General features: G+C 35.1%; 8 protein-coding genes, 1 long non-coding RNA gene and 1 pseudogene across 16 annotated transcripts; 7 read left to right on the forward strand and 3 right to left on the reverse strand.

The window, feature by feature from the left end:
* Positions 1–7,494: 7,494 nt before the first annotated feature.
* Positions 7,495–12,296, forward strand: LOC142527802 (squamosa promoter-binding protein 1-like). Of its 2 annotated transcripts, none has more exons than XM_075632743.1 (2): positions 7,495–8,053; positions 11,838–12,055. In XM_075632743.1, exons 1-2 carry the CDS (start codon positions 7,743–7,745, stop codon positions 11,842–11,844), a joined length of 318 nt encoding a protein of 105 aa, XP_075488858.1. In that variant the 5' UTR covers positions 7,495–7,742; the 3' UTR covers positions 11,845–12,055. The 2 variants fall into 2 exon arrangements, with proteins under 2 accessions (XP_075488858.1, XP_075488857.1); XM_075632742.1 differs by having other exon boundaries at positions 7,530–8,053; positions 11,850–12,296.
* A 1,687-nt stretch (positions 12,297–13,983) lies between these two features.
* On the forward strand, positions 13,984–20,472 carry LOC142526464 (protein phosphatase EYA). 7 transcript variants are annotated; one of them, XM_075630888.1, is made up of 8 exons: positions 13,984–14,091; positions 14,227–14,248; positions 14,762–15,014; positions 15,106–15,273; positions 17,003–17,096; positions 19,125–19,307; positions 19,512–19,764; positions 20,078–20,472. In XM_075630888.1, the coding sequence occupies exons 3-8, from the start codon at positions 14,826–14,828 to the stop codon at positions 20,169–20,171; spliced, it is 981 nt and encodes a 326-aa protein (XP_075487003.1). In that variant the 5' UTR covers positions 13,984–14,091; positions 14,227–14,248; positions 14,762–14,825; the 3' UTR covers positions 20,172–20,472. The 7 variants fall into 7 exon arrangements, with proteins under 7 accessions (XP_075487003.1, XP_075487000.1, XP_075487002.1 ...); XM_075630885.1 differs by having other exon boundaries at positions 13,986–14,091; positions 14,227–14,294; XM_075630887.1 differs by having other exon boundaries at positions 13,986–14,091; positions 14,227–14,244.
* On the reverse strand, positions 20,154–26,270 carry LOC142526110 (protein TPX2-like; annotated as a pseudogene).
* LOC142526463 (zinc finger CCCH domain-containing protein 61-like) lies at positions 25,703–27,579 on the forward strand. The gene has a single exon (XM_075630881.1). It carries the CDS (start codon positions 26,109–26,111, stop codon positions 27,246–27,248), a length of 1,140 nt encoding a protein of 379 aa, XP_075486996.1. The 5' UTR covers positions 25,703–26,108; the 3' UTR covers positions 27,249–27,579.
* Positions 27,580–31,445: 3,866 nt separating this feature from the next.
* Positions 31,446–33,598, reverse strand: LOC142527057 (uncharacterized). The gene is made up of 3 exons (XR_012815392.1): positions 33,257–33,598; positions 32,449–32,547; positions 31,446–31,635 (listed from the first exon to the last, which is right to left on the reverse strand). It is a non-coding gene; the product is annotated as an uncharacterized LOC142527057 (long non-coding RNA).
* Positions 33,599–36,479: 2,881 nt separating this feature from the next.
* On the forward strand, positions 36,480–41,337 carry LOC142527641 (prohibitin-1, mitochondrial-like). The gene is made up of 6 exons (XM_075632496.1): positions 36,480–36,631; positions 36,966–37,153; positions 38,956–39,072; positions 39,938–40,108; positions 40,512–40,724; positions 40,972–41,337. The coding sequence occupies exons 2-6, from the start codon at positions 36,977–36,979 to the stop codon at positions 41,164–41,166; spliced, it is 873 nt and encodes a 290-aa protein (XP_075488611.1). The 5' UTR covers positions 36,480–36,631; positions 36,966–36,976; the 3' UTR covers positions 41,167–41,337.
* A 5,927-nt stretch (positions 41,338–47,264) lies between these two features.
* On the forward strand, positions 47,265–49,791 carry LOC142527625 (zinc finger protein MAGPIE-like). Its single transcript, XM_075632468.1, has 3 exons — positions 47,265–47,540; positions 47,641–48,037; positions 48,298–49,791. Exons 1-3 carry the CDS (start codon positions 47,447–47,449, stop codon positions 49,202–49,204), a joined length of 1,398 nt encoding a protein of 465 aa, XP_075488583.1. The 5' UTR covers positions 47,265–47,446; the 3' UTR covers positions 49,205–49,791.
* Positions 49,792–50,372: 581 nt separating this feature from the next.
* Positions 50,373–51,354, forward strand: LOC142527826 (uncharacterized). Its single transcript, XM_075632785.1, has one exon. It carries the CDS (start codon positions 50,423–50,425, stop codon positions 51,137–51,139), a length of 717 nt encoding a protein of 238 aa, XP_075488900.1. The 5' UTR covers positions 50,373–50,422; the 3' UTR covers positions 51,140–51,354.
* Positions 51,355–52,265: 911 nt separating this feature from the next.
* On the reverse strand, positions 52,266–56,581 carry LOC142526720 (uncharacterized). The gene is made up of 3 exons (XM_075631273.1): positions 55,761–56,581; positions 53,071–55,235; positions 52,266–52,986 (listed from the first exon to the last, which is right to left on the reverse strand). The coding sequence occupies exons 1-3, from the start codon at positions 56,183–56,185 to the stop codon at positions 52,628–52,630; spliced, it is 2,949 nt and encodes a 982-aa protein (XP_075487388.1). The 5' UTR covers positions 56,186–56,581; the 3' UTR covers positions 52,266–52,627.
* A 6,802-nt stretch (positions 56,582–63,383) lies between these two features.
* On the forward strand, positions 63,384–64,397 carry LOC142526111 (protein DMP7-like). Its single transcript, XM_075630378.1, has 2 exons — positions 63,384–63,701; positions 64,086–64,397. The coding sequence occupies exons 1-2, from the start codon at positions 63,384–63,386 to the stop codon at positions 64,395–64,397; spliced, it is 630 nt and encodes a 209-aa protein (XP_075486493.1).
* The last annotated feature ends 6,887 nt before the right edge of the window (positions 64,398–71,284 follow it).

The following is a 71,284-nucleotide window of genomic DNA, read 5'->3' on the forward strand; positions in this document are numbered from 1 at the left end:
TATTATCTCAAGTACGGGAGACATAAGGCCCCGGCACCACATATTTAAAGCCCGGGATACTGAAGCGCCCGGCGCCTCATCTCATCTCTGGGATATTTGAAGCCCCCGATGCTTTTATAAAACAATATTGATTATCTCTCTTTGGGAATTCATGCATGACTGATCGGGACAGCGAGTATGACTCTAGCCCGACTATTTAGGGGATGTGTGATGATACCCTTCTAAGGTTCCGGGTCATCGATGACCCGGGATATTAAATGGATTCCCAAATCAGGGTCAATCTGCTGGATGGATTCTTCTGAAGCCGGGCAGGCGCAAGCTTGGGCTCTACTCCCCGGGCAATCAGACGCCCGGGCTCTCATGTAAGCCCCCGGGAGGCATTCTACTCGGTCCGACTCGATATGAGTGAAGTATTTAATGCCGCCGATAAACAGTGTGTATAGCCGACATATCTCTGACACTAATGCAAGTGGTCAATAAATCAAGTGGGCTGGACGTGACTAGTGCAAGATTTAACATGTCAGAATATAGGGTGTGCTCAGCCGTCCTACTATAATTAGTAGGTAGCACGGAGAAAAAGGTCATCATTATTTCTCCTACTATAAATACCAGGTTCTCTCTTTACATTCATTCATTCATGAATTCATTCATTCACACCAATATCACAACCATCACTTGGTTACATTGGTTCTTAGCTTGAATCATTCACTGACTTAAGCATCGGAGTGGCCACGCCGGACACCCCTCTGGCGCCCATTCACGAGTTCATCTCCCTGTCTGCAGGTCACAGTGGAAGCAATAGCTCACAGATCCATCTACCTTGCTCATTTTCCTGAACAACATTATTGATTCGATCCGGTGGAGCACCCGACCCTGCTCATCTATTTTCGCCAGGATCGCATCATTGGCGCCGTCTGTGGGAAATTGAGCTCAAGACGTAGATATGGTTTTCATTCAAAAATAAGCCCAACTCTGCTTGGCAAATATACAAGTCCGACCAGCTCGACACTCAGATCTTATATGTGGATTTCATATGGGCTCAAAGCTCAGCAGCTATCCCGGATTGGCATGAAGAGCATTTACTATGCACTCAGTAGCATACAGCTATATTAGTCACCTAATTTAGCTCAACCAGAGAAGTTTCACTCTACCGAAAATGAATTCGGATTCAATATTTCCAGGTTAGTGATTTGATTTTTAATAAAACTAATACAGCAGGTAAAGCAAAATCTCTTAAGCCCGGGAGGTACGAGGCCCCGGCACATTATCTTAAGTCCGGGAGGTATAAGGCCCCGGCACATTCTTGAAAGTCCGGGAGTTATGAGGCCCCGGCACATTCTTTAAAGTCCGGGAGATATAAGGCCCCGGCACATTATCTCAAGTCCGGGAGATACGAGGCCCCGGCATCTTATGCAAATCCCGGGAGATACGAGGCCCCGACACATTATTTATAAGCCCAGGGTTCTCAAACCTGGCTCGGGGCTCCGCACCTCGACCACTCCCAAGTCCCGGGACATGCACCCCGGCCCAAGGCTCCGCACCTTGGTTATTTATAAGCCCAGGGTTCTCAAACCTGGCTCGGGGCTACGTACCTCGACCATTCATGAAGGCCAGGGCTCCGCACCCTGTTTAACTATTAAGTCCAGGGATCCGTACCCTGGCTCGGGGCTCCGTACCTCGACCATTCATGAAGGCCAGGTCTCCGCACCCTGGTTATCTATTAAGTCCAGGGATCCGTACCCTGGCTCGGGGCTCCGTACCTCGACCATTCATGAAGGTCAGGGCTCCGCACCCTGGTTATCTATTAAGTCCAGGGATCCATACCCTGGCTCGGGGCTCCGTACCTCGACCATTCATGAAGGCCAGATCTCCGCACCCTGGTTATCTATTAAGTCCAGGGATCCGTACCCTGGCTCGGGGCTCCGTACCTCGACCATTCATGAAGGCCAGGTCTCCGCACCCTGGTTATCTATTAAGTCCAGGGATCCGTACCCTGGCTCGGGGCACCGTACCTCGACCATTCATGAAGGACAGGGCTCCGCACCCTGGTTATCTATTAAGTCCAGGGATCCGTACCCTGGCTCGGGGCTCCGTACCTCGACCATTCATGAAGGCCAGGTCTCCGCACCGTGGTTATCTATTAAGTCCAGGGACCCGTACCCTGGCCCGGGGACCCGTACCTCGGTCATCTATTAAGTCCAGGGATCCGTACCTCGACCATTCATGAAGGCCAGGGCTCCGCACCCTGTTTATCTATTAAGTCCAGGGATCCGTACCCTGGCTCGGGGCTCCGTACCTCGACCATTAATGAAGGCCAGATCTCCGCACCCTGGTTATCTATTAAGTCCAGGGATCCGTACCCTGGCTCGGGGCTCCGTACCTCGACCATTCATGAAGGCCAGGTCTCCGCACCCTGGTTATCTATTAAGTCCAGGGATCCGTACCATGGCTCGGGGCTCCGTACCTCGACCATTCATGAAGGACAGGGCTCCGCACCCTGGTTATCTATTAAGTCCAGGGATCCGTACCCTGGCTCGGGGCTCCGTACCTCGACCATTCATGAAGGCCAGGTCTCCGCACCGTGGTTATCTATTAAGTCCAGGGACCCGTACCCTGGCCCGGGGACCCGTACCTCGGTCATCTATTAAGTCCAGGGATCCGTACCTCGACCATTCATGAAGGCCAGGGCTCCGCACCCTGTTTATCTATTAAGTCCAGGGATCCGTACCCTGGCTCGGGGCTCCGTACCTCGACCATTCATGAAGGCCAGAGCTCCGCACCCTGGTTATCTATTAAGTCCAGGGATCCGTACCCTGGCTCGGGGCTCCGTACCTCGACCATTTATGAAGGCCAGGTCTCCGCACCCTGGTTATCTATTAAGTCCAGGGATCCGTACCCTGGCTCGGGGCTCCGTACCTCGACCATTCATGAAGGCCAGGGCTCCGCACCCTGGTTATCTATTAAGTCCAGGGATCTGTACCCTGGCTCGGGGCTCCGTATCTCGACCATTCATGAAGGACAAGGTCTCCGCACCCTGGTTATCTATTAAGTCCAAGGACCCGTACCCTGACCCAGGGACCCGCACCCTGGTTATCTATTAAGCCCAGGGATCCGTACCTTGGTCCGAGGACCTGTACCCCGGTCATCTACTAAGTACATGGATTTTTACACGGCTCAGAGCTCGACATCCCGACTACTTATTGAAAGTTTCTGGCGTATTATCTCAAGTACGGGAGACATAAGGCCCCGGCACCACATATTTAAAGCCCGGGATACTGAAGCGCCCGGCGCCTCATCTCATCTCTGGGATATTTGAAGCCCCCGATGCTTTTATAAAACAATATTGATTATCTCTCTTTGGGAATCCATGCATGACTGATCGGGACAGCGAGTATGACTCTAGCCCGACTATTTAGGGGATGTGTGATGATACCCTTCTAAGGTTCCGGGTCATCGATGACCCGGGATATTAAATGGATTCCCAAATCAGGGTCAATCTGCTGGATGGATTCTTCTGAAGCCGGGCAGGCGCAAGCTTGGGCTCTACTCCCCGGGCAATCAGACGCCCGGGCTCTCATGTAAGCCCCCGGGAGGCATTCTACTCGGTCCGACTCGATATGAGTGAAGTATTTAATGCCGCCGATAAACAGTGTGTATAGCCGACATATCTCTGACACTAATGCAAGTGGTCAATAAATCAAGTGGGCTGGACGTGACTAGTGCAAGATTTAACATGTCAGAATATAGGGTGTGCTCAGCCGTCCTACTATAATTAGTAGGTAGCACGGAGAAAAAGGTCATCATTATTTCTCCTACTATAAATACCAGGTTCTCTCTTTACATTCATTCATTCATGAATTCATTCATTCACACCAATATCACAACCATCACTTGGTTACATTGGTTCTTAGCTTGAATCATTCACTGACTTAAGCATCGGAGTGGCCACGCCGGACACCCCTCCGGCGCCCATTCACGAGTTCATCTCCCTGTCTGCAGGTCACAGTGGAAGCAATAGCTCACAGATCCATCTACCTTGCTCATTTTCCTGAACAACATTATTGATTCGATCCGGTGGAGCATCCGACCCTGCTCATCTATTTTCGCCAGGATCGCATCATTGGCGCCGTCTGTGGGAAATTGAGCTCAAGACGTAGATATGGTTTTCATTCAAAAATAAGCCCAACTCTGCTTGGCAAATATACAAGTCCGACCAGCTCGACACTCAGATCTTATATGTGGATTTCATATGGGCTCAAAGCTCAGCAGCTATCCCGGATTGGCATGAAGAGCATTTACTATGCACTCAGTAGCATACAGCTATATTAGTCACCTAATTTAGCTCAACCAGAGAAGTTTCACTCTACCGAAAATGAATTCGGATTCAATATTTCCGGGTTAGTGATTTGATTTTTAATAAAACTAAAACAGCAGGTAAAGCAAAATCTCTTAAGCCCGGGAGGTACGAGGCCCCGGCACATTATCTTAAGTCCGTGAGGTATAAGGCCCCGGCACATTCTTGAAAGTCCGGGAGTTATGAGGCCCCGGCACATTCTTTAAAGTCCGGGAGATATAAGGCCCCGGCACATTATCTCAAGTCCGGGAGATACGAGGCCCCGGCATCTTATGCAAATCCCGGGAGATACGAGGCCCCGACACATTATTTATAAGCCCAGGGTTCTCAAACCTGGCTCGGGGCTCCGCACCTCGACCACTCCCAAGTCCCGGGACATGCACCCCGGCCCAAGGCTCCGCACCTTGGTTATTTATAAGCCCAGGGTTCTCAAACCTGGCTCGGGGCTACGTACCTCGACCATTCATGAAGGCCAGGGCTCCGCACCCTGTTTAACTATTAAGTCCAGGGATCCGTACCCTGGCTCGGGGCTCCGTACCTCGACCATTCATGAAGGCCAGGTCTCCGCACCCTGGTTATCTATTAAGTCCAGGGATCCGTACCCTGGCTCGGGGCTCCGTACCTCGACCATTCATGAAGGTCAGGGCTCCGCACCCTGGTTATCTATTAAGTCCAGGGATCCATACCCTGGCTCGGGGCTCCGTACCTCGACCATTCATGAAGGCCAGATCTCCGCACCCTGGTTATCTATTAAGTCCAGGGATCCGTACCCTGGCTCGGGGCTCCGTACCTCGACCATTCATGAAGGCCAGGTCTCCGCACCCTGGTTATCTATTAAGTCCAGGGATCCGTACCATGGCTCGGGGCTCCGTACCTCGACCATTCATGAAGGACAGGGCTCCGCACCCTGGTTATCTATTAAGTCCAGGGATCCGTACCCTGGCTCGGGACTCCGTACCTCGACCATTCATGAAGGCCAGGTCTCCGCACCGTGGTTATCTATTAAGTCCAGGGACCCGTACCCTGGCCCGGGGACCCGTACCTCGGTCATCTATTAAGTCCAAGGATCCGTACCTCGACCATTCATGAAGGCCAGGGCTCCGCACCCTGTTTATCTATTAAGTCCAGGGATCCGTACCCTGGCTCGGGGCTCCGTACCTCGACCATTCATGAAGGCCAGGGCTCCGCACCCTGGTTATCTATTAAGTCCAGGGATCCATACCCTGGCTCGGGGCTCCGTACCTCGACCATTTATGAAGGCCAGGTCTCCGCACCCTGGTTATCTATTAAGTCCAGGGATCCGTACCCTGGCTCGGGGCTCCGTACCTCGACCATTCATGAAGGCCAGGGCTCCGCACCCTGGTTATCTATTAAGTCCAGGGATTTGTACCCTGGCTCGGGGCTCCGTATCTCGACCATTCATGAAGGACAGGTCTCCGCACCCTGGTTATCTATTAAGTCCAAGGACCCGTACCCTGACCCAGGGACCCGCACCCTGGTTATCTATTAAGCCCAGGGATCCGTACCCTGGTCCGAGGACCTGTACCCCGGTCATCTACTAAGTACATAGATTTTTACACGGCTCAGAGCTCGACATCCCGACTACTTATTGAAAGTTTCTGGCGTATTATCTCAAGTACGGGAGACATAAGGCCCCGGCACCACATATTTAAAGCCCGGGATACTGAAGCGCCCGGCGCCTCATCTCATCTCTGGGATATTTGAAGCCCCCGATGCTTTTATAAAACAATATTGATTATCTCTCTTTGGGAATCCATGCATGACTGATCGGGACAGCGAGTATGACTCTAGCCCGACTATTTAGGGGATGTGTGATGATACCCTTCTAAGGACCCGGGTCATCGATGACCCGGGATATTAAATGGATTCCCAAATCAGGGTCAATCTGATGGATGAATTCTTCTGAAGCCGGGCAGGCGCAAGCTTGGGCTCTACTCCCCGGGCAATCAGACGCCCGGGCTCTCATGTAAGCCCCCGGGAGGCATTCTACTCGGTCCGACTCGATATGAGTGAAGTATTTAATGCCGCCGATAAACAGTGTGTATAGCCGACATATCTCTGACACTAATGCAAGTGGTCAATAAATCAAGTGGGCTGGACGTGACTAGTGCAAGATTTAACATGTCAGAATATAGGGTGTGCTCAGTCGTCCTACTATAATTAGTAGGTAGCACGAAGAACGAGGTCATCATTATTTCTCCTACTATAAATACCAGGTTCTCTCTTTACATTCATTCATTCATGAATTCATTCATTCACACCAATATCACAACCATCACTTGGTTACATTGGTTCTTAGCTTGAATCATTCACTGACTTAAGCATCGGAGTGGTCACGTCGGACACCCCTCCGGCGCCCATTCACGAGTTCATCTCCCTGTCTGCAGGTCACAGTGGAAGCAATAGCTCACAGATCCATCTACCTTGCTCATTTTCCTGAACAACATTATTAATTCGATCCGATGGAGCACCCGACCCTGCTCATCCATTTCGCCAGGATCGCATCAATGATGATTAATCAATTTAAAACATTAAGGTGCTACGACAGAACATGCAAAGACGTATAAATGGTATAATATACAAGATATCAACAATAATTTCATAATATTATAATTTGAGGTTGAAAAATAATAATAATATAACTATAAATTTATTAGTAAAATATGATATTTAATTAGTTTTATAACAAATGAATTATTAATATGATATTAAACGTTTCATTTTTGCACGGCTTGCATTAGGTGATCTCTTTGACAGAACGGATAAAGGGGCTCTATCTCCTTAGTTACGGACAATTAGACCTTATCTACTGCGCCCGACCTTCCCCCCGGCTCTCGAATATCTTGGTGTCATAGACTTATATAAAGGTTTTTTCTTAATATAAAAACATTAATATTTTATAGATCCGGTGAAATTATTAATTTATCATTTTGGCCGGAGTTGAGATGAAAAAAAGTATTATCATATTGAAAGAGTTTTTCGATGCTCACATGGGTAATATTATTTGTAGTAGCTAGAATGATATTATATAATTTTAAAATATAATAATTGCAACACGATTTAAGTAGCTTAAGACAGAATCTCCATGTTCTTGCCGTTAACCTCCCATACATGGATCGATATCCTATATATACATATATTATATATATACACATACAAATACATACGAACAAAAACTTGAAAAGAAGGGATTACTAGTTTGTGGTCCTCACACATCCCCTTTTCCCAGTTTTCAACTTTTATCTCTCAAAATTCTCATCGCATCACCACCAAACATCTTTCATCGAATTGATGGAAGCCGCCAGTAGTATTAATAGGAGGATTTCACACGATTGATCTCAAGCACAGGTCCATTCTGAAGCAAAAGATGAACATGGATGGTCGTGTCACTCATGAATCCGAAGATGATGAGCGGATGGGTGGTGGTGGTGGTGGTGGCGTGATTGATGATGATAAGAGGAAAAGGGCTGAGGCGGGTGGCGGCGCCTCCGGCAAGAAGGGGTCAATTGGTGGTGGAAGTAGTTCAGTCATGAAGATGTGTCGGGCGGAGAAGTGCTCCGTGGATTTGGGTGATGCTAAGGCCTATCACCGGCGGCACAAGGTCTGCGAACACCACGCCAAGGCGCAGGTGGTGCTGGTGGCCGGAATCCAGCAGAGGTTCTGCCAGCAATGCAGCAGGTTTGGTTTTTCATACTTGAAACTGTCTTTGTTTTATCGTCCAAATAATTATTATATAGCTTGATGTGGACTTGTTTTCCTTTGGATATATATTATTTTAATTTATCTTGAGATCTATTGGATACGGTGTTTCATATTATTTTATTGGTTTGATCCATTAATTGTTGACTGGTTGGTAATGTACGTTTTTAATATTTTATTTTATTTTCTAATTACACTTGCCACTTTTTAAATTATTATAATTATAATTATAATATATTATTAGCAATCAGTGTTTGCTTGGAGAATTCCAGGTAAAGTCTTGGCCTTTCGTTTTCATAATTGACCAAAACACTAAGAAGATAAGTCAAAACGCTTTTTTTAAAAAAAAATTTAATTAAATATATAAAATATTTTCACCATATTTCTTGAGCTTTTTCTTTTCTCTATTTTTGTACTAATTTCAACAATTTAGAACTTAATTAGCAAATATATATATATAATTAATTTTGTTTATGAAAATTATACAACGTCATGCTAAAAAAATTTCCTCATAACGGGCATGCATGCATGCAGTGCCCCTTGGATCCGGATCTCAGCTTGGGCTCGATCCGGGTATTCGACCTGGCACCACTACGTGAAACAAATTGTCAATACTTCGTGTTCTGTTTTAGTAGACCTAGAAGGCGGCTGCCTGGTTACCGATCAAGGACTTTCATGTTGGATCTCGGTTTTCTACACGTTCAAACGCAGCGGAAGTTTAAATTTTTTTATTTTATTTTGACAATCAAAATATGTTTTGCTTTGGGTGCTGTATATGATTTAACAAAAACATTCATAGGGAGTTTAGTATTATATCTTTGGTGAATAATTTCACTTGGCTCCAACTACTCCGATATTAGCGGACGTAGCTCTTGTTGTAAATCCCTACGAACATTCTTCGATCTCCTAATCCGGTCCACGACTGAAATATTTGTTCCTCTTCTAAATTGCACTAGAAATTTAGAAGATATTTTGCGTAGAGATAGAACACCGAAAAGGAATCGACTCAATACTATAAGCCGAATTTTTCTCGCAAAAGAAAAGAGATTTTGAGAGCAACCATCGAAATTTTTGAATAGCCGAAAGTATATTGTCTAGAGAAAACTTTCGGATGCCTCCTCCTTCAATCACCAACCAAAGCAATATCTTTTTATTTTTAACTAATAATTGCTTTCCTTAATTAATCATATTAATTAAGTTAATGATTTCAACATATCTATATCTCTCGAAATTGGGAAGAGGCTATCTCTATCTTAAAGCTTTCGGATGCTATATTTTAAATAATAATCAATATCATTATTTTATTTCTGATCCATAATTTACTTAATTAATCTAATTAATTAAGTCAATTAAAGATTCTAAATTTATAGCATATCATAGCCAATCTCGTTTAATGCATATATTTTAGATAATATCATGCATCAATATTTTCTCTGTGTTCAAGTTTTAAATTATGGTATCATGAATATCTCCATATTACATAATTCAATACCATATTTAATAAAAACTTAATGGGCTATATTTTAACACATTAAAATATAATTAATTATTAAAGTTCATTTGAACTCTAATAAATTTGCATGATGGGGTTATACTCTTACAAGCCCATGATTCATGCTCCCATTACATTAATCTCATCATAATCCTGATCGGTGATCAAATATCATCGATGTGACAATTTCAACTTGTTTGTTATTATGATGCACACTTTAACTTCGAGATCACTAACGTCTAAATAAGGCATGTGTACTCCTTTGACTGTATTAACAATCATGCTCTCAAAATTTCTATAAGCTTTCATAAACTTTATTTATAAGCTTATCGATTGATCATATCAAACTTATTTCTTATAAATTCAACTCATTGAATTTATTATCTCAACGGGAACAAGTAAACCAGTACTTGTGTGACCCTCAATTGTTCAGGGATACAGCTAGCCGTGGGTTCACAACTCTTTTGTGATTCAGGACAATTTCCTTTATTCGGGCTTACCCTAATTTGCCCCATTCCATGCACCAACATTTGATCATGAGAATGTCAGAACTTATTTCTGATTGCACCCATCGGATCATGGTAAGAGCGTCTAGCAGCATCGCCCCATGATCCCTTAGGTATCACTGATAGTGCCTGCAAGAACCAGTCGATTATGATTAACGTACGGTACGGTCCCTTCATCTCATATATCCCGATCGAATCTGCAACCATTGGTCCATCAAGGGTTGCATATTAATTCGATAACTATGTGATAACTATAATAGTGGCATCGCGTGTACTATTTGAGAACTCCTTCTCTAATGTACATCTCATACTCTGGCCAGAGATTCCATGCACTATTATTTCATCAGATCACACAGGATATCCACACCCGTAGGTGAGCGGTGAATCCCCGACTACAATGCACTGGCTCCTATATGTGTCACAACTGTACCCAACCTCGCCACCTGATGACTATCCTGGAGCCGGTAAACGAGTCAAAGCACAGCCCTAGCATATAGAGCCTCAGTGTTGTCCCGGGTCGTAAGGACTAATGGTGTACAATCATAACCACGGACTCATCCTCTCGATGAATGATAACCACTTGGAAAGTCCGAGGGAGGGTTGTTCGATATAATCATCATATGACTACCCATCTGCATGTTTGGACATCTCCATGCCCTTACCAAGAAACGCAGTACACCACATCACAGATGCTAGTCTCGAGCTCAAGTGACCTTTATCCATGTTTTAGGCGGCTGAATCGACTAGGAACGAATTTAGAATATGCAGTGTTTACAAATGAGTTTCAACACCGAATTACGATTCATTTGTATTAAAGCATAATCAAGGACTTTATCTATGCTGATTGCATGGGTATACAGATAAAGTATAACAAAACCATTAAAAAGTAAATTATATTAAAATAAAGATTGTTTATTTCACTTGAGTCAATAAATTCCCTAGCCAACCGTTGGCTTGCAGAGCATCTACTCTAACATTTCACTCTTTGAGGTCATCTCCAACCCATGAATCTATTTTGGTGCAGTTTCTGCACCAAAATAGTGCAGTTTTTGCACCAAATATAACATTCATCTCCAACTCATTTACTTCAAATCTTACACTAAAAAGTATATTCCTAGAATATTCTTTTTGTTTACTATTTATTTATAAATTTAATGTTTTTATTCGCATTGTTATCTTTGTAATTTTCAATTATGTATTATCTTCGAAGTTGTATTTCAATTATGTAGTATCTTTGTATTTTGTATTTAAATTGGATATTGTAATTTTAATTTCAAAATTTTGCTGTTGGTTTTTCTGATAATTTATCAATTATATATTTACGAGAGTTCAAAATGTCAAAAATAATAAAGAACTTGAAATATTTTTATAAATCTTCTAATATAATTATAATTAATTTTTTTGTGTTTTAATTTTTATTATGAATTATATAATATTATTATTAAAAATATTTAATATATATTTATATTAATTAAAAAACAATAAAAAAATTTAAAAAAAAATAAAAAAAAAAAGGCCCAAACCCAGCGCCATTTTGGCGCTGGGCTTCTCCTCTGCGCCAAATTTGGCGCAGAGGAGGGAGGCTGCGCCATCGTTGGAGTAGAATCCCTAACAAAAGATTTATAAAAAGACAAAATTTATTTTCCTCGTAAAATTTGGTTCGTTGGAGTTTTTGTAGAGTTACTGATTGGATCCAAGTTTTTCCCAAAAAAAAAAAAATTGACTTGGCTAGCTATTTCATTATGAATGAATTAATTGTGGGTAGGTGGTAGTACAGATTTCACGAGCTGTTGGAATTCGACGAATCGAAAAGAAGTTGCAGAAGGCGTTTGGCAGGTCACAACGAAAGGAGGCGTAAAAACCCGCCGGACCATCCAAACAGCAACAGCCAAACTATTGATAATAGGGGCAGTGCTCCTGCGGCAGCTCCCTCTCTTCTGTCATCCTCATCTCCATTGTTATTCTAAGTATTCTACCACGTTAATTACGTCGTTCTCTACTATATATGGTCATCTTTTGCTCTATAATAAGGCGGTTAGCTGCCTAGCCGCGACGATCTGAAGTTGTCTTATTCGTGTTCCAACAGGAACTGTATGAATATGGTAGTCGTCCTCTAGGAGCCGGGGCCTTAATTCCCTCCTGTAACTGATTTAATTTAGTTCATCGTAGTGACTATGTATTCAGTATTTGGTTCTGAGTAAATTCAATTTTATTATATATCATATATTCTTGCGTTATAAATTTTGAAATATAACAATCTTTTGGAGTTAGAGATATATACGATAATAATATATATATTATAAGTGTAATAAAATTTAATTTTTTATTATTAACTACACATCGTTTAAAATTAGAGATACGATAATAATATTAAAATAAATAATGTAATATAATAATAAAATAAATAACGATAGATAATACAGCATTTAATTTTGATGATAAATGATACTTTGTTTTATTTGAGATAAGATGATAAATTATTATTTTAACTGCATGACTTCAAATTCTGTCTAAATATATAGATGATGATGGAGCGCTCACGATAATGTCGATGAATGCTCAAATTACCCATTTTTGAAAAACAAAAAATAATAATAAATTTGTATATTTTTAATAAGCATGGTCATGATCATATAGTTATATTCTATAATAATTATTTGCTACAATCTATATTATCTTAAATTAATATATTATTACACAATAAGTTCTCATAACTCATTTTGGTCTTTTTTTCAAAATATTTCTCTTAATATCTTTATTATTGTATAAAAAACAAATATAATTAACAAAATTAAAACTTGAAATTAACATTTAACTAAAAAAATAATTCCAGCACTAAATTTCGCCAAAAATTTACCATATTTAAATCTGTATTTTATTATAAAACTTAATATAACATGAATGTATTGTTTGCCAAGGGTTTTGGCAATGTAATTAAAACTTGAGGCATTTGAATGAAAAAAGTTGAATATATAAACCTGAAATGATAATTTGGTATTAAATCGAATTTAAATAATTTTGGAATACACACTGACATGCATACCTCATAAAAAAATTTGCACTTTGTAATACTTATAGATCATCTCTAATATTTTTTGGTTGTTTTCGGATCGATGAATTTCAAATCCATGAATTTTAAATGTATTCAAATGTAATTTTGTTAATTTAAAGAGGTAAGACCATAAACTTTAAATCTATCTATTGTAATTGTATAGAACTTAATGTTAATTACGATAAATTACACTCCAAAATCTAGCTCAATTGATGAGGATTGCTCGAGTCTATATATACAACTCTCAAGTACTTAATTCAACCGATTTAAGACATATAATGTTTATGATATTTATAAAATTAAATATATATAAGATGAGAATTAGTAAGATGAATTTCTATGATCATGAAATATGAAAATTTAATAACACTTTATAATATGAAAAAAAAAATATAAACAAATAATAATTTAGTAAATAAAATACAATCATTTTTTTAGTGAGTTAATTGAATAACAAAATTCGGTGAATTTGGAATTTTTTTTCCCTTCACCAAAAAGTTAAGTATCTTAGTCTATCCCTTAATTATTAGTATATATATAATTATGTGTGTGTATTAAGTAAGGGGATCATTAGTTATACAAGCGTTTGTACGCAAGTTTGGATAAAGAGTAAATAAAATATATTAGTGGTTTTAAATCAAAGTTAATTACTTTTTATCTTCAATTTTAATAATATAATAATAAAATAGATAGCATTGATATTTGGTGATGTGAGTCAGTGATTTTCCACCGTTGATTAGACGAGCCTAATTAGCAGTGCGAGCTGCCAATTGGTCAAACTAGGAAATCACCAAATGGAAACGACATCGTATATCTCACATATTATTATTATTGACATTGTTGTTATTATTTGGGCTCCTGTGATGTAGTTTCATTGTTATACCTTCCATGGTAGGCCGAAGGCTATAAATGAGAAGAAAAAGGTGACATTTTAGGCCTCGCGGAGCTGCTGAAGGAAGTGGCATTGGTAATTTCGCACTTCTTGTTAATTATTTATTAAAATGGATTTACGTTGCAGTATGATTTTATGATATGTTTGTTTTGTGATTTTATCGATTTGATCATTTTCTAATGAATTAGAGCCATATCTGTGCCTTTTCAGGTCCATGAGAAGGTTTCAGTATGTGGGTTCCTTCGCAAGTTTTAGATAAATTTTGGGTTTCCAGAAAAGTTACTCCAAAGATTTGATTTTTTTTTATGTTTTGGTTGTCCATAGTCAATCCCATATTTTTGTTTTTTGTTTCAATTTTAGTCAATCCCGCTTGATTTAGTTGGTTTTAAAATCAGACTCTGCATTTGACATTTTTTTAGCATTGATTTTCTGTTTAGGTTTCTCAATTTTCTTGTTGCAGTGTTTGTTCCCGCTTTCTTATGAAAAAAATTACGGAAGAAGTTGGCTTTGGTATCTTAGGCTGAAAGCCTGAAACTGTGAGTTATGGCCTTCGGATAAAATGTGAATAGAGTACTCTGCATAGATTGAACCTTATGTTGAGACTGTCTTCTAAATAATGGATGACGACATTCTATAGTCTCTCGTTTCGTCTGTGGTCTCACATCTATAAATAAATTGCCCCAACTTTATTTTTCAGCTTTTATAGCGAGGAATAAATGTTATATAGTGAGGTTGTTTCTTTCAGGGTGCACGTTGAATTAAGGACTGACATTCTCTACTTAAGCTATTAGATTTTGTTAAGAGCCAGTATGGATCAGAAAATAAATGTTTATATCTGGGACATGGATGAGACCCTTATATTGCTCAAATCTTTACTCGATGGAACATATGCTGAGGCTTTTAATGGTCTAAAGAATGTACGAAATGGTGTAGACATCGGCAAAATGTGGGAAACTCATATTCTTAAAGTGTGTGATGCATATTTTTTTTACGAGCAAGTAAGGTTTTCTGTTTACTTTTTCTTTTTCATTTTTACATCATTTGCTCTTATGTGTTTCCAGAATTTGCTGATATATTGTAGTCATTCAGGTCGAAAATTTCAATCAACCATATCTTGACTTTTTGAGCCATTATGATGACGGTGCAGACCTCTCTGGTTACGATTTCAGTCAAGATGGATTTAGCCCCACATTTGATGATCTTAATAAAGGTAAATTGGCATACCGCCACCGGGCAATAGCTGATAAGTATAGAAAGGTACATTTTTCGCTATCCTTTCTCCTGTAATGTAATTTTCTTAGATACAAAAAATAAAACATGCATTTTTCTTTGTATAGCTGCATTTCTTTATTCCAATTAAGTTAATTTGTCTATAGCTTAAGTTCAGGTTAATAAAGTTGATAGATTGCCATATCATTGGTCTCAATTAGCAGCATGTTCTTTTTGTAAGACAACTTTTTTGCATGAACGTATCATTTTAGCATTTTGTCACAGATTAAATGAATGCTTATAGCCTATCTCCAGGATATTAAAATTCTTGAATATCATATATTTGACCTCTATTTAGCACTCTTAACTGTGTGTACCAACTCCCAACAAGACTTTGATTACATACTGTTCGGGACATGGTTAAATGAAGGATCAACATGTCTCGAGGTTTCCTGTTTCTTTGAAAATGAAAGTACGGGAGTAGCATTCAAGTATTGCTTTATACTTAAAAAAGGAATGCAGTTATTAACTACTATTGTAATTTCAGCAATAGCAAATTAATTGATACCATCGATACTATGTAGGTTATAATTGCTAGTAGCGAACGGAGAGAGGTTTGGGAACAAGATCAGGGGTAGAAACAAAGAGTAAAGAAATATGTCAGGTGAAGGTGATGGCTTCCATCAAAAAGAGTGTTGCTTGCATGAGGAGTATAATGATGATGTTGAATGTGGTTTATGGATGTATAATTGATATTAACTTATCAACTAAATATCAATTATCTAATAAAATAATTGGACGTTTTGGTGTTTTAATATCACAAATTTATTGATAAGTAGGAATGCTAAGTCGGGTTTTGATTGTAAGACACTGGAAAATCCAGCCAAAATCTACTAAAGGTGAGGAGTGAGAAAGCTGGATGCTTGATAACTTGTACCTCCCGCTTCTATTGTGGTGCTACTAGTTTTTTCTTAGAAAATCTTGCTTGTTGAATATCTGGAGGTACAAAATCTTTTTCTTCTGGAGAAGTGTGGTAGTGATCATAAGGAGAGGCAGTGGGATCCTAAAGGTCAAGTGACCAATTTCGGGATTGATTCATCTAATGACTCCTACTGATTATATCCCTGATATCTTAAAATGATTTCCCTGCAAGTGATCTTCTAAGGTGCTATCTCCTTTGCTATTTGTGAGCAGTTCATGCAATAGGTAGCGGAAGTGATTAAAATCAATGGACAGAAGTGCTACACCTAGTCGCTTCTATCATAAAGCTTTGTCAGTGAATGATAATAATTCACAATTTTTGTTATACATCATTTTTGCTTAAAATAAAATTCCTGATCTATCATATTTCTTTAAGAAATTTGATTGATGTTTCGAGCTTTGACATCGGTTTTTCAGTTACCTGTTGATCTCAGTGATGGGAACCAGTTATTTGTTCAGGTTAAGTTTGATTGTAGTACTGTCTTCCTTACTACCAAAGAATATGGACATCACTTTCTAATTAAATATGCACACTTATATATTAGAAGCATAACAGAGGTCTATACGGTATGGGAAAAGCCCAATTCTGTTTTATTTTCTTGGTTTTTACTAGTTGTTCTTCAAGAATTTAGTGGGGGTTAAAGTACTTTGCTTAAGATTAGTCGCATATTTTAAACTTAAAATGCTAGTTTGATTAATAAATTTTAGCATCCTTTTGACTCATTTTATATACCTAGGGAAGATATTATTCTCTGCAGTTCAGTTTTTATAATATTTGCACTCTATTTATTTGCAGGGGTTGTGTAACCTTCTTAATCAAGATGTTATGAAGTTATTGAACAATCTCTATGATTTGACTGATACTTACACAGAAAAATGGTTTTCTTCAGGTAAATTATTCAGTCATGAGCAAACACCTTAAAAGTTCTTTAGCTGAGAGATTCATTGATGTCAAGTGATATAAATTTTAATTTTTACCAGTGATTGACTTTGTTACTGTATAATAGATTATGCTTATCGTAAAAGGTAAATGACTTCTTTCAATGAATTGTCAAATGAAATGCAAAATGGACTATATGAACCTGAGTATTTCAATGTGGTATTATGTTAGGTGCTAATTTTCTAAAACAACTCCAAACAATCAAAGAACTGCAGAATTTAATAGAAAATATAGATGAATATAAATCAAATCAACAGTCTTGAGTTTTTCCACTGATACTAGGAAATAAATCATTTTACAAGAGAAAATACAGTTCTCATGCCCTAGCTTCTGCTGGCAAATAACCAAAAATACAATGCTTGAACGAAAATAACCACTCCCACCTAAGATCCCCCTCTATGCAAATGATTTACCCTTGGTCCAGTAATTCCTAAAAATCTTTCAATTTTCTGACTGGTTGACATAAAGATTTACGGGCGGCTTTTTAAAGCAGCATTACAATATTCTTTCAACCTTTATAAAACAAGTTTTAGCAAGGATTTTATTTAACTAGACTCGTCTTTGTTGTCTTTGGTCTCTGTTTTGTTGCTAACTGACAGTAATCGTGCTTTCATGCGAGTTTTAAATTTATGTTGTGATATGTTAGTCCCATTAACATGGAATGTTGACAAGTTACTTTGTATATCAATCTGTCTTATAGCTCATTGTTGGTTGCTGTGCTACTGTGTACTGATTGAAATAATTTTCTGATTCAAAAGTGATGGATAGAGTCTATATCATTCAGAAATTCTTTTAATTGTTTAATAATAGACGATATAGAGAAGATTGGATTTTATGTTGTTTTCCAACTCTTACTCCCCATTAAATATTCGCGCAACCTTAAGCAGGCTAAGTTTGAGTAAAGCTGAGTTTTGGCTGCGGCTCCGTGAACTAATCTTAGGGATTCAGAAGCAAAACATTTGTATTTTTTTGCTGGATATCACGAGTTGTGGCATTTGCTTAGGTCAACGTTGCGGTCGTAGCTCTAGGGTGACTTCTTTTTGTTTAATTCTTGACTGTTGACTGTATCATTGCAAGTGGCCTTTAGTTAGCTATCAAGTTAAGTTCGTAATTTCCTGAAGCTCAGTATGAAGATTTAATAACCTAAAGAATGAGGGAGGTAAAACAAAACGCTGTTATGTCTCCTTTGAGTATTGTAGATAAGGGGAATAGTGGAGTATGTAAAATAAAGATTGAAACAGTAGTTGTTTTGAAGAAAGAGTGATTGCATTGTCAACTTTTGCCTGATTGACAGTTTTCATTCATGTGCATCATGATGTCCAATGAAACGTGCTCCAATTAAAGCATCCTGAGGTTGTGCATCTCATATCTCCTTGAATAAAACATTGACTTTCCAAAAATTTATAAATCTCTATTCAGTTTTTTGGCGTTTGTTTCTTGCATTCTTTTCATTGATAATTTTCCCTTCAACTTTACAAAACCTCTTTTAGCTCTAGCATTCAGGTAGTCCGTAGTTCGATTGTGTGCGATGATGGAGTTTATGTGAAGTTTGTGAACCTATCTGTGCTTCTTGGTGCATGACTTCATGCATGTGTGAAGACTTTAACATCTATAGTTTTGTGAACCTATAGTTTTTGCTGACAAGGTTTTACATTTAGGAAGTATTTGTTGTCCTCTCATTTACATTTGAAGCTTTTTTTATCAATTCAAAAGGATTAGAAAACTTTATAAGAAATTGTTGGGACGAGTGAGGCAATCCAAATATGTTCATGACATGATTTCCTTTTCATTGGGTCCGTGTTCCATTACATTCATACTGGTGTGGATCACGGAGTGGCCATGATGTCCTGTGATATGAGAAATTGTATTGTCAACCCAGCGGAATATTTGGTTGAACTATCTTTGTTTAGTGTATAATTAATGAATGCGTAAACTGATGATTTCTGAATTTTATAAGTTTTACCAATTTTTCTTTCAGCTAGATCTTGCTTGGAGGAGTGTGTGGGACAGAATAGAGATACAAATCCCTATATTAACTTATCCAATGCTAGAGATGCCATGTTTCAGCATGTGAATGTCTTAGTTACATCTGGTCCCCTTGTGCCTAGCCTGGTTAAGTGCCTACTCTATCGCCTGGATAAAATGATTGCTTGTGACAAAGGTAAGTTGATCTTCTATTCAGCATAGTTGCACATATGCGCATGCACCCTGGCACCTGCATGTTATCCTGTCACATTTGAATTATCTTGGTATTGCATGCAGTTTGTGATTGATGGTTTTATTAGTTGCTATTTACTGGAGAAGTCACAGGCATTCAAATCTAGTGCTTGAACCTAACGCATATGTCCGTGCAATATTTGTTTAGTATACAGTTCATTAGAAGTGGGAAAGCTCCAATGTTTTTCATGGATCAAAGATCGTTTCAATGGACCAGACGTTCAGTTTTGCGTGGTTGGGGATGGTTGGGAAGAATGTGAAGCTGCAGAAACCATGAAGTGGCCATTTGTGAAAATTGATCTACAGCCAAACAGCATCCATCAATTCCCAGGTCTGACATCCAGAGACTTGCTACGATACATTAATGTCGTGTATGAAAAGCTTGATCAAGAAGATGAGTTGTAAGTAATTTAGAAGCTTACAAGAACAGTGCATGATGTAATGTTGAGTATTTTTAATTTTTCAAGAGTCTATTTGAGTATGCGAAATGAAAATATATCTACAGCGTTATTTCTTCTTCTTACTAACTCAGTTTGGCTCTTTTATGTGGAAATTTATTTAAATTTTTAGATTTCTAATTTATCCCTTCCAGGAACTCAGAAGTTGTCAGTTTTCCAGCAGATCAATAAATTATTCTTCTTCTCACTAACTTGGTTTGGTTCTTTTATGTGGAGATTTATTCAATTTTTTAGATTTTTAATTTATCCCTTCCAGGAACTCAGAAGCAGATAACAACAACCAAACACATAAGCAAAAAACCATCAAAATTTCAAATATTTTACAAAACATAGGATCGACAATAACGTAACAGTTTCTGAGGTTCAAGGGTTCTTGAACATTTCACCACGACTATTGCCTGTTGCGGTAATCATCTCATAGCAGAGGCAGCTGCACTGGAAGCTGTGGCCGCTGGAAAAACCACTCTTCGCTTCTCATTTTTACGAGCTATATGCAGTCTGGGAGACTTGGCCTTTGTTACTACTTTAGAAGACCTGTTTTCAATTTGTACCGAAAACTAATGTTAGGTAACAGTTTGCCCCATAAATTAACGATAAACACCATTGATAATACTTATTTATATAACACAAAAGATTACTATTTAGGACATACTTCTGTGGTAAGAAAGGATTATCAAAATTAGGCACGGGTCTTGCATGCGGAACTAACGTCCTTCGCGTCTGTTTCAAGGCCTTCTCCTCCTCCATCTTATAAAATTGAGGTTATAAAATAGCATGATAAAATAAGTTGTAGAGGTTAAAAAACAAGTGAGCTAGTTATGTTCACCATCCTCGCAGATTCTGCTTCTTCTCGGTATCTCTTATTTGTCGCTTCTTTGTCCTTGATCTGCAAAGAAAACAATATCTCTCAGTTAGAATTTTGAATCCACTATTTTTTTTATGTTCACGGTAAAAGCAGTTAATATCTCGTACCTTTTTGTCAAATTCTGCTCTCTCTGCAGCTCCGTGATTAACTTGTAGATTAAAGACTTGGACTTCTGTGAGGGGCTTCCGTTGTATCTCTGGAACTGGAATCGGATCCCTGCTATATCAAGATACTAGCTCAATCAGTATTTTGATCCCAAAGAATATATTAAAATTGATTATACATATTAATAACCGATCACATTCATACTCTTTTAATATTGGCTGAGCCTTAAATATTCTCATCTGAGCTTCATCCATCTCCATTCTCCTCCTTTCTTCCATTTCCCTCTGCATTTCCTCTTCATGCTTTAATAAACTTTCTAATCGAAAAGGTTCTGGTTTTGTACATTGCTTTGGCTCTGGCTTTGGTGGAATCTGCACAGGAAACGTTATTCTTCATGTTGCTCGACAGACCTATCTCTCTCTTACTTTCTAGTATCTGCAGCACATAGAAAATGGTAAAGGGGCAGGTTTTGCCCGAATATCATCATCAGAAGGTGTTAGTAATCTACCTTTCTATTCAAAGGTCTCGCCTTAAACTGGGGAACCTTTTTAAGTTCTTCTTCCTCTAGTTCTGTGGAACTTTTGATTTCGGAGGACGTGCTCGGAGGTAAGTCTGAAGAAGGGGTGATTTTGGTGCTGTAAGCTGTGGCTTTCTCCATTCATGGTTCTGCATTGAACAAAAATATGTTAAGAGTTCTTTCAATATATCTATAATAATAAACATCTTCTAGTACCTGTTCCTGTGTTGATTCTATGGAGGCCACTGTAGATGTTTCTGCCTTTTGATTGGCCCTTGACATTGTCTCCAAATAGAATTCCTGTGCAAACCAAGACGATTTTTTTGTTATTTGCAACTAATGGTGCTAAAAAATTCAATCTTTTATCAGCTAGTGGCTTATTTACCTTGAATTGAGGAAGCTGGGGTGCACTTCTTTGTATTGCTGTTATGGTCGGAGCCTCGAGAATCTGTGTATGATAGGCAAAACAATCATAAGTATGACCCTTGAAAATTCCTCAGTTATTTGCAATAATTTCTTATAAAATCAACTGGTACCTTTTTGTTTAGAGGGAGAACCTTAAACTTGGGAACTTTAGCCATCATCTCTTCCTCCAGTTCAGCTGAACTTTTTATTTTAGTAGAACGAATCCGTTGGGATGTTTCAAATTCAGGTGTCTTTGGCCTTGTTAATGTAAGCTTCGATTTCCTCTGCACTGTTCCGGTGGCATTGCTCTGAATAATTTAGTGACAACAATACAGGTTATTGTGCATCCATAAGTGATGATTAAGTAAATTTTCTCAGAAGCGAAAAAGAAGACACGGTTGTCATTTGGTTACCTGTGAAACAGAACTGCTGCGAGGCAAGGTAATCTCTCTGGTGCTTGATTGAAACTTGCTCATCATTTCTGCCATAGACACAAATGGAACTGCTGGTTTTTGAACGTACATCTTCACAATAAGCAACGTATCAATGTTTTATTTTATGTTCAGAAAAAGTTGATGAGAATAACCGTGTTAAGTTTTCCGAAAGCCTACCCGTCTATCCTCTTTACAAGTTTTTGCAGCATTTGAAGGGCATAAATTGGAACTGCTGCTTAAGGTGCCGAATCTTGTTTTGTGAGGCAAGTTGGCAGGTTTATTGATTGTAAGAATCTAAGAAAAAAAGAGGTTTTTTTAAACGAACATTACCAAAGCACAATAGAACTCGATAAAATATATGTAGTACAGTTAAAAATGATGTCCACCTGCCGAGATTGTCCTCCTTCCAGCTTCTGCTTCTTTATGGCTGGGTACTCATGGGCGAGGTTGGGAGTTCCAATATTGTTCTTCGCATTATTTTCCCTGAGGAAGTATGAATCGGGCCTTGAGTTGACACATCTGAAAGATCATGAAGTATGGAGAGTGTAGGTATCCCCAAATATACAGAGACCAACCTTTTACCAGTAGCAGGTTTAATGCTTTTGACTTGTGAGTTTTGCAACTGATTTTTTGATTTCATCGCTGAAGGATTTTTAAGTAGGCTAGCTATCTTTTTGGCTGACTACAAATTCTTGTTTCTAAACTTTTTTTTGATGACGCTGGAGTTATTTGCGGTCCTGAAATAACGAAAATTTTGTTTTAGATACAAAATGAACGAGATATGAACTGGCGTTGAACATTCATGAATAAAACTGGGATGAGGATGACCTTGGACATCTACAGGGACCGAAGAAAAGGCTTCTTTGCCTGCTTCGTGGCTGAAATGACGAGCAGCAAAAATTTTAGTTTAGTCAAGAAATAGTTACAGTTCTTTAATAGGTTCCACATTTTAGCAATATTCAAGAAATAGATACCTTTCATTTTATTGACTGCAATTGCCTTTAGCATCAGAGATCTTCTCGATCTCTGAATTCTGCATCTAGTAGAAACACCACGTGAAACAGAAATCGAATTCTAAGCATCAGTTCAGAATATTTGTACAAAGTATACCTTGATTTCAGCCGGAACAACCTCTTCTTTTGCTTCAGTTGAAACGAGATCTACCTGCTGTTCTGACTTTGATGCTGCCTCTAATGTCTTCTCCTTCACCTGTGACAAGTAGTCAATAGTTTGTTCATCCACCTTTTAGCCAATGAAAATGGTATCCTAGTTGTCAATAATAAGCTATTGATAACTTCACCTCGTTCAGTTGTTCATGTTCATCAAACTTGCATAGGATCTGAGTTTTAACTGATCTGATATCTTTGATTCTTGGCATAAATGCTGCAAACCATATATAAATAGGCATGAATCCCCGATTCAAACACGGGAAATAATAGTATCGAAATAATAGTATTGCTTTTTTTTTTTTCTTGGGTATATCGTGTCTAAAAAATTGGGGCATAATAATACTTAAACGCGAGCTTACCTTTTTTAATCATATTATAAATCATAATAACTTTTGAGTATGTTTTTTGTGAGACGTTCTCACAAATCTTTATCTGTGAGACAAGTCAACCCTACCGTTATTCACAATAAAGAGTGATACTCTTAGTATAAAAAGTAATATTTTTTCATGGATGACTCAAATAAGATATATGTCTCACAAAATACGACCCGTGAGTCCGTCTCACACAAATTTTTGTCATAACTTATTAATAAAATCAACGTTCTATACCTTTATTTAGATTAATATTCCACATCTAAAAAAAATCTTCCTCACGAAGTAGGAAGGAATTTAATAAATTTTTACCTTTATTTTTCACCTTTTAATGTCCAGATTTGTAAAAAAAATTGTAAGTTTTTTTTTTTGAAAGGAAAAAAACTGTAAGTTAAAAATTATTGTGGGTGTCAATCGGATCGGGTGGGTCGGGTTTCAAGTCTATCTGCGAAATTTTTTTATTTTTTTTCCAACCCGAACCCGAAGTAAACCGAAAACCCCCTACTCAAATACGAACCCGTCTAACCCGACTCAATCCGTCTAACCCGCCAAACCCGAATTTTATTTATTTTTTTAAAAAAAAATTAATGAAAAAAATTCGAAAAAATAAAAAAAATAATAATATTTTAATTTAAACACATAATAACAAAATTTCTTATTTAAATTTGAAAGTTTAATTGTAAAAAATTAAAGTATATTTACTAAATCAAATAAATAATTGTTTAAAAAATAAAAAATATACAAAATAAATATTAATTGATGAAAATTTATCATATAAATACACAATAAATTTTGTTCAAACACACAATATATAAAAATATAGGTAATATTTTCAACCAAAAAAAGTTTTCGGGTCAACCCGCGACCCAACCCGAAACCCGTCTAACTTGGCACTAATCCGAACCCACCCAACCCGAACCCAAAAAACACCAACCCGAACCTTATTTTTTTCGTGTCGGGTTAACGGTCGTGTTGCATTTTGACATCCCTAAAAATTATAATACAGTGGGATCTTCGAATAGTTTAAGTCACATAAAAATTAGAGATTTGCGATTAATAATTTTAAAAATCTGATTTGGGGTTAGGGTTGAAATTTTTTCAATGCGATTTTTATGGAATAAAGGATTCGGTCGTGACATGAACATGTGTTTTAAGAGTAGGTCTATTGTGAGACGATCTCACGAATCTTTATCTATGGGACGGGTTAACCCTACCGATATTCACAATAAAAGTAATATTCTTAGCATAAAAAGTAATACTTTTTCATTGATGACCCAAATAAGATATCAGTCTCACAAAATAAGACCGGTGAGACCGTCTCACACAAGTTTTTGCCGTGTTTTAATCACGTAATTATAAAATTTTAACAATGATGTTTGTGATTTAGTTAATTAGAATGTCTCCAAAACATAATTACATAACTTAAATACTATAATTAATTCTTTGAAAGAAACTTGTGTTTACAATTTTAGAAACATAATTGCTAGGTGATATACAGTGTGCAAGGTGGCTTTTGGACTTCCGAAAACTTGGCCTGCATCCCGCAAGACTCAACAGTCCAGCCCAGCTAAGTTGGATCAACTTAATTAAGTAAGTTAAATTAGTGTTCAAATTAGGCTGGACAAATTGTAAAATCTAGAAGACTAGAGACCTCAATTGCAAGAAGCCCATTTGTCAGAAATCCACGTGGCACTATAAAACAAGGCCACGTGAGATTTTCACACGTGAAAACACGTGGGAGGATATCATAATTGAAAGTAGGAAATTGACAAAAAAACCTCACTAACTTCCATTAGCACCAATCTGCGTCACCCTAACATTCATGGAACAGTAGTGCTTTACAGACAATGTAGATAGAACTTAGCATAATAAAAATTAATAGCTAGGGGGCCTAATATTGACGAAATAACTAGGTATATAGACTATATATTATAATATAAAAAATATTAAAAATACATACCAGTAGGTTGTGATACGTTAATTATGAAGTACACGGTATGGGTTGTTAGCAAAATTTTAGGGGATTAAGAAATTTGTTCTAAAATATGGTAAAAAGATGGCTCCAATAATTTTCATCAGCGTGGAAGAGAACAAAAGAGAGGGTTGGTGCTTTGCATGTTATAGTGTGATGTCGAGGTGCCACATATATCCCTTCGCATGCAAAGCACCCCTAATGCTATGCAGCCACGCACCTCTCCACCCATACCTCACACCATCCTGGTCATTCTCCCCCCACACCCCTCTACCTGTCTCTATCCTCTGTATATATATATGTTGCTCCCTATTTTCACAGTTTCATAAATCTTCGTTTGCTCCCTTCTGTGGTGACATTTCTTTCTACATAAATTATATTATTTTTATTGTATACTTAGGATTCATTCTCCTACCATTATATTATATTATTTTCAAGAAAATTTCATTATGGGTAGTACTACTGTTTGTGATGAGAATCAACACAAGTTCCACCACTCCCACCAACCGTACCTGAACAAGAAATCCCTCCGAGAAATCGACATCCCGCCACGGAAGCTCCTCAGTCGCCGTTCGGCCGCCGCACATCAGCAGATGTCCGACGTGTTCTCGGACTCCCCCAAGGCGGAGGATGCGCTCTCCAAGTTCTTGCCTTGCAACAACGTAGACGAGGATGATTCTGATCCTTATTCCTCCGACCAGTTCAGAATCTACGAATTCAAGGTCAGGAAGTGCACCAGGAGCCGTAGCCACGACTGGACGGATTGCCCTTTTGCTCATCCGGGCGAAAAGGCCCGGAGAAGGGATCCGAGGAGGTTCCATTACTCTGGAAATGTGTGCTCTGAATTTCGAAAGGGATATTGCAACAAAGGCGATAGCTGTGAATTCTCCCATGGGGTTTTTGAATGTTGGCTTCACCCATCTCGCTACCGAACCGAAGCATGCAAAGATGGGAAGAACTGCAAGCGGAAGGTATGTTTTTTTGCTCATTCAACCAAGCAGCTTCGCATGTCGCCGGATCCATCTTCTCCACCGCCTATGAGTTCTCCGATGTCGGAGAAACTGTACCGGAATCTGAATCATTGCTGTGTCTTCTGCCACGCTTCACCTACTTCTCCTCTAATGAGCATGTCCCATTTATCGCCGCCGCTTTCACCACCACTCTCCCCTCCGGTGAACACACCGGAGTTTTCAAGGTTATCAAGCATGGAATCCTGTGGATTCCCTGAACTCAGCAACGGCGGGATAACTTACAAAGATGCATTAACCGAATTGATGTGTTCTATGGAGTCCATGCGCGTGAACGAAGCCCCAGTTTCTAACTGTGCAACACTCATGAATACTGCTACTCGGAGGAATCTTCCATGGCTGGATGTGACTAATTTCAACGTCGAAGTGGAGCAGCCTCAGTTTGTGTTATCTCCTTCAACCCCAAGCCCTGGAACAAGCAAATTCTTTAATGGAGAGAGCAGGTTCTTTACAGGGAATTTTTCTGGCAAGAATTTGATGGAGGATCACACCAGGTACAACAATGAAAGCAATCTGGGAGGAGGGCCAGATCTTGGGTGGGTCAATGATCTCCTCACCTAAATTAATTTGAAGGCTGGTTCCAATAAAATGAACCCCCAATGCTATGGAGATTTGAAGAAATAAAAATTAACGAGATTATGATATTGCACCATCCATATATATATGTAAGTTGTGTATGTATATGTGAGATGGGATGTGATTTTTTTGCTTGGATTTTTTTTTGTGGTAATTATGGGATTTTAATGAGTATTTAATTAGTCTATTTGAGTCCGTTGTGTTAAAAGTATAGAGTACGTAGTACTAGTTTAAGTTATGCAAGGAGGTCTGCTGGTATATTTGTGAATTTAGGTTAATTATCTTATGGTCAATGGATATTATTAATGAACTTGAATCATGTTTTACATTATCATTCTTATTTGTTAATCTTTTTGCTTTTAACAAAACCAGTGAGATTAGATTGGAGCAATGAGTACTTTTGATCTCAAGTATGTATGAAATCATTCGGTTTAGTTCAAGTTTTTTGCACTGAGCATATGGTGAAATTAATATATATATATATATATATCTATATCTTTGCTTTTCAAGTACATGTATTATCTCTTACTATTTAAGTTTGGGGATAATAAGATTTTGTGGGTGTTATGGTTTTTATTTCGAATTTAGTTTTTCACTAATTTTCAGTCTTCACGTGTGTTTATCGATAGGTTTTTTCGAGACGATCTCACGAATTTTTATCAATGAGACGGCTCAACTCTACCGATATTCACAATAAAAAATAATACTTTTAGCATAAAAAGTAATATTTTTTCATGGTTAACTCAAATAAGATATTCGTCTCAGTAAATATGATCTGTGAGATCGTTTTATACAAGTTTTTGTCAAATTGTTTTTATATTTAATTTATTTCAAAATTATTATAATGTTCCTTTATGGAAAACTGAATCTTTTATGGCATGATGTGTATTATATATATGGCATGACGCGATGTGTAATATATATATAATACGTGAATATTATATGTTATAAAATTTGTTTTCAAATTTTTTTACTTAATTATAATATTCAATAATATAAAACATAATCAAAAACTTCAGATTCTTTCGTTGGTACATATATTTTGTAAAAAATTGACATATATTTTTTTAAAAAAAAATAGTAAAAAAACTATAATACAAAAAAGTATGGGTTGCATCGAAAAGATGGAAACATATAGATCTGAATGTTAAACTATTATTTGAAGAAAACTCCACGAGACGAACAAGAAAATTTCAACATTTAATTTATATATATTATATTAAAAAGACTAAAAATGGAAAACAAAAGAGTAGTGCGAGGTGTCACGGTCAAGAGTATGGAGAGGAAAGGTGGCATACATGCACAAAGACGAAGAGGTTATTATCCAAATCAAAGTCTGTTTACAAAATTCCAAAAGCTATTAAATGAAATTGTCTGCATTCGGCACGATTGCATATACCATTTTAATTTATATATAATTTGTACGTAAATGGAAGTACAAAAACGCTTCCAAATTAAATAACGTTCTTACAAATTATCAAATCTTATAATTCAATTATCTCCACTATATTAAGAATTTCTCTAATACTACGTATAGACACCTCAAAACTTTGAGGTGTATACCCTAGTGTTTATGTGGTAAATGGTAAATATTGTTAGGTGTTTATTCAATTTTGTATGTAGTAAATGGTAAGTTTTGTTTATAATTTAAAAGCGATAAATATGTCTGCATATTTGTATATATTTAATTGTATGGGTTCTTTTTTAAATGTGCGGCAATTAATTAGGTATAACTTAATTAAAAGAAAATAATTTTTTTTGACGAAATAATATAAGAAACAATATATAATGTGAGTTTTTAAAGTAATAAGCAATTATGATGTGTTTGTGTAAGAAAAGATACAGGCGCTAAATATTGGGAGCAAAAATAATAGTATAATAGATATGAAAAAGTGTAGGAGTTTAGTTTACGTATATGAATTATAAATCGGTGTAAAATAACTGCAAGAAAAATGATTTTTCGCAGCACGTCATCAACAGCGTGCATTAAACGCACGCTGCGAATACTACTTTTCATGGCGTACACCCATATGTGCGCCGTTAATAGTGTTACACTTGATACTATTAACGGCGTGCATTAAAAGCACGCTGCGGATATTACTATTGACGGCGTGCATTAAAAGCACGCCGCGGATAGTAATATCTGCAGCTTGCATTTATGTGTGCTGTTAATAAATTATATAAACGACAGTGCACAATAAAGGCACGCCGTTAATAGTATCTATTAACGGCGTGCAAGTTTATGTGTGCTGCAAAAAGTAAATCATTTTTTTAAAAAAAAAATCGTGTTCAGACATTAACGGCGCACATTAATCGTACGTCGTCAATAGTATTATTCACGGCATGCATATTATAAGCACGCTGCGAAAAATGAGTTCGAATTTTAACGTAGCAACGGCTTTAGTAAAACTGTCGCTAAAGTTAAAGTTGCAACGATTTTAAGGCCACATTTAGCGACGGTTTACAAGAAACTGTAGCCGATTTAAAGCCACATTTAGCGACGATTTAGAATAAACCGGTTAATAATTAACCGTCGCTAATAGATTTAAATCGGCGACGGTTAATAATTAACCGTCGCTAATAGACTTACATCGGCGACCGTTTAGTAACAAACTGTCGCTAAAAAATCGTAAATTCTCTATTTATTCCCGATCTCCGTTCCATTTTTTTTCACAACACTTGACATTTTTCTCTACTTACATGATTTTAGTTTCGATTTAAATACATGTTTTTGTTTCAATTTTTGGTTAATTTTTTAATTGTTAATTAAGATCATGAGTATTATTATTATAGTTGTATTGTATTTTTATAAAAATGTATTAAATTATAAAAGTAAACTTTTTTTTAAATTTACGCAAACTTTAGCGACGGTTTTGGAACTGTCGCGAAATTATAACATCGTCGCCCTTTTGCAACGGTTTTGTCGAAACCGTCGCTAATATTTTTTTTTATGATTATTAGCGGCGTACTTGTGCACGCTGTAGAAAGTTGTATTAACAGCGTACATATGCACGCTGCCAATAGTTTAACTATCAATAGCATACTCTGCACGCCGTTATTAGACTAAATCGCAGCGTAAATCGCACGCCGCCTATAGTGTCAAACTTAAGACGGCTTTCAACTTTACAGCGTGCGTCGCAGCGTGATTACCTTTCCGCGGCGCATATTGCACGCTGCGGAAACCCACTTTTCTTGTAGTGAATGATATATTAAATGTAAGAATATATATATTAAAGAATGGGTAAAAAAGGATTATTTAATTTGGTTAAAATTGTTTATGCATGTTGTAATGTTTAAAGGTTTTATTTCATTTTGCTTAAAAAGTAGTGAAATCGATCGGTCTGCTTGCATATAGGTAATAAGAATGAACGTGGAATAATCAGCTAAATATGCTGAGTAATATTAATTTTTTTTTTAAATGTGGCTGATAATAGGTGAATTTTTTTATTTTTTGAATTTTTTTGTGTTTTAGGAATTAAAAGCTGGGAATTATTTTGATTAAGGAATAATGTTTTCTACTGTATTTATCTTAAATATCCTGTCAAAGGTGTAAATGTTAAGGTCTGATCAAAACATATATGATATATTTGCCTAGCTATGGGATAAGAATAAAGCATATATACTCTACATACGTTTGAAGGTACTAATATTTCTGAAAGTTTAGTAATGGCCATGGTTTATATATCCATTCCACCTTTTTTTATATCTAAGTTTATATTTTTTCGAAATATTTAATGATATATATTGTTTGAATATTGGTGTTTGAAGAAAATAAGGTATGACATTTATTTGTCAATGTAAATATTATAGACAAAATTTATTGCTAAGCCTAGATAAAGTTAGGTTGTACGTGTCCAGATGTAATAGATATGAATCAATATATTAAGACTAAATAAAAAATGAGTATTCTATATACACGTGTGTAAGAACAATTTTTTAAATGTTAAAAAACATTTATAGGGTTAGTAATAAGCAGATTTTATATATATTTGATTTTTTAAATTGAATTTGATATTTATATTTTTGAAAAATAGAAGTCTTTAGGTTGTTTAGATCATGAAGTGTGCGCAAAAGTATATAGATACTTAAAGGCTTTTTTATGTAGGTATAAACCAAAAATTTCATGTTTTAAGTTTTTGTTTGTATCAATATTTTTTTTAAAACTAAGAAACAAGCTATACGTGACTGAATCTTACAATCAAAATATTAATAAAGTCTAAACATAAGTCTAAACAACATAACAACATGTTATTTTACATACATTCTATGTAATTTATTTAGGTAGCGCATGCTTAGAAAACAAAAAAAGCTTAGTTATGTTTCTATTATCGCAATCTTACTTCAGTCCTCATTTCTGTATGTGGGGTTGTACCTGAAGAAAACAAATCCAAATCCAGTAGTAAGGTGAGCTAGATTCTAATTTATTAACTGATGCTCAATCGTAGAAATTTAACTTACTATAAATAAAAAAGCAAGCAAATTTATTCATGTCATTTCAGCTTATTAGAAATAAGTAGGTGCTGAAAATGTGGAGCTTTTATTAAATTTTTTTCTTCTACTAAGGAAGAGAAACTATTATTTGTAGGAAATCATAAATAACAGAACATTTGTAAAAGCTAGAGCATATATTGATATTTACTTAGCGTATCCATGCTTCAAAGGTTAGATATAGCATTTATTGACTAAAATTAGAAAGAAACTAAACACATTAGCCATTAGCTAGGTCAGTAATAAAATGGTAAATTAGATCTAGGCTAATATATTTAAAAATAGATACATTAAACAAAAGCAAATAGTATAACAAAAACATTAGAAAAGTTATTTACGTATTGCAAATAATAATTTTCGTTTACGAAAGTTATTCGTCCTGTTTATATCAACTGCGATTTCTTTTCTTTGACGTGACATCGTAGGTAATTCGTAATTTTAATCAATTTAAAATAACCAAATTTAACATTGTTAGCCTGCTAATATAAGAAAATGTAAAATAAAGATGTCTATAACAAGCGAAAGCAAAAAAACAAAATGAATTATAAACTATGGATTGCCAACACAAAAGCTAATAATTAAAAGCTTTGTATAATAATAATAGCAGTAATAAACGTGGACAAACAATCCAACATATGCAGCAACAGAGCAAGAGTGCTGTGATCTGAATGAACACCTCAGTAATAAAAGATCAAACCTTTACGCGACACAAGTAGAAGAAACGGCCATAGGTTTTATTTGCTGAAACTTCTTAATGAGAGCAGGGCTACTTCAATATAGCACACACAAATTAAACCTACATATATCAACAAAATAACAAATCAGTCAAACTAAGCAAATTTAATAAGTCAGCAGCTAGCGAGCAGCCGATGTAATTTATAACCAGACACCATAAAACAAACAGAGCCTGAGTTCTTCAATATTTTCTAAAAACATTCTATTTTTTCCTTGTAAAAGCAGAGCAAGTTGAACATTTTCTCTATAAGAAAAATAGAAAGGAATAAAACATCCTAAATGGCTTAGTTTGTCAACCATAACGAATCCGAATCTTCCAGGTGGATAACAAATATACTGGAACTCTTTAACAAGCACAGTAAAGGCTACAAATATATTATTATATCAAGTCACAGTTAGCTGATTTGGTTATCAGAAATAAGCACTAGCGCGGATTAAAAAACCAAAAAATTTATAAATCATAGGCAAACAAGCATTAAAAACAGCTAAACTACATATATTTGGGAAGGCGGAGCTTGGTAGGCAATAACAGAAAGACTAAAGCCCTTTAAAAAAAACTACAAAGAATATAAATACCTTATATCAAATTCGACCTAGATGATTTCGTTGCCGAATCTTAGCGTTAAAACATACAACAAAAATCGAAAAAATTCGTGAAACAAGCATAAAAAATAGCTCTACTACATATAACCGGGGACAGAAAGCAAATCACAAAGGAAAAAACCAAGCGAAGAACACCAAATCCAAACAAATCCAAAAGGAAAACGCACCGAGTAACAGATTTCCAAAACGAAGGAAGGCGGGCCGTAGACAAAACGGTGAGCACAAAAAGACGGGAGGTAGACGACGACCAAGAGGAAGGCGAACAACGTATTTTCGAAACAAAGGAGAGGGAAAGACAGACAGAACGATGCGCCAAGAAAACCGAAAGGTAGACGGCGATAATGAAGAAACCGAACAACGAACAAGAAGGATGAAGGAAGAAATTGAGGAAAGAGGGGTCGCAAGTAGATAGGAGTGGAAAAAGGCGAAGGAGAAGAGCAACCCGGTTACAACAACTCTGACACAAGCAACTCTCTCTTGACAGCGAATAACCCATGCGTTGTTAGAAGATTCAAAATCGAACACGTGTTTTTTGGGTTATCGATTACCGAACAAAAACAGGCCCATTTCAAATTTTTCATGCTTTCATATGTGTAGATTCATAAGTCATGGAGTGTTCTCAAAATCAATAAAAAATTGTGAATCTTGTTTTGGATGCATTGAATCTTGATAGGATCATAATATTTTGATTTTTGTTATCATGATAAGTTTTCATTTCTAACATGTTTAATTGATCCACTTTTATGTTATTTTATTTTATGAAGAAGTTTTATGCTATTGGAATGAATTTAGGCTGAAAAAATTATTTGTATATCACATTTGAAGTTAATAAAATGAACTTTGTGGAGGACTTGAAGTAGAAAAAATTCAAAAGTGAATTTTCACAAAGCGCGAGGATGTCTTTTGATCTGCATGTGAAATATAAAGTTGGCGAGAATGACAATGAGTGAAAATCGAAATTATGATGATAATATTATATTTTAGGAGTTCTAATTGTGTATTTAATTTATTAAAGACTTTTGAAAACATAAATATATCATTGAGATAAATAAAGATTTGATAAAGTTTTATTCCATAAAAATTCTGGTTTACTTATTGATAGACCTAATCCCTTATTATTATTATTAGGTTTTATTATAGTTGTTGGTTTCTCTTTTAGAATTCTCTACACACCAACTTAACATGAGAGCGTGTGAATTTTTCATTTCTTCTCATCGACTCTATGTTAAGTTATATTTCTAACTCAATATATATTTTTATTATTTCAATTTTATCACTGTGAAGTTTTTTGCTTTTAATTTAATATTCTAGTTTGTTCAGATAATTGTTGGTTAACATTTTGTTTCTTCTCTTTATTATTTGACCACATAAGACATATATTTGACTATTTTTTTTATATAATAATGGACTATTTATATTTAACTCATTAGAATAATAAAACGAATATGATATCTTGATTAAATATGTGTTATACTAATCACGTGCACAATAAATTTCAAATTCTTAAAATATTGAAGTTATTTAAAATATATTATAACAAATATAATAATAATATAAATAAATAAAAGATGAATTTGAGTTTTTTTTATTTAACTTATTTAATTATAAAAATAAATTCAAAATCATAGACTTCAAATGATCCAATTCAAATACATGCGAAAAGTTTAATTTCGGTTTTTCAAAAATATATATAAATTAAAAAATAATGAACCCCCTTGCATGAATGGAAAGAGAGAGATTCGAATTGTCATAAACAAAAGCCTACAAGTTCCAATACTTAAAAGTTTAATTTCATTTTTTCAGAAAATATATATAAATTTAAAAATAATGCACACTCTTGCGGGAAATGGGCTCATGTCTCTTGGATAGAAGCAGCGTTAAATAAACAGATGTCATTTGTTCGAGAAATAATCTGCTATATTTTAACATCATGCATTCTGTTTAAAAATTAAAAGTACTATTAAAATTTTTTTTTGTAAAAATAAAAATTAAACATGCAGAAGTAACGAAGATCAGCAAGATGAAAAATATATATAAATTCACATTAAAATTATGATTTGTATGAATAAATATCATATATTTTCATGCATTATTATCTCACAATTTATATATAGCTATTGCATTTATAATTTTATAATTATAATTGATGGCAAAAATATTCCTTCTCATTTTTTTTTAAAAAAAAAATTGTAAAACCTAATTTTATTAGCATGAGAAACTAGAGCTAAATCTTTACGCCGATCGATCTTTCTATATTCCTACCCTAGAGTTATTATTGCGATCCACCGGCCAAGTTCCCCTCCAGGAAACACATAATTTCACCGCTCACCACTCCATCACACGCAAATATTTATGGGACTACATTATTTGTGTAATAAATGTTTCGAACGAGAAGCAAATGGAAGTACCCATAGCCATAGGGAAAATCAAATATTCACGAATCTTCAAATGTTAAAATTCCCAATTGGAGATCAATCAAATCAATGGTTGAGATCCTGAACATGTAAGAATAGAAATTCATTTTATTTTTTAAAAAATATTTTATGTGATTGTAGCCTAATATTCGAAAAAATGACGTCGATAATGGGAGAAATTAAATTAATGGTTATGAAAATTTGACTTAAAAAAACTTGAGATCGGTCCACTCGTCATATAAAATATGTAGATTGAGTAAACAATTTGCGAGCTGTGAATAAACCCACCCCGTCAGCCCGTTCGGACAGTACTGAACACAACACACAGTTCCACTTACAGTTACTTAATAGTTATTAAGTAATCTTATCGATTTTAAACACATTCTCGCTGAAAGTGATTTAGAACTAGAAAATGTTCACTTGGGATGGGCCAGCCCAACCTGTTGATCGTATCATGTTAATAAAATGTTGGGGTAAGCCCAAATCAGTCATAGACCCGTAAATATAACCTTTTTTTAAAAGAAATTTTGCAACGAAGTTTCAGGGAAGAGTTTGACAATCACATTTAAATCTATAATAATTAATAGAAATCAAATTTTTGATTCATTCTACGTCTGAACTTTTAACATGACTCTGTTTTGTTTGTTATACAATGGGGTTGGGTGGTTTTTGTTTTAACGTAGATTCAACGCACGTTTCTTTCTATTTGAACATATTTAAGTCGTAACATCGCAACGGTGGTAACTATTTGATTTCGATTTCGATTTCTAACTAGCGAGAAAATTACACGTACAAATTCAAGGATGATCCAATTCAGTCAGTTAAATACTTCGCAAATTTATAAGGACATTAATCCTACTCAAAGTCTAATTGTACATTATGTATTGAGATTGAACAAATTTTTTATTATAAAAATAAACGAAATTTAAAATTATTATTTTATATAAATTATATTTACGTGAAGAAAATAATAAAATAGAATAGAAGGAGAAAAAAGGGTTTTTGGCGGAAAAACCTAGAGCGGTAAACCTTGTTGGTTGGTGCCACTAAAACCCTTGCAGTGGTAGCTTTTTCTTCGTTTCCATTTCTCGCGAGCATACTTCTCTTCTCTCCGTTCCAGCTCTCGAGGTTTGCAAATTCGTTCATACGTTCCTGTCTCTGTACTCGTAACTCGTCAGATATCAGTATTTGTCTGTATCTATGATGCTTGCGATGCAACTTGGTTAATTGTGCTTTTATTTTTTAATTGATTTTTTTTGTTCAGGGATTTGGTGAGGGTGTGAGTAAGTGCTGACTTTAGTGCAATTATATGAATTTTGAGGTTTTTTCTCGTCATTTCCTTTTTCGATTGAGGTGTAGTTGGTTGATTCAGTGAGATATGATCTTAGTTTTCGTTATAATGATGTGTTAGATTCAGTATCGGATATTTGAGTGAATAATTGTACATTTTCTGTAAATGCAGGTGTTTACGGTATGAATTTGAACAATGTCAAGGTACCGAAGATGCCTGGTGGAGGTGCAACATCTGCTGTGATCAAACTGGGAGTTTTTGCTGGGCTCGGAATCTATGGAGTTGCTAACAGTCTCTACAATGTTGAGGGAGGGCACCGTGCCATTGTTTTCAACCGTATTGTTGGTGTCAAAGATCAGGTTTAGCCTTGCTTTTATCTCGAGGATTAAATAATATTTTGCTACTCATTTTTATAATCAACTGATAATGCTCAATATTTTCTTCTATCCTTAATTGCATGCAAATCTTTCTTTTTTCCATGTCTCTCTTGTTGGGAAAGTCTGTGGGAAGTAGTTCACTTTCTTTGGGGGTAAACCATGAAGATTGCATTCCATTTCAGTTGTAATGATGTTTGCCTGAGTGAATCTTATGTTTGCCTGAGTGAATCTCACTGGCATAAAAGTTGGATCATGTCATGTATTTACTTTGGCAATTTGCAGCTATAGTTACATGTTTAATTATTTTAGACCTTTTCAGAAAAATTTATCCACTTGAACAAATAAATGTAGCAAACCTTCATTGCCTCCAGCCACATCTCAATGGAATTGGTATAATCTCGTTAGGGGCATTAAGGCTGATAAATATCTCAGAGCCTAGATGCAAGACGCAACTTGCAAGACAAGGATCACACTTTATTGGAATGAAGCATCATAATAATCATATTCTAGTATTTGTAATTTGAAGAAAAGTTCATAACAATATAAAGCAACATGTGCTTTACGAATTAGTAAAGAACAATAAAACAAAATTTGTTAGTGTATAAGCTAAAATAAATGTTCGATATCTTTCATTTCATTGTTGATTTATTATTTTCACATTGATGGCGTGATTAAAATTGGCTTGAGGCTTAAACCGCACCAAGAGTTGGGTTATGGTTAGGGTGTGTGGGCTTTATTAAAGACTATGTTTTGCCCTGTGTTGAGGCGCAAAGGAAGAGACCGACAAGACTTGTGCCTAGATGAATGCCTTGTCTTTTAGTAACTATGATTGAAATATTGGCATTCATAGTACTGCCACTTTTCGTGTTTACAGCGGTAAAATTCTAGGAAAATTGACAGGCTGGTGGAAACTTTTCTATTTAGTGACACTCGCTGAGGGGCTAATTTGAAAATTGAAATATTAGCTGAATGTGGTTTGTCATTTGTTGAAATTTTATTTACATCATTCGGTTGTATGCGTTGAATCTGTGTATTTGGTTTGACAAGTTTTGACAGGGTTTCACAATTTTGTGCAATTTTCAAGCATTGATAGTTGTCTTGCATATCTTGCTTTCAAGTTAGTACTCCATGCTTAATGAGCGTGTCAACGGCTTTACCGTGTCCTATCTTCGCAGTCTGTATCTATAAAAAATTATTGTCAACTAACTCCTGGGAAAAGATTACTGTTAATCCTCTCCATAATATTACAAGTTCATATTTTCTTTCGGATTTGGGTTTTGGAAATAACTTGTTCTATTTTCATGGAAAGTATATGAGACTTCTGAAGAAAGATCATGTCCTGTTTATGCCTTCTGTTAGTAGCTTTCACTCCTTGTATTGCAAATTCCTTGTTTGAATACTCCCACCATGAGTTTAAAGCTCTGAAAAAAATTGACTATCTATGCCACAGTAGTGTACGAATAATTGTTTGGTGGCTATGTTAGGAAACAGTTGATCAATAGGGTCATCAATACAGTTTGAACTCAGACATGCTTTTTTCTTCTTCAACATTTTCATGCTTTTATTTTGTGTTAATTAGGCAGAACATAGGTCACATCCACGGTTCATAATGTTCCAATATATACTTCTTCCAAGTTTGTTATTTGATTTTGTCACCCATGTCCATCAACCTAACTCTTCTACGACAAATTATCGTATCTTATATTCTTCTTTTTTAAAAGAAAAATTGTATTTTGTGAAATTTGGATATGTTATATATTTTTTCTTATAAGCTCAACGTGCAGGTGTATCCAGAAGGGACACACTTGATGATCCCATGGTTTGAAAGGCCAACCATATATGATGTTCGAGCGCGTCCCCATCTGGTGGAGAGCACTTCAGGCAGTCGTGACCTTCAGATGGTGACCCCCTTTCTCTCTCTCTCTCTCTCTCTCTCTCTCTCTCTCTCTCACACACACACACACACACACACACACACACACACACACTTCTTTCCCCAAACCCCGCATTCATAATCTCGTACTTGATAGGGCCAGCACTTGCTGAATGATTTTGGATGGGTTTGAAGTTCACTATCTGGTTTGAAATAATTGTCTTTTATAGGAATTAAAGTTAAATTTATTTCCCATTTATGGTAATGAGAGTGACGTTGACGCAATTGGTTGATCACAAAAGAGTTGAATACATTCCATAACATGCAAGCCGATTCAGAAATATTATTATGGTTCAAATAAGTTTTTGCAACTCTCTTTGCCTATTTTTCTTCTTATTTATTTCTATATGTCCATTTTTGTGATTTGTACTTTAGCTAAAGAATATTTATTGTTGCCATCTTTTTAAAACTATAGTTTAACAAACATAGAAAGTGGTTACCAATTATCACTTTGGTTTAGTTTTAACCGATGTATTTTTGCAAAGCTGTTTCTTTTCTGTTGAAGTACCAACCATTTTGTCTATTGATCTTCTGTGCAGACTTTCATTTTATTTCATAGTTTACTATGACCTATAAAAAATTTATGTTTCCACATTCCAGTTGCCTTAAATTCCTGCTTTCAGCTGAGGTGCGTAATTTATTGATAGTGTACATCGAACAAATATCTACTAGAATCTTTCTGGGAAGTTCTTTTAGCTTCATGGACTACCATGTTGTGGAAAAGAACCTTAACCAACAGATTATCTTTTTGCCCCTCCGCCTGGTGATTTTGTCTGGTGCTGCCTTGTGGGGAGTTGAATTTAAATGTTCAATCAGTTGTTCGATTGTTTCAGGTAAAAATTGGTCTTCGGGTTCTTACTCGCCCTGTGCCAGATCAGTTACCCACTATTTATAGAACCCTTGGTGAAAACTACAACGAGCGAGTCCTGCCTTCAATTATTCATGAGACGCTGAAAGCTGTGGTTGCCCAATATAATGCTAGCCAGCTTATCACACAGAGAGAGGTAAATGTCTAGGCTAGGGATATTTCTTTTGTTCTTTTTTCTTTCCTTTCTCTAGTGTCTTGAATTGCTGCATTATACGGTTGTTACATTATGTCAACTGTTGATTGACCATTACGCTTTCCCATTCTTAGAATTGAATTTTCTCAGGCTTTTGGTTTGTTTGCGAAACTTTTTTATTGTATTTTACATTTTTACTTATGAATAAAATCACTTGTTTTTTTAATAAATAGAGGCTGCAACTAGGATCTGACGCAACCCTATGGCCAAAGTTTGAATGATGTGCTCGAAAAGTTTAGCTTGCTCTCCTTTCATAATTGGCCTCCATATACGTGGAGGTTATGATGTTATATGTGAATTCTTGATTACATGGAATTATAAACTGACAGTAATTTACTGTATGTAGAACGTGAGTAGGGAAATACGGAAAATACTGACAGAAAGAGCTGCTTATTTCAACATCGCACTGGATGATGTCTCCATTACAAGCCTGACCTTTGGAAGGGAGTTCACTGCTGCAATTGAAGCCAAACAAGTAGCTGCACAAGAGGCTGAGAGGGCCAAGTTTGTGGTTGAAAAGGCAGAGCAAGACAAACAAAGTGCTATTATTAGAGCACAGGTAAAAAAAACTACCATACATCGTTATTTTTTGAACACTTATTCAAGATCGGAATGCTCCATTTTCCTATAGAAAAAATGAAATGCACGTCTACATGTATTCCTTTTTATGCTTGCCCTGTGGTATCCTATAGTACTACGAGGTCAGGCTGGAGCTTTCCAGAGCAATTTTGTCCATTGCGAATTCTTTTTCTTGAACTTGGGAAGTTTCATTTGATAATTGCAAAATTCTCTCATCCGATAACCAGGGAGAGGCTAAGAGTGCCCAGCTGATTGGTCAAGCTATTGCCAACAATTCAGCTTTTTTAATGCTCAGGAGAATTGAAGCTTCTAAAGATATTTCTCATACTGTTTCTAGTTCAAGCAACAAGGTGTACTTGAACTCTGATGAGCTCCTACTGAACCTTCAGAATCTGAGCTTAGAACAAAGTAGAATTAAGTAAACGGTCAAGATGGATAAAAACTCTGTTTGCTGCCGAATTAAGATTTTTCGCACAAGTCGCCGGTTAAACGAGCAGGAGTTTCTATCGTTCTAAACTGTGTAACGACGTCTTTGATCTTAATTATGGGGGCACGTCATCTTTTGACATTTATACTATTTATTTTTTTGCTCATTCTCTAGACAAAACTTGATGGTTTGGATGTTTTCATATGCTGGTTGGTTTGATAGCTCTTTTGGCTCATCATCTTAATTGGCTAGTTTAGATATCTCATGTCTGAAAAAGTATTGTAGTTCTATTTCACGTGTGATTGACGTGTTGATCATCTATATATGTGAAAAGTATTTGGAACATCGAGTCCATCTTAAGTGTCTTGACTCTATCGAGTTTGACTCGAGCTCGAGTCTACAAAACTTAAATCGGTGCTGGAGCTCGACTCCACACCCCCTATATATTCTAGAATACACATGGTACTCTACCTACGTGAGCTCTATAAGAATATTATATTCTGGTAAAATTGATGATTTTGCTATTAAAATATTTTCTACACCTTCAGTTTCAGAAAACGTCGTCGATTTATAAGTCCGGTGGATGCTAGTAATAACAATTGCAAAGCCTATCTCGATTGTCGGTTGAAATTTTGTCATATCATGACTGTATGGACCTAACATTCATATAATTTGTTGCACAATTGTTTTTAATCCCATTTTATAATTGTTTATACAAAAAATTGTTATTTACCCGAATAGTTTATATAAAATATGATATATGTAACGCTTTACATGATATGGGAAGAGACATAATCCTATTCACAGTTAGGCACTTTATTTTGCTTTGATATCTTTGACTTAATATCTTTGATCAATCCTTGTTTTCTTTTAAAAAATAGTTACACATAACAATGCATTCCTAATCATTTTCTCATGTCTGTTTTCTAATCGAGACACTTTAAAATGACCAAGAAGAACACAGTTCAAAAGATGGAGTCTAATTAATAATTACAAGAATAATTCCAGCCTCGTTTGATCATACTTGTGTTAAATGTCTTACATCGATCGGATCTAACTCAAATGGGGAGGATTGTTCATATATACAATTCTGAAGATCTTAATTCTTGTTAAGACTAGGACTTGGACATTTAATGTCATGAACTTGAATCTAATTTCACCCTAAAAGCTAACTCAAGTAGAGAGTATTGTCCAAGTCTATATATACAATTCTCAATAATGTAATCCAGCCGATGAGAGACATGTAACAACTTGGCTCTCCCATTCAAATCATACGTTTTAATTCTTGTGAAGTCTCATGTCAATAAGAACGGACTCAGTCTGAATTGTGGTGGTGACAATCTTCTTTCGTAACATGATATTGAGATGCAATAATTGTATCTACTAAATGAGCAATTGACATATACTACATATGTTATTGTAAAATTTAAAATATCAAAGTCGTATCATCACCATCAAGTGTAACTTTTGATAAAAACAACAAGAGTTTAGGCTTACAGAGGAGATCAAAATTCCTACAATCATGGTTTTTTAGTAATTGCAAATGAAATTTATGTAACTTATAAATCGTCTTCCTTGATCAAAATTCCATGCATGTAAAGAGAGAATCTATGGCTCCTAGGTTAGAGATATGGATGGAGCTTTTATTAATTTTACAAATTGAGCAAGTGGAACTTTACTTTATAAAGCTGAAAGGGACTTTAATCATAATAATAGTTCACTAGATTTTAATCATTGATTGCATTATGATTGCGCTGCCATAGTAATTTTTAGAGTGAACTAAGCGAGAACAGTTGAAAACAGTTCTCTACAAAGTGGGGAAAAATATCAGTTTAATTTATATTAGTGTTTCATTAGAGGTATTAAGTCTTCCTTAAAATTTTAAACTAATAATTATTAATGAAAAATTTCAATTAAAATAATGTTATTTAGTCAAAATTCGGAAACTCCAAGGTTATGACTTGAGGAAATGGATTTGAAATCAATTTATTTCGATTATAATTTAATTATTTAGAATGAAACAATAAATCAAATTTTAAATTTATATCTTATTTATTTACACATTATTAATACAAAGTAAAACTTGAAATTCATCATAATTAATATGAAATATTATATACACGATAAGATATGAATTTAAAATTTATGATATTATTTATCTAAATAATAAAAATATATTTAAATTATCAATTCAAATATAACCTAAAAATATATTGTGGATTCTTCAAGTACCATTATATTCACAAGACGACATGCGCACGTACGTTACTATTTATAAAGGAGATTGGTTTATTGCTATTTGCAATAACTTTTTAATTATTGAATTTGATAGTAATTCAGTTATATCGATTGTATGAACAAAGTCATGAAACCTACATTTAGTCAAACCCTAGGTAGGGCCTACCTGCTTATTCGAATCCCACGATGTTCTTTTTTTCAGTTTTAATTTATGAAAAAAAAAATATTTATTTTCATTCCCACGTAAATCTTTGCCAGATTAAAGGTTAATTTCGTTTTTAAATTTCAATGGTTCTTTTATAAATATATTTATATATATATATATATATTATATATTATTATTATTATTAAAAAAACTATATTCAAATTGATATACAACAGGTAAAAAAAATAAAGTAATCGATTGCTTAAAAAAATAAATTAATTTATAAAAATATACGTTTGCCGTATTACAAAATATAGATAAAAATTTGTGTGACACGCTCTCACAAGTCGTATTTTGTGAGACATATCTCTTATTTTGGGTCATCTATGAAAAAATATTGATTTTTATGCTAAAAATATTACTTTTTATTGTGAATATCGGTATGGTTGACCCGTCTCACAGATAAAAATTCGTGAGACCGTCTCACAAGAGACCGACTCTTACAAATATTAGCTGGACAACGTTATTGAATAACTAAAAAAAATTGTTCTCCATTCCAAGTTCTTGGGAAGCATGATAAACTATATATATATATATATATATATATATATACACACACACACACACTGTAAACTACGAAAAATATATATCCCTACGACGGGATGAAAATAGAAAAGGTGAAGTCTTACACTAATTGAAATATGGATCAAGGGTCCAAAACAATTGAATACAAGGTTGAAGACAAAAGTTGATCAATTCTTGAAATTAGAGAGGAAAAAAAAAATATTTCCTACTAAATGGGATTGGGAAAAGACAAAACAAAGAAAACAAAAATACCCTAGGTGGTGACAACTATTTACTTTTCCCTAAAAATACACTCATTTGAAAATATATTTTCTCAAGTATACTCCCATCCTAATTCCCTAGGTGGCTAGATGAAAAAACCTTATTATTATTATTATTATTATTATTATTATTATTGTTTAACACTTATCAAGTTCGTATTTATATGATTATGTTTAGATATCACAATGTTATGGGTTTCACTGCCATATGAACTGATCATTTACATTAATTAACAGCACCACATTAGCACTTAATCGTTGTTATGTCAAAAAAAGATTAATTACAAATAAAACAAATACAACATATTAATACTGAAATTTTACGATATCGAATATTAAAATCGTAAATAAATAATTGTATAGAATCCAAAATGTAATTTTCCCAAATAATTCAAAAAAAAAAAATTCCACTTATACTCTCATTCCCATGCAATTGTAGAACTTATTTCTAAGGCAAGTAGCCCCTAATTAATATGCATGATTGAACAAAATTATATATAAAAATATATATAAGCACACATTAACGTTATTATACAAAGAATATTACAAGGGTGAGATCTTGTAGATCAACGTGAATTAAGAACAAAATTACGTGGGAAAGAAGAGCTGGACCTTGAAAGTTGAAGCCTTTGGGAGGAAGAATATTCTTGGGTCACCAAAGTTCAAAGACTAAACTCCAAAAATTAAATTATAAATAAACACAAAAAGCAAAACATCATTAGATTATGATTAATTGTCATCAGGAAGGGTCAGCCCAAAACGAGACGACCACTCCCACTTCAAAAAATTCACTGCCTTTGTCAGTTGCTTATAATCTTGATTATTCATTTCTATATTCTAATTATCGTGTCGTTTTTAGCATTAAAAAACGTAAATGACAACTAGGTATAACACCCATGCACGACCCCGTTTCAGCAGATTGCTGATTCAAAAAAAATTGAACAGGGTCCAAGCATATTATATACACAAGTTCTTGTATAAATTCGAGCAAATTAATATATCGGGTCGGATCGAAGTTGATTATATATATAATATAAATCTTATCATAGTATAATATAATTGATTAACTATGATTATATTTGATTTTTTGAGCTAATTATTGCTGATCATTTCATCTTGAAGCTAAGATGATTTTAAAACTTGGAATAATTTGAGTTACATTAGATGTATGCATGTGGACATGAGTGGTATGGTAGCCCAACTTTTTAAATTTTTTATATATTATTTTTTGATAATTTCGGATTAATTTGATATTAGTTCAAGTTAAGATCACTTTAAAAAAATTAAATGATTTTAAAGTTTAAAATCTTAGTTTCGATAGATTAATAATATTGCTCTTTGATTGACGTGGAAGAAGAAAAGTCGTGAGTTGAATTCCAATACATTTCCCTAAAGAAAAAGATTGCTTTAAAACGACTTTTTGAAAAGCATAAAAGAATAAACCAAACTTCAATCAACCCATCAATTTCACCCGACCATACCATCTACCGACTCATAAGATTTCTTTTATAAACTCAACTATTAAAATTAAATGTATTCTCTTTGTAATTTTGATATAAATTTAAAAATATTTCATTATCTAACATTGATATTATATATATATATATATATATATATATACATTCATGTCTAATTTTTAAATATTCCTTTTATTCACACTTAATTGCCTTTATTTAATGTCCCTTAACATAATTGGTTTGAACAAATAGTAATTTCAAGTTAACTTCTATAATATAATTTAACTTTTTCAGGAAAAAAATGAAGTTAATATCATATGAGATTAGGACGATTATTCCCTTTTAATGCTAATTTTGTTGTCGTTTCCTTTGGATTTACTTGTTTGTTTGACAGTGTGGCACGTGCATGGATATGAATAATATCTCGATCCCAACATGCAATTTAAATGCATATTCGATACTTCATGAGCAGGGAAATTAATTAATTAATAAGATGATTTACTACGTGTCTGGTGAAACCACTATTTTTTTTATGAATATTATTTATTTAATTGAAAACTTGATTTTTTTAAAAAAATTTCAAAAAGAGAGGATACTGAATTAGTTGGATTGATCCCCTCGATCCTTTGAATCTGAATATTTAATTTTATAGGGGTTAAACTAAAATTCAGAAATTTTATTTGTGAAAAAGCTTGTGAAGAATTAATTAATTTGTATTTTAAAAATGGGGAAGAATTAAATTTAAAGTTAAAACTTTATCGAAAAGCAAGCTAAAATAAATTAGTGGTCGAACTACATCAAATTCAAGAATATGAATTCACAGTCAAAAAGGCAAAAAAAAAAAAAGAAGAAGAAGAAGAAAAGAATATGAATTTCTTCCATCTCTATCAAAATGTCGTATTCATGATATAATATATATATATATATATATATATATATATATATAGATTTGGTAATTAATTGGGATAAAGTTATATATAGTACGATAATAATTAATATGACAAAGAAAACAAAAGGCAAAACAATTATGTGGTAATCATTCCGATCTGGAGAGCTACTTTGAGTCTTTGCCTCCATCGACCATATTAATTTGTTCTTTTCATATATAAAAATTAATTTTGAAACCATTAATATTAATCTTAAAATTTTAAATGTTTAGCATTTCAAATATTTTTAACTTACAATAAGTTTCACTCATCACTGCCATCATAATATATATAAATTAAATTTGGAGAATTAATTTGAATTTTATTCTATTCCGACAAGAAGCAGTTAAAAACTCTGTAATACACGAGGTAGAGAGAGAGAGAGATATTACATAAATAAAGGTAATAAATATTCTTATACTGTTGATGCTACTTATTAATAAGTGCATCTTAATTAGTTACTAATAGCGTCCCCAAGGTTTTCTTACCTCCTATACATGACAAAATCCTCAAAAGATCGAAAGAGATCAGATTAAGAAGAGAGAAACTATTTCAAATTCAGCTACATCAGTCAACTATAAAGGTATCTTTTATCTCTTCTCTCGAGGGAAAAATAACTCATCATTTCGGTAGCTGTAGATTGGATCACTCCTCAAAAAACAAGATGGCAGATGACGAAATTTTCACTCAGAATCCGATCAGTGGATCCATGAATCCTCCTTTAGCTAAGAAGAAGAGAAGTCTTCCAGGAACCCCAGGTTCATTTATTTATCTTGTTTTCTAGATTCTTGAATCCTTTTTTTTATCTTCTTTGTAGACACGGATATATGTACATACTCAAGAATTGTTATTTTACAGATCCTGAAGCTGAAGTCATAGCTTTATCACCGAAAACTCTAATGGCAACCAACAGGTTCTTGTGTGAAATATGTGGCAAAGGGTTTCAAAGGGACCAAAATCTTCAACTTCACAGAAGAGGGCATAATCTTCCATGGAAGTTGAAGCAAAGGACCAGCAAAGAAGTCAGAAAGCGAGTTTACGTCTGCCCCGAAAAGACGTGCGTTCACCACCATCCCTCTAGGGCTCTTGGAGATTTAACAGGCATCAAGAAGCACTTCTGCCGGAAGCATGGTGAGAAGAAATGGAAGTGCGAAAAGTGCTCCAAACGTTATGCAGTTCAGTCGGATTGGAAGGCTCACTCCAAGATTTGTGGCACTAGGGAATACAAATGTGATTGTGGGGCTATTTTTTCTAGGTATGTTTTCATGATTCTTGATTTATTTAGGGGTTTAGATTAGATGTATGTGTATATTTCATGCACAGCTCGGTACTTAAATTTACGTTTTTTTTTCCTTCTTGATCTGTGATGATTGTGGGTTTTCATGTCTGATCTGTATATTTCGTTTGTTAAATTAATGAAATTTTTACTTCTAAGTTTGTAGTTTTTCGTAGAATTTATTATCGCATAGATTGTATTCCTAACATGGTATTTATTGTTTAATTTTGTGTTTGTAGGAGAGATAGCTTCATAACTCATAGGGCATTTTGCGATGCCTTAGCAGAAGAAACAGCAAGAATTACAGCCTCCTCTCACATGAACATCCACGCACCTGCAAATATGAACTATCAATTTGTTGGCGCTTCCTCACTAGGTCCAACACCTTGCATGGGACAGAATTTCCCTCCAGTTTTCAAGCCAATCTCGAGCAACGATCCAAACATCGACATAGTCCCAAGAGGCTTATCTCTTTGGAATATGACTCAAAATCCAGGCCAAACTCAAGATTATACACCCAAAAATCTTGAAGAAATGCACCCATTAGGAATTAACCATGTAAGTTTAGGAACAGTGAACAGTTTCAGCACCCATGATTCACTCATCACAAATCCGTGCTCAAATCCTCCACAAATATCTAATTTTAGCCATTTGAATTGGGATTTCAGGAGCAAGGTTACTTCAAACGGAACTCAAAACTTGACCAATGATCACTCCCTCCCTTTAAGCACAAGCGCCATTAAAGATGTTAGTGTCCAATCTTTGTTTAGCACTCAACACCAAATTATTAGTCATCATCCATCATCTGCAACCATGTCTGCTACAGCTTTACTACAGAAAGCCGCTCAAATTGGGGCCACTACAACTGATCCTTCGATCCTAGGAAAATTTGGATTCAAATCCAATGACAGTAGTATTACAGTTCAAGAAAATAGCTTCGGTCAAGTGTGTGGCGCAAGTTCAGTTAGTGGTGAGCTTGTGAGTGCTGAGGAGAATGGTATTTCTGCCTTAAAACAGCGTCAAATGTACCCCTCAAAACGCCACCGCGTGACGAATGAGGAGATTTCAGCGGGAGAAACAAGGGATTTTCTTGGAGTTGGGATCCGATCTCTTTGTCAACCACCATCAATCAATGGATGGACATGATTCTTGAAACAGTACTACTACAAAATGACGGGCATCGAGAACAAAATAACATGTTGTTCATTAGCATCATCACCAATGGATTTTAATGGTTTTACAAATGACTTTAAGGTTAATATCAGAGATGGAAATAAAGTGGCGTACTACTACTTTGATGCTGAGAGAGAATGTGTTGGATAAAGAAAAAAAGGGGAGGAATTTAGTATTTGCAAACTTTGCAGAGAAAAAGGTGGCATTGAGTGGTGAATGAAAGCTAAAAGATGCCAAAAGAATTAATAGAAATTTAAAAATAAAAAGTTCTAAAGTTACTTGAGGAAGAGTAGATCCATGCATATTCTATTGAACCCATGAAGGATGTTCCCTTTGAGAAGCGTGTCTCTATTTTTTTTTTTTTTTTTTGGTTAAAAGTGGGCATCTGTAGTGGAAGAAAAGGGAGGAGACCTTTTGGACCCCATTATTGCTATGTTGTTATCTTTACTCAAACTCAAATAGCAAAGCTTAATTCTGGTCTAGCTAGTGCTACTTAATAATTATTATAAATGTCCTTGTAATAAATTTAGCAGATACATATGTTGTGCTTCTTATATTAATTTCAGAATTCTCGACACTTAAACTGTTTGGTGTTGAATATCTGTCTTCTTTGACTGAGTTAAAATGCAAGAACTGCCATTACAATTAACAAGTCAAAGCCCTTAAAAGGAGTTTGATTTCTTGCCTCTTTTGGCCAAATATCGAGACTACAAACATTTACTCGAATTTCATCACTCTTTTGTTTTTCATTTCTAGTTTCTTTGGATCTCTTCCAGACCATTAACATTAAAACACTTTTAAAGTTCAAGAAATCCGTTGAATGTAAAATTCACCGGAAAATATAGAACAAGTGACCCTAAAAATAGAACAATGTTTTTTTTTTTTTTTTTGTATTTTCTCATTTAATTTTTTACCTTTTCAAACATGAATAGAAATTTTATGATCCTGATCAATAATTTGAACTCTAATTATAATTCAAAATCTTGTCATTAGTTATTTCCGAAAAGGGGAAAAAAAATATGGTCATTACTTTTAAAAAAATATGAGATGGGCTTGGATCGGATCCTAATATTGAAATTGAAAGTTTATTGAAACGTCTTAAGCCCAAAGCCCAATACAAATCCCTCAACGCTAAAATTCTACCGTCGGCTGGAACTTTCGGGACAGCCACACGAAAAGGGCTTTTAAAAAATGAAATTTACAGACTCCCCGGTGATCGAGCTGTCCGTGAATGACACGCGCCTCTCTTTCCAGCAAGACAACGGATCGATGCATGTCGGCACCTCCGTCTGGCCTTGCTCTTTGGTTCTCGTCAAGTTTGCTGAGCGCTGGTTGACGTGTGCCGCAGGCGACACGTGTCCTAACCCTTACGCTTCCCTTTTAAACTTCTCTGGCAAGCGCGGGATTGAGCTAGGCACCGGATGCGGCGTCGCAGCCATGGGCCTCTACTTGCTGGGACTGCACGACATTGTTCTGACAGACATCGCTCCGGTCATGCCTGCTTTGAAGCGCAACCTGAAGCGAAACAAGCCGATGTTGAAGAAAAACCTGAAGACAGCGCAACTGTATTGGGAGAACGAGGAGCAGATGAAGTCGTTGAAGCCGCCGTTTGATTTCGTGATCGCAGCGGACGTGGTTTACATTGAGAAGACTGTGGGGCCGTTGATCCAGGCTATGGAGGGTTTGCTGTCGGATAACGGCGTCGTATTGTTGGGGTACCAGGTGAGGTCTCCCGAAGCGCACAAATTGTTCTGGGAAATGTGTGCGGTGGTGTTTGAGATGGAGAAAATCCCTCACGAGCATTTGCATCCCGAATACGCCTACGAGGAGACTGACGTTTATGTTTTGAGGAAGAGGAAGAAAAAAACTGGAGGAGTTGGATTCTTGAACAAGTCTCGAATTCCGTAAGAAAATCTTTATTTATCAAACACAAGTTCTCAACTTAGTGTGATATGATCGTATGATTGAAATGTTTGGTTTGGAATTGATGATGAAAATGGGGGAGAAATCACTTCGTATTGATATAAAATTGCCTTTGTATCAATAATCCTTCTTACTTATCAAAATGTGCGTAAATGTGAAGTCTTTAGCTGTTTCCTACGACAGATTGGGAAATTTGTTCATTTATCTGTATTGCCCTTATTGTTAATCGAGAGACTTGCTGGAAAATTTTCCTACTATTTAAAGCCATGTTATGATGTCTGCCGACAATTAAAAGGAAAAGGCCTATTCGATGGTTTCCTTCATCTTTTATGGTTTTGCAGTTCAGAATCACATCTCTAACCCGGTAGCTTCTGGTACCTGTAAATTTGAGAGAATTGATCATGTAGTTTTTGTCATATGTTTCTACACTCAATCCGAAATCTATAACTGTATAGATATATCTTGATGAATACTAAGATGTGGAAATTCGTTGAGAATGCGTTTCGATTTGGGGAAGTATCCAAGGGCTGATTTAAATTAATTTCATGTTGAGATGAATTAGAAATTCACCATATTTACACGAAAAACAGCTTATTTGGGATTTGAAATATGCTGTCAAGTGATTTCCTAGACGACCAATAAATTTGTTATCATGGATTTGAAAATCCCTTGGTTCAAATAAATAAATCCAAATGCAACTTAGGAATGAATTCCAAATAATCGAAACAAGAGCAAGAACGTGACAAAGGAGGGTCGGTCTTCCATTAGTATACAAATACTACAGGACAATAGACCTTGAGAAGGGAATTTGTTTTCAGTGTGTCATTTGAAAATCTCACATTTACTCGATCTATTTTATGGTTGTTAAAACTGAGTTCTGAGCAACCACGATGTAATGTCGTGTGATATCTTCCGTAAGAAAATTTCTGTGTTCATTGAATTAAGATTTCTTGCGACGGTGGGAACCCAGAAATTCTAAGACAACCCATGTTAATCTAAAATTTTGACGTATGAAACTTCTTTTACTTGGAGACAGAAATCTTGTATATATGTTCTGAAAAATTCCAGAAAACTTTAATAGTAATTTTCTATTTTAGAGGGGCATAAGGGGTTGTACTTGACCCGACGACTTGTAGCACATAATTTTGGCCCGTCTGACACTGGCACGCACCTACCTTGAACTTTGGAAAGATGAGGCCCCGTTACACCATTAGCATTGAGGGTCGGTGGTTGTTAAAATTGACCGCTGAAAGTACCAAGTCCAGAGGCTACCAAGCTAGTGAAGTGACACTTCACTTGCAATTTTTTTTTCGAGTCAATCGAAAGAAATGGAAACCAATGTGATTATCCACGATTTTCAATCAAAAAATCTGTTCAAACTTTTGCAAAATATCATAGCGTCCACATATACTCCACTAAATTATCATGCCTTGCCTTAAGGACTCAATTCTTCCAATCAATTTGAATGTAGCTTTAATCAAAAGAAGGGAGTATCTTAGTATCTTTTTCTGCTATGTTGGGCATGCAAGCGCTTGATTCTTGCAGCATATTCACAACTCTGCGCATAGAAGGCCGGTTATTCGGGAGGGATCTGATACAGAGTAGCCCGATGTCAAGTACCTTACAAATGTGTTCTTTAAATTTTGAATCAAGATTTGGATCAAGAACGTGTTCGACTCCTTTCCGATCCAATATAGCACAAACCCATGCTGGTAAATCTTTCTCCCCGAATTCTCGATCAATCGGCCGTCTGCCTGTAACCAGCTCAAGTATGACTATACCAAAGCTGTATATGTCACTCTTTTCATTCACATGTAGAGTGTAAGCATATTCTGAAACGGGTATTATATGTTAGCTAGGACTGAACATTAGCCTACGATGTAAGCTTAAAGAAAGACTGTAAATTATGTGAATACCTGGTGCAATATAACCACAGGAGCCAGCAATAACGGACATGGACTCGACCCCCCTGCTAACAGCTTTAACAAACTTGGCAACTCCAAAATCCGATATCTTTGCTCCAAAATCTTCATCCAACAGTATATTGTTGGATTTTACATCTCTGTGCACGATCGGGGGAACACAATCATTGTGCAAATACGAAAGCCCTTCAGCAGAATCCAAGGCAATCTTGAACCTCATTGGCCAATCCAACAATCTATGCTCATTACTATGCAGTAAATCTCCTAAGCTCCCATTAGGCATATATTCATAGACCAGAAGCTTACAATTAGCAGCATTGCAACAACACCACAGTCTGACAATATTCTTGTGCCTGATTTGCCCAAGCGTCTCGACTTCAGCTTCGAATTCTCCTTTATCAGAACTGACAACACCAAAACCAGTTCCATCCTTGTTTTGTCGACCCCAGAGCTTCTTAACGGCAACTGTCTCTCCGTTTTGAAGAACAGCTTTGTACACTTTTCCAGAGGCACCAACACCGATCACGTTGTCTTCTTTAAGACAATCATTTATTTCGAATTCACTGAAGCAGAGCTTATGGAAAGATGTCCATTTTGTTATAGTGGCCCCTCGTTGCATTTTCTTTATGCTCTTGTATTTCAACCCAAACCAAACAACCCCAACAAGGAAAACAACTACAGCTGTTCCATAAATAAACCTTAGCATCCACAAAAAAGCTTGGTTTCTGTTTCCATTTTTGGGTTTGCAATAACTGCCATCATTGATACACAGACCTGGATTACCAAGAAAGCTGTCCCTATACACCCCCTCAGCGAAAAGAGGAGGTATATTACCTGAAAGTTGATTATATGATAAATTTAAGGAATTGAGCTTCAGATTCTGCAGTGAGATTGGAACCGGTCCAATAAAGTTATTCTGTGAAAGATCAAGATAATTCAGCAACGGCAGATTCCCAAGTTCATCAGGTATATCACCAGATAATCGATTGTTAGCCAAATTAAGCTCATTCAGTTCCTTCATGGATTCGGTTCTCTTTGGAAGTCCACCAGTTAGTTCATTGTTACTAAGATCGAGCATCCCAAGTTGCCCTAAGTTCACTATGGAACCAGGGATTCCCCCAGTAAACTCATTATCACTTGCTGAAAACTCGACCAAATTCTCCAACGACCCAATTTCGTAAGGTATGCTCCCGGAAAATCTGTTATTGGATATCAAAAGGGTTGCTAGATTTTTTGCACCATAAATCTTTGGTGAAATACTTCCTGAAAAATCATTGCCGTAGAGATCCAGCAAGTATACGTTAGGCAATCCCCAGAACTCAGCAGGAATTTCACCGTAAAGCTGGTTGTTTCGCATTCTAATCCGGCTTAAATTCTGGCATTTCCCAACATTCTCCGGAATATTCCCTGAGAATGCATTGTTGATCAAAACTAACTGCTCTAAAGCACCACTATGGCATAAAAACTCCGGTAAGGGGCCGGATAGGTTGTTGTTTGACACATCCAAAGTTTGCAAAGCCGAGTTCTTGCCTAGTTCATGCGGCAAGGAACCTGTGATTCGGTTTCCAAACAATTTGAGTTCATATAGGTTTGGAGACTTAGCAATGCTAGCAGGGATCAGACCCTCAAGATTGTTCTCGAATAAGTTCAAAGACTCCAGAGGTAACTCACAAAGATCAGCAGGAATCATTCCAGAAAATTTATTCATTGAAGCGTCAAATCTTTTTAAATCAGTCAAATTAGACCACCCCGTTGGCAGATTCGCATTAAAAAGGTTGCTATAAAGCTCGATTTGCACAAGGCTCTTGAGCTGAGATATAAAACTTGGTAGTGATCCTGAGAGCGCATTACTGGCCAAATCAAAATTCCTGAGTCGATTCAGCCTGCTGAAACTCTCTGGAATCGAGCCAACCAAATGACAATCAGTGAGCCAAAGCTCTTCAAGATTCGTCAAGTTTCCGAATTCTGGAGGAAGGTGACCAGGTGAAAAGGGATTGTACGCCAACACGAGAAATTTTAGGCTCGTTATATTACCAAGAGCAGCAGGGATGGTGTCATTTAGCAGATTCTCAGCGAGTATAAGAGTCTCAAGCTGCCGGAAGTGCCCAAGATTTGCTGGCAACGAGCCGGAAAAATTGTTTGCCGCTAAATTTAGATATCTGCAACAAAATATCACAGAAGCATATGATTATAAATTAGAAAATGGTACAATATTTTTGAAATTTCAAGACCAAAAATTTTAATCCTAATCCCAATTCCCATGCGTAATTTTTCTAAAAGTTAAAATTTTTTAATCCCGATTTCCTCATTAATGATGACGGCAGAAGTCGGTCCAGCAGTAGTTAATAACACTTAATGATAGGCAACTCCCAATAGAAACATGGCAACCCCACGAAACAAATGTCATGGATGTCATTCAAAAAAGATAGACAGATCCATCCACGAAAAAAATTATGTGAGATTATACCCACATACTAAAAAATCAACCAAAAAAAAGTCATAAATATTCAAATTAATTTTGATTATTCCCAAGGCATCGATCTCATTGAAGAAAAGGCCAACTGCACAAAACTTGACCCCACCCTTTGAATTGTGTACAGACTCAAAAATAATCTTGATTAGAGTTTATGATAATTTTTCAAGCAATAATCAAACACCTACGAAACCAAAATTACTGTACCTACCTGAGAAACCGGAGTTCGGATAGAGTAATAGGAATGGGACCAACGAGAATATTCTCGGAGAGGTCAAGGTACGTGAGGTTCAGGCAAGAGGAAATGGAGAGGGGAAGCGAAGAGCCGATGGAGTTGTTGGCAAGAGAAAGAGAGGAGAGAGAAGGCAGGCTGCAGATGGAGACGGGGAAAGAACCGTAGAGAGAAGCACCGGAGAGATGGACCGAGACGACAGAGTTTTGGTCGTTGCACTTAACTCCGGTCCAGTTACACGGGGTGGCATCCCGGTCAGACCAGCCAGAGAGAGAACCCGCCGGGTCGGATATCGAAAGCTTCACCGTTTGGAGAAATGATCCTTCTTGATTCAAGGCATCAAGAGTGAGAACTAGAGCTAGAGCATGGAATAAGAGGAACGAAACTGAGATTTTCGCTTGCATGGCTGGCTACCTGTGATGATAAAAAAAACGTGCTCATGCAAAGAGAAGGGAATCAAGAAGATATGAGTTGGAATTGAGGAGTGATTAGCGGGCTGAATTTATGGGAAATTTGAAGGTGAAAGTGATGCTAACAAGTGTCGTTCTTCTGGTCAAGAACATATTATTTAGTGCAAGGAAACGGGATAATTGTGTGGTGATGTAGAGATTTGTGAGAGTACAATGGAAGAAAAGCGTGAGGTGTTTGTGTAGTTTAATGGGGGAATATTGGGAAAAGAAGTGTGAAAATTCTTATGGGGAAAGAACAGAGGATTTGAATGGCTAGCGGGTTGTTAAACGTGAGATGGATTTTCAAAAGTGTGGGGTCTTTTTCTTTTTGTTTTGCTTTGGATTGGGTTGGCTTTACGGGTCACCCTTGGATTTTTGCAATTTGCAATGCGAGTGTGTCACTTTGGTGGATTCACGTTTTATATGTATTATATATATATATATATATATATATATATATATATATATATATATTACATATTATTTAATTAATAGCAAAGATATAAACTAATCGAATCTGATTGAATATTAGTAAAAATTTAAGATTTGATAACTCGAATTGAGTATATTCGAGATCAATTCGAAGCTCAAATTTTTCTAGCAAAAATTGCTGGAGTTCGGCTCTAAATTTTCGAACATATTCACAATAATAAATGTTCAAAAGTTCGAAAGGTTCGAAAATTTAAAATATATATAATTATATTATATTAATAAATATTAAGTCTGCGAGCAATCAAACAAAATAATTTTTGCTCGAATTCGGTTCGAAAAAAGTTAGCAAATATTTGATTTCGATAAATTCGAATACAAATCAAATATTTATCGTGATAAGTTCTCGAAAACTGGCTCGATTTATTTATACCAGTGACTAGTCCCACTTAATTGATGAATATCTTTTACTATAATATTAATATTTATTCTTCCGTCGAACCACAATGAAAAGAGAAGGATATTTTATTAATCGATAAAAAAATATTATATTTTAAACTCATTAAAACTTTATTGAGATTGCAATTAATTTTCTTTGTCTATATAAAACAAACCAGCGGGAGTGACGGAGTGAATGGGTTAGGACTAGTTTATGTTTACCAAATTTTTCTTAACTAAATACCAAATTTTCGTCAACTAAATCAAAAAATTTCCATGTCTGAAGTCTCAATCTGGGCCAAGATCTCAAATGTGACACTCATATAAAATTTCCCTCTCAAAATATATAATAATAATAATAATAATAATAATACTAATAAGTAGGATGGACTTTCAAGTTTGAACATTTAATTAACATGATGAAGCGGTTGTCATTTTTACTAAAAATTATAATTAGGGATAATAATATAACTTATATTTTTAATTCGTATAACAGCTCAAGTATCATGTTTCGATTGATCTACCAGTAGAAGACAATTATTGCACTCAACAATATTTCTCACAATAATTTTACTTTGTGCAATCGATGTATCGAACTCATGATTTAGACTCTTATACTAATTGTAGGAACAAGTGTATATCGTTTTAACAAAATTTATAGTTAGTGATGACAATTCAACTATAATATTTTTAAACCGTACAACAGTTCAAACACTACATTTCGATCAATATATAAACATAAACAATTATTACACTCCTACGTAATTTATTTGATTAATTTTTCGCTCAATAAGATTTTATTTTAAGTATGTAAACAACAGAATAAAACCCAAGTCCTCTTTATCAAATAAAATTCATAGTTAGAATGGTTATTTTCGTGATATTCAACCTGAATGAATTCAAATGTATCAACTACATTTGAGTTTGGATATGGAAACTCAAACAGTAATATGATCAAAATTAACTTATTTTTCTAGTCTTTTTAGAAATTTCATTTAATCTTTCAAGATTTCCATTTCGCATAATTAAATTTCAAATGGAAATTGCTAAATTATATATATTTTTAATTGTGATCGAGTCTCCAAAGTGTGATGTAATACTATTTGACTAATACGAAGCGAAGTAATGATGGAGGGGACTCAACCAGAGTAGCGGTCAACAATCCACGTTAATCTATTTTAAATTATTTTTTCATTTTACAACTGCCAATAATTCATGTCGGCGATTTTCATTTAAAAAAATGTTATGTGAAAGATAATATTAATAAATCTGTCATCAATTTATTTATATTGACATTGTAATGCATACAGATTGTGAATAATTATTTATAATCACATATTATAAGTCGGAATTATATTTGTAATGTCCGAGAATTAATCACTGTAATTAACGATGATTTATTTACAATTTTATGTGATTATGAAAGGATTAACCGAGACCCGATTTGAGATAACGCGTAAAAAGATGTATGTGCGAGGATGAGCTCTCGCGCATATGCGCGACCAGCCGGGCGCATATGTGCGAAATGTCCAGAGGACCTCGCGCATATGCGCGACCTGAACCCGCGCATGTGGGCGAGGGTGGCAGAGAGTTGGGCAGAAATTTGAGTACCTCGCGCATATGCGCCGAATGAGGGCGCGCATATGCACGAGGCACTGTGCACATCACCCGCCGAGACATATGGTCTCGCGCATATGCGCCGGTAGATGTCGCGCATATGCGAGACACATGTTGCATGTAGGATCGGCCATTTGCTTTACATGCGTGAATGCAATATATATATATGTAACAAAGCTTCGTTCCTCCTTCATTATTTCCGAGAAAAGAGTCGAGAAAAGTCTCTGTGAAGTTATAGAAAATCCTTATGCCTTTTGTGCAAAATCCGTCCGTCTGATTTTGAATCCGACTTCGGTACTGAGTTCCTAGCAATGTAGGCTACAACTGGACGTAAGTTTTGCTACGTTTTGACATGTTTTGAAATTATGATATTGTTGGAATTGAATATCGTCATATATGATGTTCTTGACATGTTAAACGTCATAGAATCGAAGTCAGATTGAGAAATGGACTGATTATGGAATTGTTATGAATTTTTTTAGGGTATATTGATTTATACCGGACAGATTTGAATTGGAACTGGATTATAGATTATATTGGATATTGGTTATGGATTGTAACTGTTATCTGGTGATGTTGTATTGACGGGAATATTGAGATTGTACCGTTATACCGTTGATTTTGAATTAAATCCAGATTAACCAGATTCAGTATTGAATTGAGAATGGAATATTGATATTAGTATTCCCGGTATGTCATTTCAGATTTACAAAGACAGTCTTGAGTTCAGAGCTGAGATTGCTTCAGACAGTGACTACAAACGAAAGGTATAAGTCAATGTGGTATTGGGAGATCGACTTAAGTCGGTTTAGACTTGAGTTTCTCTAAATCACATACTTTACTTTATTGCATTGATTTGATTGATGTACTTGTTCTCTTGATTTATAGATATCAGATATTAGACGAGTAATCTTGTGACAGAAGTGCCTGATAGTGGCGGGATCGCCACGGGCACATTGCACGATGTCACAAGATAGTGTATGGGCGATAGTGCCAAAGTCTGTCACCGAATGATTGGCTATCGATGTGGATAGAAATGTGGCTTCTTCTATTACTGGTGATCGGTACTGTATCGATGTGGATAGAATCATAACTCTTCTATTGCTGATGATCGATATCATATCGATGTGGATAGAATCGGAGTTTTTTCTATTACTGGTGATCGATACTATATCGATGTGGATAGAATCAGAGCTTCTTCTATTACTGGTGATTGATACCCTATCGACGTGGATAGAACTGGAGTCTTTTCTATTACTGTTGGTCGATATGGGAATGCCAACTTCTGGAAACCGGGATCCCTAGACTAGGATTGAGTCTAGTCTGAATTGTAGAGTTACGAGTATTGTCGATAGTCTGATATTGATTATGTTTCAGATTTTGATACATATTGCTGTTATCTGTTACATGCTTTATATTTGGTTATATGATTGCATGTTTCGTTGATTTATACTGGGATTATATTCTCACCGGAATTATCCGGCTGTTGTCTTGTTTGTATGTGTACATGACAACAGGTGGGACATGATCAGGGTCCAGGAGATGAGGAGAGATCGTGATAGAGTGGAGACTTCGGACTTTGATGTATATAGGGTTTTGGCACTTGATAATTAGATGTTGAACCTTAGTTTTTACTGATTTGTAGACGGTACAGGACTTGTACTTTATCTTATACTGAGTTGTATATTAGTTTGATTTCACTACATTCCGCATTAAAAAGGAAAAAAAATATTTTTGACCCTAATTACTTGATTAGTAAATTGATCCTGATGACGATTAAGAACTGATTAGCGTCCGGATCCCCACAACAGGTGGTATCAGAGCATTAGGCTCCAGAACAGTAGATTCTAGAACTGTAGGTTCTTGAGATTGAGATAGAAGAGAAAGAGGCTGTACTAGATAGCGTGGAGATCCGGGCTTCGATGCAACTTAGGATTCAGAACTGAGATATAGTTGAACCTAGTTGAATTCTTGTAGATAATACAAGATTTGTATATTTATGTTTAATATGTAATTTGAATTGAATTACATTACGTTTTCCGCTTTGTATTTTTTAAAAAAAATTAGACCCTGTTTATTATAATTGTTTGAATTATTCCTAAAGACGATTAAGGAATGAATTAGCGTCCGGGTCCCCACAATATTCTTAAATACTATCTAATATGAAATAGCTATTGTTTTATCTTAGTTTTTATTTTAAAAACTGTCGTGGTAGTTCTTGAAATAGAAATAAGTAAATAATTATAATCACATATTATAAGTCGGATTTATTACAATCTAAATAGCTATCTTATATGAAAAATATTTTATTATTTATTTAAAAAATTGTTGTGGTAGTTTTCGAAATAGAAATAAAGTACTTTAAACTTTTAAAAGAAAGATACAGAAAATCGAACAGGAACCAAAGAACGATGGCGTGAGAAAATAAAGCAGGTAAAACTAAAATAGTAAAGCAAACCGAAACATGTAAAAAGTACAGTGTATTTAATATTATTTTACTACGTGGAACAATCTTATTTCACACTTAATCATTCACTTATAAAGACCATAAGATGTTTATCCAATTTCCTCGAATGAAGAAAGCCCAAAAGCTTCCAAAGTCTAAAAAATAAAAACAACACAAATAACTCTAGGAAATAAATCATGTTTGAAACACTCTTCGTACATTTCTTCCACGACATATTTGGGAAAATTGTAATTTTAGCATTTATAATTACTTATATACGAGTTTGGTTATCTAAGTCGTGGAATTTCGGGTATAGTAACGTATATTTCAATTTTCGAAAAATTTAGTTCTTTTTCATCAATAGTGTTGATTTAACACAACATTTGTTAACGTTACTTCAATGACATAGCGCTACATCAGTGTCACATCAACACCACGTTGTAAAAATGATTAAATTATGAACAACATAAGGATTATGGATTAAGATTGCAATTTGACAACATACATAATCAAAATTGCACATAACCAAAATCGAAAAAATAAATATCTAAGATTAAAAAATACAATTTTATCTCAATAATTCGTTAGAAAATTTGCAGATGGAAAAAATAGATGGCAAGTATTTGTAAAGTGAGCGATAAGAGGGGGGAACCATAAAATTTGTTAAAACATCGCATAAAGCTCATGGCGTAATTGTTTCTTGGAAAACTAATTAATATGATTTATCGGTTCAATCGAACTAATTTAAGACAAATGAAATAGTTTGGATCGAATAATGGCTTTTATTAAAAAGTATTTCCATTAAGAATGTAAATATTCAATGGGGAGGCCTTCAGAATTTTAAAAGCCAATTACTTACCACTTACTTAATTAATTGGTTTGTCGTTTTTAATTAATGACTTAGCTTTTATTGTAATTAATTAGTGCTTTTATATCATTAATTAGGTAGATATTATCGATAAAATATTAAAAATTTAATTACATGCAAAAGAAAAATCAGATGGTTCATATCGCCTATACTTTTTCCATTTGACAGTTATTTCTCTTATCAAGTATTAAAATTATAAGATGTCAAGAGAGGTAAATATCAAATACATATTAAATTGTAGGGAAAATGAACGTAAATTACCCGAAAATAACCATCAAATTATTGAATGTGTGATTTAATTTTTAATTATTCATTTTTTGGTTAATTAATGTTATTTTTTTATTAAATTTATTCGTTTTGGTTTTTTATTTCTTTCAAGTGTAAACAACATACAAATAAAATTTATAATTTTTCGTTATTGTAGGTAATTGTACGCAAATCACTTACTGCATCATGGTATCAAATTCCATAGTGATTTTATCACTAAATTAGATATATTAACTTGTAGAAAAATAAAAAAGTGAAATTTGATTAAAATCATTTTTGTCATGTAACTAATTGCATATTTCTCGTTTTTTGTTGTATTATCGGATAATTCACAATTTTAGTCTATTAATTACATTTTTAATTTAATTTTAGTTTTTTTCATCGGAAAATGATGTTGCGATACCTAAAAATGATGATGAAAATTACATATGTGGATCCGAACATTGCCAGCGTGTCTATGACAATCAACACTCATGTCCAAAAACACTAAAATTGAAGAAAAAAATACAAATTTGTGAACTAAAATCGTGAATATGATATCATGACCTAAATGAAAACATGACATGAAAGTTACAAGCCACGATATATATGTGTGTGTGAACTCTTCTTAAACCTAATATTGTAGGAAACATTCCACGTCTTTACATATATTTTCCAAAGTCGTGAATATAAATTATTTGACAGCAATAAAAAATAAAATAGTTAAATTTAGAAGTTAATAGCTTATGGTCCAGAAGTGATGGGAAAATCAAAACGGTCAAGAACCCTACGAATGTTCTGGTTGACAACCAAAAAAAAAAAATCCATATTTATTTGATAGATTATATTTATATTCGTGTCTCTCAAACATTTATAAACCTCATTAAACATGTTTTAAAACCCATTCAAAACTCCTTTTTGTAACTAATTGCGAACCTTAATTATATCTTGTGTTCGTTCGAAGGACCAACTCTTCAAAACTTCACGTTTCGTGCCTGCAAAAATCTGGAGAAACAATATAAAAACCTTGGTTCCATTTCATTGAAGATTAAATCCTAAGAAAACATAGAAATTTAAGCTCTGAACATTAACATAAAGAAAATATAGCAATGGGAGAAGAAACAAAAACAAATGAAGATCTGCAATTGCATCTCCTGGAGGAGCAAGCGGCGGCTGCACCTTCAAAACCAGAAAAAACTCCGGCGCAAAAGGCTGTCCGGAAAGCCTTCAAGGGCACCGCCCACCTCGCTAATCTGCTGCCCACAGGCTCCGTGATGGCTTTCCAGGTAATGTCGCCTGTTTTCACACATGAAGGCAAATGCAAATCATTTGTCAGCCAAACCACCACCATCGCCCTTCTTGCCGTCTGCACCATCTCATGCTTCCTTCTGTGTTTCACAGACAGTTTCAGAGATGGAAGGGGAAAGGTACTAACATACATGAACACACACACACACACATATATATGCAGTGGCTGTCTGTCATTCCAAAAATCTTGTCGTGAGTTAATACATTTTTGCGTAAATTTTTAGAATTTTTCCTATAAAATAATGCTAAAACTTAAAAATTTCGTCCAATGTTGCACCCTGCTAGAGCTAGATTCAATTTTGAATGTTCCACATTGTCGTGTAGCTGTTAATGCATTTAGAAACTAAATCGTCGTACTGAATTCTCTTGTCAATCACTCAAACATTACAGCAACATTTTAACGTAGAATGCAATATTTTTTTCCATTTTTTCCCTTTCATGTACGTTGGCTAAAATTTTCGTCAGTATCTCGAACCAAAATTCGGCTTTTTTTCCTTGAAAAGGTAAGGTACGGAATTGCCACCTTCCGTGGGCTCTGGATCATCGACGGCTCAGCCAGGCTTCCACCGGAGGAGGCTGCAAAATATAGGGTGGGTATCGTGGACTTTATTCATGCCTTACTGTCCATTCTGGTGTTCGGAGCGGTGGCCATGTTCGATAAGAATGTGATCAGTTGCTTCTATCCAACGCCATCGGAGGAGGCCGTCGAACTTTTGACGGCGTTGCCCGTGACGGTGGGAGTGATTTGTAGTCTGTTGTTCGTTCTTTTCCCCACCAAGCGACACGGAATTGGCTTTCCTCTCTCACGCCTTTAATTTTTCTTTTCTTAAGAATGCCCAATTATTTTTAAATATATTTTTTCCTTATATATTATATTATTTGGAGGAATGTTTCAATAGTTAAGTTATTCGATCTTACGCATAGTTAGCATGTTAAGGAAAAAGGTTGTTTAAATAATTGTTTGGTATATCTCGTTTTGTAACTTTCAGCACGATTTAATTTGATGCGGACGATGATATATTTGTTGATTATGCATCTTTATGTCATACAACTTTTGCTCAAGTTATACAAAAAGTTTAGAGTTAAAAATTAATGTAATTTGAAGCATACTGAAAAAAATTGTTTTATCGAATCTCTGTCGGGAAAAAAATTGTACTAGGAAAATAAAGTTACAGAATACACAATGAATATGATTTGCGTTGGAGCTCACAAGAACAGACTCACAGCCAAACAAATTGGGCAAATTGCAACGACGGGCTCGTGAGAAAATTCGAAAAAGCACAAAATCTTCTCTGTAAATTTAATAATAATCTTTTAGAATAACATATTTTAAATTTACTAACATAAATATCTTAAGAATGAAATATAATATGACATATATGCTCGTGATTAAAAAAAAATAAGATTTTAAAATATTGTTGATTTTCTTTAGGAGATTCCGAGCTCTTTCCATTTTTCACAAGATCACGAATATAATTTATCCGCCACATTTAGTTTTATTTCTGGAAATATATCATGAGTTCAGTTGTATCTCATTATGAACTCATTTTAAAAATGTAGTTTTTGTTATTTGAGACAAGAGAATTACAATCACCTCTCCTTAGAGTACGACATCCTCGTCGTGGATGTCTTAAGTTGGTTGAGAAACCTTGTTGACAAAAAATACCGTAACTCAAGATCGATGAAAAATATACCGATGTTATAATCCTTGATATCAAATGAAGCATACAAAAAGATTAACCTGATTTCGAAACAAAAATAAAACAAATCTATAGCCACATCCGTCCATTAAAATTTAATTTGAGGCAGTTTTTTTCTTTTAAATTATATTTATTATGATAAATTTATTAAAATATTTTTTATAATAACTTTTATTAAATAAAATAAAAGGCATTTAAAAAAATAAAATTGGAAAGTAAAATAAAAAAGTATTTATATTAACCAACATAAGTGGTATTTTGTTTGGTTTGATTTTGTGTTTTTCTAGACAGGACTTTTGGTTTTTGTGTTAATAATTATTAATTAATGTAGTAATAACTAATAAATGTGGAGCATATAATAATATACACACGTGATATATTAAATTTATTATAAATATTTATCTTCAATCGTTCCAGAACTGAAAATAAAATATACATACATGGTCGACACTAGTGTTTTTAAATACTATGTGTTTTAGATTAATAAAAAAAAGTAAAAACTGTTGACAGAAAAATAAATTTTTTTTAAAAAAAAGTGAAAATGTATTCAAACATCCAATTCTTTTAAACAATTAACCTTCGAAATTTATGATTTTACATCCGATATTTTACTTATTATGAGTATATGAACTTTAAAGAAAAATAACACATTTTATTTTGAAAAAAATAAAAGGCTATCTTCTGTTGGCCCAACAAACAGCAGCTTTGTAAACTACAAAGCAGCCCACAAAGAGTAGTCATTCCTTGGGCAGCACCTCAACAATTTTAAACAGCTTACTGGGGGTGAAGTAAATATATTCTTTTTTTCTTTCAAAAAAATCGTGAATTTGATCAGGCAAAAACTCGTGTGAGACGGTCTCACGAGTCGTATTTTGTGAGACAGATCTCTTATTTGAGTCATTCATAAAAAAATATTACTTTTTTATGCTAAGAGTATTACTTTTTATTGTGAATATCAGTAGGATTGACCGGTCTCACAGATAAATATTCGTGAGACTGTATCTTCTCGAATCCACAGGGCTTCCATTTTCGTCATGGACAATGTGTAACTATAGAAAATAACTGTATTTTATTTTTTGGTATACGATACATAAAAATGTTGGTAATCTCGATGTAGTGTGCCTACGCCCATCAATTCAACGTTGAAACCTAGAGAACTCCGCCAACCACAAGAATTTTTCAGCCCCTGAAAAAGATAATCGACATATTTTTTTCCCTGTTAATTATTTTCTCATATCCGGATACTATTTACAATCATGCTTGAATTTTTTTCGTGACTAAAATGTCGTTTCTTCACAAGATATCATTTTTTATGAATGGAAACATTCGTGGATTGATTTAGGCCATAGAGTGAGAGTCTAATTCTTGATTTTGTTTTTTTTTAATTTGAAAAGAGGTACTGAATCTTCAACTATCAAGTCTGGATCTTATCAACAGACATAGATGGACCATTAATTTTATTTAAAATAATTAATAGTCTCTTTTACGAAATATATAATTTTTATTAATTAAAAAATTTATTAAATCATAAGGTCTCGATCAGAATTCATGTATGCGTTTTGCTACAGGAACAAAGTATGATGGAGAGTCTTATCCAGTTCAATAAAATCACACGTTGATATTAATTAAAGATAAATATGGGAAATAATCAAAATAGTTCTCTACATTTGCTTATTTAGTGATTTTCTATTTTTAATGAGAGTGATATTTACATTTAAAAGTGATACGTAGTAAATCTTCTTTATCTGAAACATAATTAGCCCGACCCGAATGGCGCTTAAACAAAAAAAAAAATATAAGGGCCCCCGTTTACTAAAATTATGATCAAATTAGAAGCTGAATAACCTACTCAAAGTCCGATCGATTCATCCCACTCAGGAAAAGTTCTGTAAAGTCTGAATATTCGGGCACATTGTTACCCAGCTCGGAGTATGCCAACCTGAACAAAAACCAGAATGATGGTGAATGAAGTTCATTCCTTATAAAACTCTTGAACTATGTTTTACATTTTAATGAACGAATCTCGAAGAAGTATGCATATTTAAAATTCATAAATTACTATGCAATTCTAATATTTCAGGAAACTTTTCTTATTAAACTTCTTCTCATACAAGATATCTAGTTCTTTCCTAATTTTATAAATCACATATATTCTTCGTGCATTTTACATATTCAATCGTTGCTTACACAAACACTACTATTCTCACACACTTAAATTTGTTTACGAAACTGACTTAAATATCAGAGAGACTTCGTTTTTTTTACGTCCTCTAACATTTGTTGTCCGTGTAGTTTTAGCTCGGTTCAAACCCAATCAACAAAGCTATGCTCGGTTCACTCCGTACCAGACAACATGACTTGATTGTTTTAGCTCACCAAACCTAATAATAAGTACCTCAAATTTTTTATATCATCAAAAAGCTTGGGGAAGAAAAAGAGTTTGCGACGTACGTACACCTATAATGATATAAAGATGGTGCCTTAATCCTAAGAATATATATATATATATATATATATAAAATTTAAATTTGAGTGTGTTATAATAAAATTAAATTATATATCATGGTTCGACACTTTCCAAAAATATCATTTTTTATTTAAATTTAAATTATCACGTCCACATCTCTTCAATTTTTTTTCGGAATAAAAATTGAGAATATATATTACCTTATCATAGGGAAAAAAATGTCATTCAATATAACTATCAACAGTCAAATTTAATTTTCACTTATTATTATTATTATTATTATTTACTTTAAAGATACACTAGTTTGGAGCAAAAATTTTAAATTCATGAATATAAGACGTCGATTGCACTTGAATATATTTTATAACTAAAATATATTATTTTATAAATTGAATTTGTTGCACTAAAAAAAAGAGGGTGGATTGGCTTCCATCAAACCCTTACAAGTACATACAAAAACCTGAAATCATATGAGTACATCACCATCACGCTCACCTACTGTGCTTCTTATCTTTACTTTTACGAACTCTGTCTTCACGCCTTCAATGTATTCACACAGATTAAGACTGACTGCTTCGTATTATTAAATTTCTTCTTAGATTACACTTTGCAAACTGTATAAAAAGTTATTATTTTTTAAAGTGTTTTTTAAGCCTAAATTTTGCTTATGCTTCTACTTTAGTTTCATTCAAATTCAAAAGTTAGTTATACGTTAAATTCTGATTAAAGTAAGAGTAAGTCTTTGTGAGACAGTTTTACGGATTTTTATTTGTAAGACGGGTCAACTCTACCGAGTTTCACAATAAAAATTAATACTTTAGCATATAAAGTAATACTTTTTCATGGGTGACTCAAATAAGAGATCTGTCTCACAAAATACGACTCGTGAGACCATCTCACACAAATTTTTGTCTTAAAGTAATTATGATAATTTGATGACTATATAAATTAAAACTTTTTTAGACACTTTTATTCTTAATATTTTCCTTTAATATATGGTATATTTTTATCAAACTCTATCTTTTACAAAATATATATATATATATATATATATATATATATATGTTCTAGTATTAAAATAAATTTTTTAATGAACACTCTATCTTACAAAAAATTAGTTTTAACTTTTGTTTTCAAATACTTTTCGTTTATTATTTTTTCTTATTTTGTTGTGATACACATCTACCGTACACACTTATGTGAGCATCGATGAGATGATAATCACTTATTGAATGTAATGAAATATATAAATATTGAAAATCTAACAAATAGGTGTCTCAATAGTACTCACATAAATGTGCCCAATACATATAAGAACTACATATATAAAACTCTGTGTGTGTGTGTGAGTGAAAGAATTTTAGGGAAGGATAAACCTCATTCTTTTGTCATTTAATTATTTATATATAGGTATTTTTATATGTAAATATAAAATGTAAAAGATATTCCATATAAATTGCCCCACAACCACTATATCTTTCCACCAATGTCCCTAGTTGTCGCTCTTTGGTCTAATAGGACGGGTCCCTGTGATTTGTTGTCAATATATTTCGGTTCCTCTGTTTTATAAAAATTGTCAATTTAAAATGACAATGAAATTGATGTCAATGATAACTAATTCTATGCGGTATCCAAAAACTGAACAATATAATTAATGTTACAATGTTTCATCCTGAATTCAAAAAAAAAAAAAATTATACATTTTTTTAAAAAAAAATACCAAGTTATCTGTAAATAATCGTTTATATGTTGCCGATCGAATTGAGACAGACCAAGTTATTCATATAATTAAACATCACATATGTTGTTGATTATTTGTAACACATCTGATACCAAAATCAAAAGTCTGAGACGATATCTTGGATTTGATACCCACATGTAATAATCCACTCTCACAACTCAAAAAAATTACGTCCAAGTTCGAACTTATTGATACTGGGAAGTTTGGGTGGAAGTTTAATTAAAATGTCAGATGATCTAGATCAGAATTTTTGCCAAGTTTCTAATCAGCTAATCGGGACGAGATGAGCAGCACATTTTACATGGTAGCCGAAATTTGTAATGATATCATATTCACTACACAAATTTGCAGGTTTTTTTTTTTAAAAGGTTTGTCACAGGAACCCTTAGCCTATATCCGTCAAGTGGATAAACCTGTTAACTAATGCAATAATATGTAAATCACGTTATTTGAATAAACAATACTAAAAAAACTATGCGTGTCAAATTTGCACGAGAAAGTGTTGATAGAGATAATCGAACATCTAACCATTGATTAAAGTATCATCTATTCCACCAACTCGACCACATCTTGAATACAATTTTTTTTTTTTAAATTCTTTTTATGAGTATATCTACTTCACCAATTCGATCACCTCTTGAATACAGTTTTTTTTAAAATATATATATGATGTGATCCCGTTAAAATGGGTGAGCCGGGTACGGGGCTCCAACGGACCAAATCAATAATTTATAGTGTTGTTTAGGAAAATGAGCAAAGTAGATGACTTCGATCGTGACCTGCACAAAATAAAAGAAACTCGTGAATGGGCGCCGGAGGGTGTCCGGCGTGGCCACTCCGATGCTTAAGTCAGCAGGTTGAAGATGAGAGAAAATGACGATATATGTGCGAATATATGTGAGTGCCAATGCTCAGACAGGAGACCAAGGTTCTTCCCGGGCAGGTTTCAACAAATGTCGCAAACAATTTGAAGAGGTCGGGCTCTTGCCTAAGGATAAGTCTAACTTCCCAGACTTTAGGCTAGCCATTGCATCACTTCCAAAGGCCGGGCAGGAGGAGAAAGAAGACTCCGAGGACGAAGAAGATCAGCCAGGGTCCGCGCACCCGGACATAGAATAGGATTTGTACTTGCGTTTCTCTTCTTTTTCCTGCTCTTTCTTGTAATTCCTCGGCCTTCGGGCCTTCTTTTTTTTAATGAAATATTCATTTTTCCTTTATCATTTTTGCAGTCATATCCTGATAAATCTTCAAAGACCCGAGTAATATAATTTCTTGTGTACAAAATAATTAGGAAATTTTCTAAGTGTTGTGATTTAACCGATAACTTCAAATGAGTACCCGGGATCTTGATCCTTATAATGAATAAAATGCCTCATAATCAGTAAGTGACTCAGATGTAAGCAAACTTAAACCCGGATATTGGTGCATATAACCAAAATGGGAAAATCGGGCAAGAAAGCAAATACCGGGATTTAGATTGGTCGAGGTGTGGTGCTCCGAGCCAGGGTGTAGTGCCCTGGGCTTTTGAATAACCAAGGTGCGGAGCCTTGGGCCGGGGAGCATGTCCCGGGACTTGAGAGTGGTCGAGGTGCGGAGCCCCGAGCCAGGGTGTAGTGCCCTGGGCTTATGAATAACCAAGGTGCGGAGCCTTGGGCCGGGGAGCATGTCCCGGGACTTGGGAGTGGTCGAGGTGCGGAGCCCCGAGCCAGGGTGTAGTGCCCTGGGCTTATGAATAACCAAGGTGCGGAGCCTTGGGCCGGAGAGCATGTCCCGGGACTTGGGAGTGGTCGGGGT

The sequence above is a fragment of the Primulina tabacum genome, chromosome 15 (genome assembly GCF_025594145.1).
Source record: "Primulina tabacum isolate GXHZ01 chromosome 15, ASM2559414v2, whole genome shotgun sequence".
NCBI classification, from domain to species: Eukaryota; Viridiplantae; Streptophyta; class Magnoliopsida; order Lamiales; family Gesneriaceae; genus Primulina; species Primulina tabacum.

Bases quoted from the DNA above. Each gene is read 5' to 3' on its own strand.
- LOC142527641 (XM_075632496.1), top strand. From the start codon at position 36,977: ATGAATTTGAACAATGTCAAGGTACCGAAGATGCCTGGTGGAGGTGCA. The intron at 39,073-39,937 runs GTGACCCCCTTT...CGATTGTTTCAG, and splicing joins GCAGTCGTGACCTTCAGATG to GTAAAAATTGGTCTTCGGGT. The intron at 40,109-40,511 runs GTAAATGTCTAG...TACTGTATGTAG, and splicing joins AGCTTATCACACAGAGAGAG to AACGTGAGTAGGGAAATACG.
- LOC142526111 (XM_075630378.1), top strand. From the start codon at position 63,384: ATGGGAGAAGAAACAAAAACAAATGAAGATCTGCAATTGCATCTCCTG. The intron at 63,702-64,085 runs GTACTAACATAC...TTCCTTGAAAAG, and splicing joins TCAGAGATGGAAGGGGAAAG to GTAAGGTACGGAATTGCCAC.
- LOC142526720 (XM_075631273.1), bottom strand. From the start codon at position 56,185: ATGCAAGCGAAAATCTCAGTTTCGTTCCTCTTATTCCATGCTCTAGCT. The intron at 55,236-55,760 runs GTAGGTACAGTA...ATTTTGTTGCAG, and splicing joins TCCGAACTCCGGTTTCTCAG to ATATCTAAATTTAGCGGCAA. The intron at 52,987-53,070 runs GTATTCACATAA...TACCCGTTTCAG, and splicing joins CTGTGGTTATATTGCACCAG to AATATGCTTACACTCTACAT.
- LOC142526464 (XM_075630888.1), top strand. From the start codon at position 14,826: ATGGATCAGAAAATAAATGTTTATATCTGGGACATGGATGAGACCCTT. The intron at 17,097-19,124 runs GTAAATTATTCA...TTTTTCTTTCAG, and splicing joins AGAAAAATGGTTTTCTTCAG to CTAGATCTTGCTTGGAGGAG. The intron at 19,308-19,511 runs GTAAGTTGATCT...ATATTTGTTTAG, and splicing joins AATGATTGCTTGTGACAAAG to TATACAGTTCATTAGAAGTG.
- LOC142527802 (XM_075632742.1), top strand. From the start codon at position 7,743: ATGAACATGGATGGTCGTGTCACTCATGAATCCGAAGATGATGAGCGG. The intron at 8,054-11,849 runs GTTTGGTTTTTC...GTGGTAGTACAG, and splicing joins TTCTGCCAGCAATGCAGCAG to ATTTCACGAGCTGTTGGAAT.
- LOC142527826 (XM_075632785.1), top strand. From the start codon at position 50,423: ATGAAATTTACAGACTCCCCGGTGATCGAGCTGTCCGTGAATGACACG.
- LOC142527625 (XM_075632468.1), top strand. From the start codon at position 47,447: ATGGCAGATGACGAAATTTTCACTCAGAATCCGATCAGTGGATCCATG. The intron at 47,541-47,640 runs GTTCATTTATTT...GTTATTTTACAG, and splicing joins AAGTCTTCCAGGAACCCCAG to ATCCTGAAGCTGAAGTCATA. The intron at 48,038-48,297 runs GTATGTTTTCAT...TTGTGTTTGTAG, and splicing joins TGTGGGGCTATTTTTTCTAG to GAGAGATAGCTTCATAACTC.
- LOC142526463 (XM_075630881.1), top strand. From the start codon at position 26,109: ATGGGTAGTACTACTGTTTGTGATGAGAATCAACACAAGTTCCACCAC.